Here is a 68,190-nt window from a genome sequence, read left to right on the forward strand (position 1 = left end):
TAATGATAAGTACTGAGTGAGTACATTTGTTTTTTCCCACTGGGTACAGTAAGTTAGAGAGAGTTACAGATTCAACTGGAGGGGAGATGGGGGTTCCTCCTGCCACAATCCCAATCCCGTTGAGCTGAGCCCAGAGTGGGCCCAGGGCCTGGCGTGAAGGGTCTACCTGTGGACATCCACAGTTGGCCAAAGTCCCGTTTTACAGCCAGTACTACTGAGGCTAGAGACAAATGGCCCAGTGGGTCCAGTGGCTTCAATTTTGGTCCTGGATGCTGGGCTTTCATCTCCTCACCTCAAAAGTGAGGATTAAAAGGGAAGCTGGGGGACTTCCCTGGTGGCACAGTGGTTGAGAGTCCACCTGCCGATGCAGGGGACACGGGTTCGTGCCCTGGTCCGGGAAGATTCCACGTGCCGCGGAGCGGCTGGGCCCGTGAGCCATGGCCGCTGGGCTTGCGCGTCCGGAGCCTGTGCTCCGCAACGGGAGAGGCCACAACAGCGAGAGGCCCGCGTACCGCAAAAAAAAAAAAAAAAAAAAAAAAAAAAGGGAAGCTGGGTGTTGCTATAGACTGAATGTTCGTGTTCCCCCAAAATTCATAAACTGAAATCCCGATCCCCAGTGTGATGGTTTTAGGAGATGTAGTGTTTGGGAGGTGATCAGCTCATGAGGCTGGAGCCCCCATTGATGGGATTAGTGCCCTTATAAAAAGAGACATGAGAGAGCCTCTTTTGTCTCTCTGTTCTCTGCCACATGAGGACATAGCAAGAAGGCAGCCAACCAGGAGGTGGGATCTCACCAGACTCCAAATCTGCTGGCACCTTGATCTTGGACTTCTCAGCCTCTCAAACTGTGAGAAACAAATTTCTGCTGTTAAAGCTCCCCAGCCTTTAGTATTTTTGTCATAGCAACCGAAACTGAGACCTGCTGCATCCTGGGGTCGCTACAAGTCCTCAGCCAGCAGCTTCTTCCTCCGGACCTTGTTTTTCTGTGTGTAAAATGGGGATAGTTATGGAACCAGCCTGGAGGGACTTTTTTTTTTTTTTGAAGTATAGTTGCTTTACAATATTTTGTTAGTTTCAGGTGTACAGCAAAGTGATTCAGTTATATATATGTATTTTTTCAGATTATTTTCCATTATAGGTTATTGCAAGATATTGAGTATAGTTCCTTGTGCTATATGGTAAATCCTTGTTTCTTACCTATTTTACATAGAGTAGTTTGTATCATAAAATCCCATACTCCTAATTTACCTCTCCCACCTTCCCTTTCCCCTTTGGTAACCGTAAGTTTGTTTTCTATGTCTGTGAGTCTGATTTCATTTTTTAATAAATTAATTAATTAATTTGGCTGTACCAGGTCCTAGTTGTGGCATGCGGGCTCTTAGTTGTGGTATGCGTGATCTAGTTTCCTGACCAGGGATCAAACCCAGGCCCCCTGCATTGGGAGCACAGAGTCTTAAACTGCTGGACCACCAGAGAGGTCCCTGATTTGTATATAGATTCATTTGTGTTAGTTTTTAGATTCCACATGTAAGTGATGTTATATGATGTTTGCCTTTCTCTGTCTGACTTTCTTCACTAAGCACAATATTCTCTAGGTCCATCCATGTTGCTGCAAATGGCAATATTTCATTCTTTTTTATGGCTGAGTAATAGTCCACTGTGTATATATATCTTAAACCAATCGTCTGTTGATGGTCATTTAGGATGTTTCCATGTCTTGGTTATTGTAAACAGTGCTGTTATGAACATTAGGGCGCATGTGTCTTTTCAAATTAGTTTTCATCTTTTCTGGATATATACCCAGGAGTGGGTTGCTGGATCACATGGTAGCTCTATGTTTTGCTTTGTTTTGTTTTGTTTTAAGGAACCTCCATACTGTTTTCCACAGTGGCTGCACCAATTTACATTCCTGGTGGGGTTTTTGTGGCTTTTAAATGAGGTCTGTCTCAGCAAGGCCTGGCTGGGCACTCATAGGTGTTAGCTGCTACTATTACTATTATCGTGGTTGCTATTGTTGCCACCCCAGCCCTGGTTCTTGACCTTGAGACTTCCCAGCTGGGCATACTGAAGCTCTTCTCTCTGCCTCCTGACCCCACCCAGCAGCCTGTGGCCCTGTCCCATTCCTCCCGAGCCTGTCTCCTGAGGTGGCCAGGGCATCATGGGAGAGGACTGTATACCTGGGGTACCTGGGAGGCAGGCGACTCTGGAAATCCCAGGGCAGAGACGTTGCTGGGTGCTGTTTGTCTCACCCCTGCCAGGGCTGAGGATGTGCTGGGGCTTTCATCCTTCTCTGTGTGGGCGATTCAGGACACAATGTCCTATCCTGTCCTGTCCTGTCCTGCCCTGCATCATAAACATAGCTTTACCAACTATCCAATTTACAGTCGGAGGCTGTAAATTGTCAAGAGGAGCTGGGCCTGGCATGAAAACAGCTCTTGTTCCCTCCCACCCTGGGACCTTTGCACATGCTGTACCCTCTGCCTGGAACTTTCTGTCCTCTGTTTACACTTACAGATCTCCCCCTCCAGGTCTCCATCACATCTTCCAGTAAGCCCTCCTGGACTCCATGCTAGGGGTCCAAGCACTGGGGGGCGGGTCTTCCTTTGGCAGGTCCTGTCCAAGTTATAATTTTGCATTTATGGTGATGACTGGGTTAATATCCATCTCCTTCGCTGATGGGGAGTCCTGGGCAGGCAAGAATTGGGGTGCCTGGCATACAGTAAGTATTCAATAAAGAGTGATGGGATCAATCACTGAATTCAATAACTACTTATTGAATCTCATCTGCCATTCACTCAGTAACTCTTTACCGAGCCCTGCAGGGCACCGGGCCAGACTCTGGGTTCTGGGGACACACTGTGCGTGAAGAAACTCAGACCCCCTGCCCTCCTGTGGAACCCCTGTTGTCCCAGGCCTCTTGCTAATGGTTCTAGTGAAAACTCTTGAATAAGGGCACTATTCTTGTAACCCAGGCTCTGGTCCTCAGAGACAGATGATGTATTTATGAGCCAATTGTCAGAACTTGCCCATCCCCATGAGCTCCTGGGAGAGACAAGGATGGGGAACCGTCAGTGGTACCACTTTCTCTGTGCCTGGGATCCCCTCAGGATCTTCACAATCTCCTGTGGTTGAGGCTTCATCAAAGTGGGGTCAGGGAATTCCCTGGCGGTCCAGTGGTTAGGACTCAGCGCTTTCGCTGCCAGGGCCCTGTGTTCAATCACTGGTTGGGGAACAAAGATCCCACAAGCCATGTGGCACAGTCAAAAAAAAAAAAAGGGTGTGCGTGTCAGATTTAGCAAGTAAACATCTAGGCACCCAGTTAACTTCAAATTTCAGATAAGCAACCAATACATTTTTTAGCATAAGTATATCCCCAAATGATACGTGGTCTAAATTTATACCAAAAAAAATTTTTTTATTGTTTATCAGAAAGTCAAAGTTAACTGGACACACTGTATTTTGTCTGGCAACCCTGATCCATCATTGTGCCCATTTTACTGATAAGGAAGCGGAGGCCCAGAGAGGTTAATTGATGTCCCTGAAGTGGCACAGCCAGGGATGGGGCAGATGGAGAATCCAACTGATACCATGGGACCCACTGCCTTCAGTGCTCAATTCCTGCCTCCAAAGATCCCAGCCTGAATGAGCAAAAGCCCCACCTCGCCTGGGTCAGGGGCACTTTCCTCACTCTCACTCCTGGTGCTGGAAGCAGCTGAAGGAAAGGGGTCCCCAGAACCAGGGCCCTCTGCAAGCAGGAGGAACCCATCCCACCATCTGGATTCCGGCATCCGGAAGTAGGGTGGCTGGTCTCCTGTAAACAGCCAGTCTCATGTCACTGTAAACAGCTGGTGTCTAGAGTTGTCACAGTGCCCGAGTCTCAGTGTGACTGCCCTGTGACTCGATACCCTGCCGCCAGCCCCGTCACTGGATACTTGGTAAACAGGGTTCTGAGAATGGGTAGCAGCGCCCCATCTGGTCAGTACGGTGCTGGGGCCAGTGGCTGAGTCCGACTTAAACCCAGATCCTGACACCCATTAGCCATCCCCGCTGCTTTGTACTGACACTTTGTAAATATCCAGTCCTGATACCCGTTAACTTGTCAATGGTCAGACACTGTTAGTCATCAAGGTGCCCTAATATTTCTTAGCTGGAGATCTGGAAGCACTTTAAACAGAGTTCTGATACTTTGTAAACAATGAATCCTGATACTTTGTTAACCGTCTAGCGCCTCATCAAGATGCTGGCAAACGGCAGCTCTGGCCAGACCTAGAAATGGCTTCCACACTTTTCCATGATTGAAAACATATACCAAAAGAAGACCATGTTGTGACCCGTGAAAACTACATGAAATTCAAATTTTAGTGTCCACAAATAAAGTTTTATTGGGTTACAGTCATGCTCACTCATTTGAGCATTGTTTGTGGCTGCTTTCAAGTGAGCTGAATTGACTAGTTGCAACACACGCTGTATGGCCCGCAGAGCTGAGAATATTTATAATCCGGCCACTTATAGAAAAAGTTTGTTGACTCCTGATCTAAGCTCTCAGGCAGTGGCTGTTCCTTATGCTATGCTTAGTATCCTGTTAGTAGTCAGTGGTCCATGGTGTTCATGTACTGGGCCAACAACGAGTTCAATAGTTCCTGTTGTTCATATACTGTGCAAACAGCGAGTTCAACGGTCCACGATGTTTGTATACCGTGCAAAGCATCCCTTTACTTTGTACGAGTCACATTAAGCGTGATGTGATGACACTCTGGGTGCGGTGACTATTTGGTCTCTGACAGCAGTTAATGTGTCCCGAGACTGTGTCAACAGTCAGTACTGGGAAATGCAACCAAGGTGAGACCAAAAGGGCGACTGAGAATCAGGCAAAGGAAAAAGGAAGGATCGTGGCACACTTGGGCAGGACCTTGAACCCTGCACCGAGGAGCTGGACTTCCTCTGGAAGGTGATGGTAAGGTATGGCCAGACTATGAGTAGAGGAGGGGCGCTCTCAGCCTGGACGTAGGGGCGGAACTTCTCCTGACCTTGGATTTCCCACTCGTGCTATGGGGCTGAGGAGGTCAAAATGAGGGCCTTTCTAGGCTTGGAGTCTGGAAGGAAAGGGGGCTCCAGATCACGGTGGGGAGGGTTTTATGAGAGGCCAGTGTGTGAATAACTGAGCAGGACCTTCTGCTCCACTCCCCCCCACCGCCGCAAACACCAAGCAGGCTCTGCGGGAGGGCAGCAACAAGGATCTGGAGGCCAGGGGTGAGGCTGGGGACTCTCCTTTAGGAGGACATGCTCTAGGTTCCTGCATTCTCCTTTGTTACTGCGTGTCCACTGGACACTCACTGCATGCTGCAGCCCTGCCCTCTCAGAGCTCCCATTACAGAGGGGAGGCGGAAGACGACCATGAACTCACCAATACGTCATAATTATGAATTGTCGAAGCACAAGGCAAGGGCTGAGAGAGGGAATGAGGCAGCGCAGCTTCGGTCAGGGAGGCCGAGGGACCTGCGAGAAAGGGGTGTTTGAACTTAGACCTGGAGGAGGTGAGCGTCTTGGGAGGAGTGAGGGAAGGGCTCTCTGTATAGAAGGAACAGCAAGTGCAAAGGCCTTGAGGTGGGACTGAATCTGTTGTGATGGAAGCTGTGGGGGCTGGGCCACATGGGACGTCACAGGCTTTGGGGAGGGTGTAGAAGGGACAGGATCTGAGCCTTGTTTCATAGCCCCCATGGCTGCCCTGGGGCTGGGGCACTGAGACACCAGCAAGAAACCCCCACTGCACTAATGTCTCGGGTCCATTTCACAGATAAATCAGCCTGGCGTGGAGCTGATGTGAGCCAAGGCCAGGGGGGTTGAAGGCCTGGGCAAGGGAGTTTCCAGAACACAGGGGCCTCTGGGTGGAATGGAAAAATCTTGCCTGCCCTTCTAAACCAGAGTTTGGCCGGTCCTGAGAGTGATAAGCCAGCAGGAGGCCCCTCCTGGGAATCAGGCATGGCAGGGGGGGCCTGAGCCAGCTCCAGGAAGTTGGCATGTGAGAAACATGGTCCTGCATACCTGTCTGGGTGATGCTAGGCTCCTGAGAGTCCTCAGCCCTGACCTGTCTGGAGGAGATAGGCATGGCCAGATGTAAATGCCCTCAGCCTGTGAGGTCAGAACTGGGTTAGAGAAAAGGGGCATTGGAGATGGGGTTTTGAAGGATGAGTAGAAGTTTGAGAGCAAGAAAAAGGCATCCCAGGAACGTGACCTGCAGGAGGCCCCAGTTTGGCCCCATTTGGTCCCTGTGGCTGAGTAACCCTAGACTGTCCTGGACCCTCGGTTGTCTCTCACTTAATATGGGAAAGGACAAAGCCTCTTAGATCAGGCTAGCCCAGGTTTGAATCCAGGCTTTTCCACTTTCCCGGGGACTCTGGGTGAGTGAGGCCACACCAAGATTGGCCCCAGGTTACAGGAAAATAAACTGAGGCTTATAGAGTGAGGCCACTCATCCATCCTAAGATGCAGAGAGAAGTGGCCAAAGCTGGGGCCTGTGGTCAGGACTTAGGGGAGGAGAGGAAGACAGTTGCAACAGAATCAGGAGAGGGGTGTGTCTTGCCCCAGGCCAGTGTCCTGAGGCCTGAGAGATGGAGAGGAGGGGAAGGAAGAGCAGGTTGGCAGTTGGCATAGCAGGTGCAAAGGCCCTGAGGCAGGAACATATTTGACAGTCTCCAGGAACAGCAAGGAGGCAGGTGAGCCAGGAGCTGACGACGTGTGAGGGGCAGATGAAAGGAAAGGAGGGCGGAGCAGTCTCAGGGGCTCTGCAGGGCCTTGGGGACCAGGAGGAGCCATAGTGGGTTTGGAGCAGGGAAGAGATGGAACCCGGAGTGACCACTGGCAGCTGAATCAGGGCTTACCTGGGGATTCAGAGTCCTGGGGAGTGTCACATAGGCTCCTATCTGTCAGCCCGTATTGGCACAATCCAGTATATTCCAGTACAAGTTAGCACTTACCAGGGCACACCAGTACCCACTGCTGACAGACACCCAGCCTAACACCTGGACCCAGACTTGCAGAGGCACCAATCAGCCCGCATCTGCTTCCTGAATTGACTGAGATGCGTACCACATTCAAGTACATAACACTTGTGTGCATGGGCCTCTGGGCAACTCTGCAGACAAGGCAGACACAAAAACACACGCACACACTGGTGGTTCCACCTATTTCCAGGCCGTCTGCAAACACACATGTGCGTGAGCACACCCCCCAGACTGAGTCACTAGGAGGTTCAGGAAGCACTGCTGGGGGCTCCCTTGAGAGCTGGCTTCCTGTTTTCAAAGAGGCTGGGAACTGCTGGTGGAATGTTCTGGACAGGCCCAGCCCTTCCCTTACTGCCTCAACACCCCTCCCCCCATCTAGCTCCACAGATCCTGCACCCCCTCTGTACCCCAGTACTGACCCTGTCCTACAGTGAGGTCAGACTCCAGATCAGGAAACTGAGGTTCAGAGAGGTACAGCCACTAGCCCAAGTTCACACAGGAAGGAAGAGGTGGTGCCTGGAGTCCAGACCCTGAGCTCTAGCCTGCCTCCCTCTGGAGCACCATTCCCGGGGTCCAGGATTCACAGATAGAGAATTGCCCCTTTCTGCCTGGACTGTGGCCCAGCTCCTCCTGGCTCCTGGGGCCATGCCCATGCAACCGCAGGCTCTCCTGCCCCCTGAATCCAATCCCCCCATTCACCACCCACTCTACCCATCCCATCCTCTGTGTCTCCAAAAGGAGGGCCACCTACGTCACAAACATTAATGAAGCTTCAGCAGCTAACGAAGCAGAACTGGTCTCACCCTCTAGGGGTTGGTGAAGGTGGGGGAGGACCCAGCCCAGGAGCAAATAAACAAACATCTGTAGCTGTCCCCTCTATGCTCCAGCCCCACAGAGCCACTGGGATGACTGAGGACATGCTTGGCTCTCTTTTGTCTGCTGCGTTGCACAGGCTGTTCCCTCTGCCTGGAATGCTCTTCTCTAGTTCCCCAGTGAACTCTTCTTCATCCATCAAAGCCCCAACTCCAGTGTCCTCTCCTCCTGCAAGCCCTCCCAGGACCCTCCAGCCCTCATCCTTCCCTCTGGCCCCACCCTGACTTCACAGGGTGTGGGGGGCGGTATTTGTGGACTCCACCATAATGCCTCCGGACTCTGTTCTGCTGTCCTCGTCATGGTGGCAAAGATGGTCACTAACATCACCTCCAGGGAGTCCCCAAACTCCCACAGTGATCGGCCCAGCCAGAGTCACATGCCCATCCCTGAACCAGTCCCTGGTTCTGTGGTAAGAAAAAGCTCTAATTGGCCAGACCTGGTCACATGTCCACATCTGGAAGCAGGAAGTGGACCTGGCTCCTTTTCTTTTCTTTTATGTATTTATTTATTTTTGGCTGTGTTGGGTCTTTGTTGCTGTGTGCAGGCTTTCTCTAGTTGCAGCGAGTGGGGGCTACTCTTCATTGTGGTGCACGGGCTTCTCACTGCGGTGGCTTCTCTTGTTGTGGAGCGCGGGCTCTAGGCACATGGGCTTCTGTAGTTGTGGCTCATGGGCTTAGTTGCTCCGCGGCATGTGGGATCCTCCCTGACCAGGGATCGAACCCGTGTCCCCTGCATTGGCAGGTGGATTCCTAACCACTGGCCATTGGGGAAGTCCAACCCGGTCCCTTTTGCCCACCAAAAGGTGTTCGGGGAGAGTAGGTGCCCTCAAGACCCTTTTACCAAGGACTTAGGGGTCCCCTGCCCGCTCAATCCTGGCTGGGGGGCCTTGGGCCAAATCACCTGCTCTCTTTGCCTCAGTTTCCCCACCTGTGAATCGGGCTCAGCATGGCTGAGGTGTTGGAGCACAGAGGGGCCACCCAGGCACTCCCCAACCCCCACCCCGCCACCATTCAGAGGTCCAGTTTACCATGCACCTCCTTCCCCATCTTTTCATGTTGCTCTCTGTGATTCCCCCCCGAGACGGGGCAGCACAACGTGGCAGGCACTGATGGCCACCAGTTGAGTCACCACTTCCTCCTGGCCCCTTGCCCAGCCTGATGCTTTCTGGGGGCTTTCCTGGCCTTACCCGAACATCAAAAACAAGGTTGGGGATGACTCCCGGGTGGGGGAAGCGAGGGCAGAAGCGCGTGTGGACAAGACTGCATACACCTTGGCATGGGTTCAAATCCCATGTTCTGTCCCCACCTGTAAAGAGGCCATAACCTCCTCAGAGTTGGGGGACTCCACACGTGAACACCCCACAGACCCTCAAGCCATGGGCGCCCAGCACTGGGACGAGCATGGTCATAGCTGTCGTATCTGTTTGGACAGGTGTTAGAGGGCATGTGGGTCTGTTAGCGGTTTCTGGGTTGCGTGTGCCCGAGTTTGCGGGCCCGTGTGTGTGCATCATGGCTGGCCCTGTGTGTACAGCCCCGCGGGCTTAAAAGACAGACCCAGCCCCTTGCTGAGAAAAAGGTGCATCTGGTGGTGCAGGGAACTCCCTGGGCAAAGGTGGGAGGGCTGGGAGATTCCTGGTACGGGGGAGAGGGCGTGGGAAACAGCAGTGGGGGCGGCAGGGTCAGAAGGAGGCAGAGGCTGGGGTAGATCAGGCAGGCTGAGGGGTTGGGGAGCTGTGTGTGTGAGCCTGGGAGGCTCTGGCAGTCTTCAATTCTAAAATAGTCACCAAGCACCTACTGCGTGTGCCCAGTGCTGCGGATATAGTGGGGCCCTGGGGTAACAGACACGTAAATCAAACATATAAATATGGGACTTCCCTGCTGGTTCAGTGGTTAAGACTCCACAAGCTTCCACTGCAGGGGGCACGGGTTTGATCCCTGGTCGGGGAACTAAGATCCAACTGAGGAGACTCTCTGATCTAGGGACAGGGAGGTCTACAAGGGAGATGTCCTGGGGAGAGGAGCTCCAGGTGGAAGCCTCAGCAGGTGCAAAGTTCCTGAGGTGGGGATGAGCTGGCAGAGGGTCCCATTCAGGAAGATCTAAGCCCAGAGAAAGGAGGGGAGGCGGCAGGCGGCAGCGCTGGTGGGGAGCAGGGTCACCGGGACGGGCTGTCCTGTAACTGGAGCTGGGCAGGAACACATCTGCCCGCCCGCCCGCCCGGCCCCAGCGCTCCCTGCTCAGGACAGAATGTGCTGGGAGGAGAGGCTGGTGGTGGCTGAGCCTGGTGGCTGAAGCAGGGCGGCTGGAGGATTCCTGAACAGCAGCCCGGCTGGGCTTGCTGCCAGTGAGGGTAGAAAACAAGCAGCAGGCGCCCTGCCTGCCTGTCACCCCATGCCCCAGGCTTGGCCCAGCCAGGGCAGGAGACAGAGACGGTGAAAGAGTCAGAGACTGAGAGAGATGGAGAGATGGTGACCAAGAGAGATGGTGAGCGAGGGACACAGAGATGCAGAGATGGTAGTCAGAGACAGGAGGAGACAGAGGATACGAGAGAGACAGTGACAGAGAAACAGCCAAAGAGACAGTGAGAGAGCAACATGAGGCGGAGATGGGGGAGGCAAAGATGGTGAGACAGAAAGACAGTAGTGAGAGACAGAGAACTGGCATTGACTCTGAACGGGTGACAGGTCTGATTCTAGGGGGTCCTGGGAAACAGCGTGAGGCAGTGACACTCCCATCCCCGTCAGAGTCTTTGTTCACACCAGAGTAGATGGGAAGTCCCCTCCAGTCACTCATACGTGCTGTGTGCTGGGTCCAGGGACACAGCCCTGACCCAGCCCCACCCTCAAGGTCTCAGACAAACAAGTGAATATCTAAATACGAATTTCAGAGACTGATGAAGGCTATGAAAACAATAGGACAGGGGGATGGGGGAGGGAGCGATGAGGGGTGGTGACTTTAGGTTGGGGTATCCCTGACAAGATAAGGCTGGTGGGAGAAGAGGAGCCAGCTACAGGGAAGAGCCTTTCAGCAGAGGGAACCGCATGTGCGAAGGCCCTGAGGTGGGAACCAGCTTGGGGTGTTTGAGTAGCAGCCAGGCATGGAGGGGGAGCTGGAGGGAGAGGTGGGTGGGTGGTCTTAGGGGACCAAGGAGGGGAGGGATTTTATCTTAGAAGAACATTTGGCCACCCTTCTTTACACTCTGTGGGCCCCTCTCTATGTTCAGGGAGTTCCCCAAATTCTGGGCTGCCTGGGCCAGCTCCATCCTGGTTGTCATTTATCTGAACCAGAAAATCTGCCTCCTTTAGGGATCAGGTTCCAGACAGTTGCAGACGCAGGAGTCCTGGGGTCATGAGGTGGCTTGTCCTCCCAAGCCCCCCAGGGGAACCCTTCATAGAACTGTACCCACACCCGCTAATGCAATAAACACCTAAGACTCTTCTTAGTTTGGGAACATGGATCTGGAAACTGGGATCTGCGTCTCCCACAATCCAGCTGAGGGGAAACTCAGCCCCTCCTGAGGCTGCCATCTTGGCTCTGGGTGACTGTGTTAAGGGAACATGCTGCCTCTCTGCTGCCAGGCCCCAAGGAACTCCAAGTCTGACAAGCTCCAAGCTTGATGGCAGACCAGCGGCCCAGGGTGGATGCTGCTGGACTAGGAGGGCTGGGTGAACCCCACGACTAAGAATCACTGGGAATCAGCACCCAAATTTAGACTGGTGGAGAGGAGGTGCTCCAGAGTCTCAGATGGAGAAACTGAGGCTCAGAAACAAGTGACCGGCCCATCATCACACAGAGAGCAAAGCCTGACCCCAGAGCTCCCAGTGTCCACCCCTTGTCCCTTCCCATCAGCCCTGCCCATGGCCACTCTGGGCTGCTAGTTAATTTTCACTACCTTGGGCAGGCTGGTGGGCACAGCCAGGGCTATCAGAGGGTGGTCTAATTGGGCCCCGCCCATATGGGGTGTGGCCTAGGGTCTGGGGTGGAGCCCAGGCTGTCAGGGAGTGTCACGTGGGTGTCACATGGCCTGTAGGGTATGGATTCCAGAGTTCCAGGGGCAGTTTTTTGTTGTTGTTTTCTTGCGGTATGCGGGCCTCTCACTGTTGTGGCCTCTCCCCTTGCGGAGCACAGGCTCCGGACGCTCAGGCTCAGCGGCCATGGCTCACGGGCCCAGCCGCCCCGCGGCACGCGGGATCCTCCCAGACCGGGACACGAACCCGCGTCCCCTGCATCGGCAGGCGGACTCTCAACCACTGCGCCACCAGGGAAGCCCCAGGGGCAGTTTTGAGTGGCAGCTCCATCAGTCCTTACTGTGAGACCCTGGGCGAGTTACCTCATTCCGTTGGACTCACTTTCCCCACCTGCAACTCCAGAAAAATGACAACCTCCACACTGCTAGGGCCGCCTTAAAGTGCTGTGAGTATTCAAACCAACCCTCGTACAAGCACGACCACAGCAGCGTGAGCCACAACCGCTAGGAGGTGGGAACGACCCAAATGTCCATCAACAGGGTGTGAGTGGATAAACAAAATGTGGTTCATCTACACAATGGAATATTATTTGGCCATAAAAAGGATTGAAGCACTGCGTCACGCTGCAACAAAAGGGGCTGAACCTCTAAATATGCTAAGCGAAAGAAGCCAGACGCAAAAGGCCGCGTGCCCTATGATACCATCTACACGAAATGTCCAGAACAGGCAAATCCAGAGACAGAAAGCCGATTAGTGGCTGCCTGGCGCTAAGGGAGGGGGAATAGGGGCTGCTCATGGGGACAGGATCTCCTTAGCAGCTGAAGAAAATGTTCTAGAACTAGCTAGAGGTGATGGTGGCCCAACACTGGAAAGGGATGCTAAGGAATTGTACACTTTCCAATGGTATATGTTGAACCACAGTAAAAGCAAAACCAGCCCAGACTGCCTAGATAGGCAGGCTCCTCCTGCCTTTGGCACCCCTCTGCCCCCTCATCTCCATTCTGTGGGGACAGATGAGGCCTCTGCCTGCCCTCCACCGTCCACGGTCCCAGCCTCTGCTACTGCACGAGGTGAAAGCATCCGGCGCCAGCCCGAGCTGTCTCCCTATGGGTCCCCGGGTCTCACCTTCACCTTCTGGACAATGGGCCCCTCAACCCTCCTCAGCCTGGAATTCCATCTGAGATCCAGACTCAAGATGGTGGACAAGGCCACCCCAGGTTCCTTGGCACCTGAGGGCAATAAACCACTAAGCACAGTCTCTTCCTCCGTGCTTTTATTTTTAAAAAATAATTGTACAAAAGAGAACAAGTTAAGGCTTAACGGAAATGCAGAGTCCCAGGCGAGGGTCCTGCCTCAGCCTGGGCTGGGACTCTGCACTTGGGGGCTTGTCCAGCTGCCCCATTATGTTTTGTCCCTCCAGGACACAGGGGGTGCCCAGAAGAAGCACACTGGCCCTGCTGTGTCACCCCAGGCTGACCTCTGTCCCCGCAGCCTGGTTTAATGCTCTGCTGTCCCCTTCTTGAAATTCTGAATTCTAGAACAAGGGGCCCCACATCTTCATTTTGCAAGTGATGGAGCTGGTCTTGTCTGTCCCACTCTGAACCTGGGTTTCTCGGGCGATACAATACCCAGACAGCTCTCACGTCCTGGAGTGTGTGGAGGGGCCCCCAGGAAGCCTAGCCTTGGCCAGGAATCTCTGGCTTTCAAAGGTTTCAAAGGCTGGAGTCGCTGCCCTTGTTGCCCTGTTGCCCCACACAGCTCTGATAACCTGCTTCCCTGAATGCCTCATTCCTGGGCCCTCTCGCCTGCCGGACCTTGCAGTGTGGCCTCGACAGAGGCACTTGCTCTCTGAGCCCCAGTTCTAAGATGAAGGGGGCAGTCTCCACACATCACTCGGCTCTGACCTTCTTCGACTTTTCCTTCCCCTTGCTTGCCTGCCCTCTGAGCTCTTATTCATGCACCAAAGCCTCAGCTAAAATGCCCTTTCCTCCAGGAAGCCTTCCTGCTCCCCCTTGGGACTCTCCCAGCTCTTGGTCCCTTCCTCTGGTCCTGTGGGCCTGGAAGTATTTATGTCTGGCTCTGTCTCTCCCAGACTGGAGGCTTCTGGGGGACCACAGGCTGGCAAAGACAGGTTGAACAGTCTCTCAGATCTTATGGTGGGCATTTGATACCTTATGAGAACCAGTCCAGATATGTCAGACTCCAGACTGGCTCTTCCTCTGCTCTGTGTGATGCTGGAATGGCCCTGCCCCATTCTGAGACTCGGTTTCCCCAACTTCAGTGCAGTCGGGCTGGTCTGTTCTTGACCCAGCCACTCCTCACTCATGTCCATGCTGATGGAAGCATGTGTACAACCTCATCCCTTGAAGTTTCCACTTGCCACTCAGCAGGTCATGCAGCGGGGCCTCGTGGCCTCTGAGGGTGGGTTTGGATCCTCCTGCCGGGGGTGGGGGGGGGAGGAAATGATCCCATCAAGTCTCAGGAGGCCCTGGAGGCTCAGAAACACCCCTCCCCACCCTCCTCATCTCCACTCCCACACTTGGCCCGGGGGGTGACACCCAGGAACAGACTAAGGTGCAAGGCGGGTTCAGGCCCTTGCACCTGTATGGGGATGTATAGGAGTTCCATCATTACTTAAAACTCATCTGTGGCTCTCTACCCTCATCTTGGCTCCTAGGGTCTGGAGAGCCACAGGGGCTTCTTGAACCCCCCAAGCTCACCTCAGAGTACAGGGGTGGCGGGCGGTAGCGGAACTCCTGGATGTAGGCAAAGAAGGGGCCTTCAGCACCCATGTCAGGGTCCTGCAGTAGTCGGAAGGGGCTCTGCTCCACGGCCGCCACCTCCTCATCGGCCACCACATCCGAATACTCGGGAGGTGCTGGAATCGAGAGACAGGGTGGGTGAGGCTGGTAGAGGAGGCGGGCAGCCCCAGAATTGGGGACAATGGCTGGGAGCTGGCTTGTGCCAGTTCTGGGGCTGCTGAGCTGTGTGCCCTTGGATTGGGATTCTGGGGGAATTCATACTCCCAACATGACTGTTACTGAGCACTTTTACAGATGGGGCCGTCGAGGCTGGGGGAGGGAGAGTCAGCCAGGCACCTGCCTCTCTACCCACCCATGCCCCTCACAGCAGGATGGAGAGCTCACCTTCAGGTCGCTCTGGCAGGACGCCCAGTCCCCAGTCCAGCAGGAAGCTGGCATGGCTGCCCACGCTGGACGAGCGGCTGCCGAAAGGATGCAGAGGAATGGTGCCGATGACCAGCGGCAGCTCCAGGAGCAGCTTGGATGAGCCCGGGATGTCCACGCAGACCTGGAGGAAGGAGCCATGATAGAGGGTGCCCAGGCAGCCTCGGTCACACCCTCCTTCTATAGCAGGAGACCTTGGTGGGGGGGCGGGGGGAACCCCAGCCTGGAGGACAGAGCAGACGCAGCCACCCCAGCCCCCGAGGATACTCTACCTTGAGGGTGTACTCCACGTGTAGCACACGGCAGTGCAGAATAGAAGGACCCACAGGAGGGATCCGCAGCGCCCGGCCCTGCCACAGTGCCCGCCGCCCAGGGCCCACAGGCTCCCCTGAGAGACTAGCCACCACTGCTCGTTTCTGTTTGCGGGCACCTCGCGCCATGAAGGTCTGTGTCTGGACCACGGCCGCCCGTGGCAGCACTGGGCGCGTGGAGCCGTTGTCGATCTCGGCAAAGACGGGGATCACCTCACCTGTAGGGTGGGACAGCAGGGCCTCAGTTTCCCCACCTGCAACCCTGACACGGACCTTCTTCCCAATCCAGCCCCTCCCACCTGCTACCTGGTGTATAGCCCTTGCGGTCGATCTTGGCTGAGAGGGAGACAAGGCCACGGTTACTGTACCAGGATCGGGCGATCTTCTCCCGAGCTCCCGCTTGAGGGGCCTGGTGGGGTGGAAGGAAAGGACATGAAATGCATCCCATTGTGCCAACCACAGACCCCCTGAAGCCTCTAAACCACCCTCAGCTGAAGGAGGATTTGGGGCAGGGCCTAGTATCCTGGTTTCCTTTTAACAATCTAGAAACTATTTGTAAAATGGATCCAGGAATATGACTCATCTCGTTAAACTGAAAACGAAGTGAACAAGCCAAGCACTTAGTGCGTAATGAGCGCTTAGTAAGCCATTATTATTGCAAGCTCTGACTGAGTCCCATTTCATGGAGGAGGCACAGGAGGCTCAGAGAAGGTGAGACACTCATCCAGAAACACACAGCCAACTGGTGCTCCTGGGACTTGCACCTGGCTCCACTGGACTCCACAGGCATTCCCATGCCTACCTCCCCCACTGCCTCCCTCCCTGCCAGGGCTCAGCTGTGACTCCCACTTTGAGAAGGGAGTGAGGAGCCAGTCACCAAATAGCCAGGACCCTGCCTGTGATGCTCCCATCCTACCTCCCCAAGGGCAGCAACTCACCAGCAGAGCTGGTGTGTTGATGTCCACAGGCTCGATAACAGTAAACACCTTCCTTGCCCGGCGGGCAGGGACCCAGGGCCGGTGCAGGGTGGCTTTGATGCAGTATCGGACACTGCCATGCTTGCCTTCAAATGAAGTCACTAGCGTCCTGGGGGTGGAGGGAAGGGGCTTCAGTGGGTGAGATCCACAGACTCCCGGGTGGGAGATTCCCAAAGACTTACGGGGATGAGAGACACGAGGCACTCCTGGGCTCCCCCCCGCCCCCCCGGGAGACAATCTTGCGGCTCGGGGGTCCCCAGATACTGAGCAGTGGAGTCCCAAACCTGGAAGGGGCTGCAGACTTAGGGACTCCCCTGCAATCCTCCACCCCATTTGACTTACGGTGGCAGCTGGAAGCTGAATGGGAACTCATGGCGTCCAGGAGGCAGCGTTGTGATCCCTCTGGTGTCTGCAGGTAGGAGCAAGAAGGGGAGGCTCAGTGGCTGTGAGGGGCTCCCGGAGCGCGCAGCACGCGCCGTGCAGGGGTCCCCAGGTGGTACCTGGCGCGAGTAGTGTGGCATGGTGGCTCACAACCTCCACGCGCTCGCTGTAGCTCTGCGTGTACGCGGTGCTCGAGCCCGCGCTGCGCGACTCGGTCCAGTGTACGTGGGCGCGACCCCGCGCGCGCAGCTTCAGGGCACCCACGCGCGCCGGGCCCGCCAGCTCCAGCAGCACCCGGCCGGCCACCGCCTGGCCGCCGCTGAACACGGGCTCGGCGCCTGCGTTCGCACCATCCAGTTGCACCATGAAGGCCTTCACCTTGTCGAACAGCATCGCGGCTGGGATACGAACTCGCGGCGCGCGGTCCCTGGCTTCGAACCCGCGACGCGGAGGCGCGAGATGCGGACGCTGCAGCCTGAGAACGCAAACCCACCAGGCGCGCGCAGGCGCACTCGCTGATCGGGCCAGAAACTCCTCACTGCCTGCGCCGGCGCCGCATTTATACGGCAGGGAGGGGCGGAGCGAGACGCAGGTCCCGCCCCCGGAGAGGAATACACCAATGGCGCGGCGAAAGGCGTGGCCCCGCCCACGCGTGGAGCAAAATAACAAAAGCCCCGGCTCGCGACCCGCTGCCCTCTACCCTAGTGGACCCTGGGGTGAGGCTGAAGCACTGCGGGACAGAGCAAGTATCTCTCAGACTCCGGGGGTCAAGAGGAAGAACTGAGGCCTGGAGGACTCGGGCCTGAGGTCACCCAGCAAGATCTAACTGTCGTCGGTTTAATCATCAACCGGCCGCCACTTGCAGACGTGACTCGATGCACGTCCAGCCCGATCTGGAGGGGTGTGTTAACAGCCAGGCCCCAATCGAGGCCCTGAAAGCCTAGGACTAACTACCTCGGGTCTCAGTCTCCCCCGCTCTGTGCAATGCGGGAGGGAGGAAGAAGTGGATGGGGCCTCCCTCCACTCGGGCGCCTACTGCCCCCTCCTCTGATTTGAAACCCGCTCAGCTGGCTGACCCGGGCTAGTGACAACCACTTGGAACCTGAGTTTCCACGTTTGTAGAGCCAGAAGAAAATCATTCCCGAGCTCAGAGGGTTGTGCATAAATCACGGTGTAGCCCCTACTCGACCCCTCCCAGAGCCTCTCTCCCGAGTCATTAGCCCGCTCCTGACACACTGCCTGCCACTCGGCTGCGCCTCAGTGCTTTTGCCCCGACGTTCCTTTCCAAACTTTCAGCACCTGCCCTCCCTCCTCCGCCTCCGCAAACTCCTACTTGTCCTCTAGGCCTAGCTCTTCCCCTCACAGACAGAGCCGAGTACCGGGGAAGCTCACGGAATCCCCTGATTCAAGGCTGCGGTGTGCCTTTGGGGCGGTAACCCGTCTCTGGACCTCAGTTTCCTCGGAGAAGAACCACATACACGGTTTCCTAGTTGGGAGCTGACTGATCGCGATTTGCGGAGCGCCTGCGCCCTCTGGTGACAGAGGGATGCACTGCTGCTTGAACCCACCCCCTAGTTTGGCCATCCCCTTTGAGTCCGGTTCAGGCCACACCGGGACCCCCTGAGGCCAAGGCACACCCAGCGGGCCGGCGGCCATAAACGGACACAACCAATCAGTGATAGGGGTAAGGGCAGGCCGGAAGAGACGGGTAGAGGCTGTCCACTCAGTGATCACCCTGGGGGGGGGGGGTTACCCGGAGGAGGGGGCTCTGGGTCTGAAATAAGGGGCCGGGACCTTCTCCCAGGGCCAAATAGAGCCTAGAAAGAGGACAAGAGGCTATAAGCCCAGGAGGAGGTGGGGAATGGAGTGACCCTGGGGGGATGGGAAGGCTCTTTCTTTTGGGTTTTTTGTTTGGTTTGGTTTTTTTTTTTTTTGGCCACACCGCACTCAGCTCGAGGGATCTTAGTTCCCCAACCAGGGGTGGAACCCGCGCCCCCTGCAGTGGAAGCCCAGAGTCTTAACCACTGGACGGCCAGGGTAGTCCCAGGAAGGCTCATTCTGACCCAGTGCCCTCAGTCCGCTTCACAGATGGGTCCCCAGAGGCCCAGAGAGGGGCAGGGCCTCACTAGAGGTCACACAGCAACTCCACAAGCTTCACTCTTCCAGTATCTTAAGGAAGCTACCAGTGAGTGGGACCAGGAGGACTGTAGGGTGAGACCAGCCCCAATTTCCCTCGAGTCACAGGGAAAGGGAAGTGACTACAGGGCCCCTTCCTGCCTCACCCCTTGCCGGCTATGCCTCGGTTTCCACAGCTGCTCAGGCAAGAGTCCCCACACCTGGGGGCCGTTGGGACAAGTTTGCAAGCCTGTAGGCAAAGCATCTAGTGTGTGCACTGCTGGAAAAAAAGGGGGCTGCGGGTGGGGAGCCAGGTTCGAGCTGCTTCCTGCTTCCGCCCATCTTGCAGATGGGTATGGTGAGGTCTGCCTTCCCCAAGAGGAGGTGGCCAGGGCAGCCCAGAGAGGCCAACACCCTCCTCAGCCACATAGCACGGTGCTGGGGCACAGACTTACTCTTTCTGTTGGCCCTGTTCTGCTCCCGACTGGCTGTATGGCCTGAGGGTGGGGGACTGAGGTTCAGAGCAAGGTAGGGACATGCCCAACACCTAAGACTCCCAGCCTGATGTGACCCCACCCCAAGTCTTCTCCCTGCCTGGGATGCAGTCCCACCCGCTCACCTGCAAACACCACCAGAACCCCCAACCCACCGAACAACCCTTCCTGTAAAAACTGGTAAGGGGCACTGGCAGGGCGTGAGACAGGGGCCTTCTCTGGGAATCAGAGACACCAGGCCTGAGGCTAAGGTGGCATCCTAGGGTCCAGAGAGGAGGAACTCCCAGTTCCACCAAGGGATTCCCCCAGACTCCATATGGGGGGGTCTCCCCACAGCATAGCCTCTAGGTCGACGGCGTCCCGGCTCTGGAGGTGGGGGGGGGGGCGCCCAGACCCTAGGAGGAGTTCCTGGAAAAGAGGGTTTTGGAGGGGGGTAGGTAGGTGGGTGTCCCACCCTGTAGGAGGGTCCACAACCTGAGGAGGAGGTCTCCACATCTTGAGGAGGGTCACCCGACCACACAGCCTCTAAGTCGAAAGGCTAGCTTTGGAGAGGGGCGCCCAGACCTGGGTAGAGGGTCCCGGGGGATCCTGGCTCGGGGTGGGGGGGGATGAGCGGCTCACCTAGGAGCAGCAGCTGCCGCCGCCGCAGGTATGTCTCGGCGGCCGCGTAGTCGCTGGACACCGCATTTACACCCACGCTTCGGCCCTCGAGCCAGTGGGTGACCGCCCCGCCGCGCGCCGCCACCTCGAGAGCTGTCACCCGCAGCGGTGACGCTGCCTCCAGCAGCACCCGGCCGCACAGGCGCTCCCCGCCGCGGTACGCGCCGCCCGGGTCCCGCGCCAGCTCCAGCGCGAAGCTGCGCACGCCCCCCGGGCGCATGGCTCGGGCCGGGACGCACGGCGGGGCTACCGCACCCGGCGCGAGCCCGCCGGGCACCCGGCGACCAGGCGCACAGCTGGGGCGCGTCTGCAGACCTCCCTGGTCTCAGCGTTGGTCTTCGCCGCACCGGGCGTCCCCCCGATCGTTCTCTTGCTTCTGCGAACTTTGTGCGGGCGCCGCCGTACCCTGCCGGCGCGTAGTTGGCGGACTTCCTGGTCCTCCGCCTCGGCCCCCGTGACGCGCTCGGGCCTCCGGGGACGTGCCGCCCGCGTGTCCGTGCGGCTGACTTTGCTACCCCCAGGGCGGGGCGGGCCCTGTTTTTTTGAGTCAGAGGCGGGCGGGGGCGGCTGTGGCTGGCGCGGAGCGGAGGCAGCCACCGGGCTCTGTGTTGTGGACTCATTCGTCCCCTACACGGCACCTTTGGACCGGGCGCCGCCCCAGCCTCCATCTGGTTGTTCCGCAAACACACCAAACTCGGGTCTTGCTTCTTAGCCTTTGCACTGGCTGTCGCTGCTAGGAACGCCCTTCCCCAGATCTGCTCTCCACCCACCCACGCCCAAATGTCACTAGAGTCATGCTCTGGACTTATTTCTTTACGGCTCTGGTCGCTGTGTTTGTGACCGCTGTGTGTTTACTATGCCTCCTCTGTCAGACTGGGTGCTCCCAACGGTGAACACTGCCCTATTTTCGGCATCCAATCTTACAGAAGAGGAAACTGAGGCCCCCAGAGGGGCAGCCACTGCCTAGAGGCATCCACCGGTGTCAGAGTCAGGACTCGAACTCACATCTGACCACAGCCCACTGACACCTCCCCAGACCCTTCCTGCTCTTGTGCCCCACCTATCACTTCCAGCCAGGTGGCCCATGGCCTTATCAGAGGCTGCCAGAGCCTGGGCTCTCAGCTGGACCCAGATTAGCCTCCCTCTCCACCCAGGGCCCAGCATCTGCCTGCCTCCCCCACCTGACTCTAGCACTCCGAGCCCAAAGCCTGGAGGGACCCTTTGATTCTACTTATGTCTAGAACCTTCCCCTCCATCCTGCCCCAGAGGGGCCCCTCAAACCCCAGGATCACACCACTCCCCTCCCCATGGAGTGCCTTCCACCAAGTCCATTCTTCCCTTTGGCCTATGGACCCCTGAGTTTAAATCCTGGCTCACCCCTCCCTCCTCACTCTGTAGCCCCAGGCAGGTGGCTTGACTCCTCTGAGTCTCCCCATCCTACCCTGGTCAGGTTCTGGTGAAGAGTCAGTGTGATAATTTACATTACATTGCCTGCATACAGCAGGTGCTCAATCCATGTCCACCTAAGACTGAGTGGCCCTCCTCACCCATGTCACTTCCCCCACTGGACCATGACCCACAGCTCTGCTGGCCCCTAGTGGGTGCTCCAGCAAAACCAGCTGGAAGGAAGTCCTGACTTTCTGCTGCCTCCTGTAGGCCAGGGCTGGGCCATGCTCTCTGCAGGGTCCCTCAGTCGGTGTCAGGTGGGACCAGCGCAGATGTCCTCAGGGAGGTGTCTCTGAGCTCAGGCCCGGGAGACAACCTGCCTAGGATGGGGATGGGGATGGGCTCACCTTGACCCCACATCTGGTCTGGAACCCCAGGGCCGGGTATCTACTCCCCACGTTGTGATTATGAGTGTCCCCCAGCCACGCACAACAGGCAGCAAGTGGGTGGGTCCTGCTTTATTTGGAACTGGCAAGGACCCCTCTCCTGGCTGCTCCGCACCCACCGGGAGCCTGGGGAGAGCCGGGGGTTGGGGGTGGCAGAGGACCAGAGGAAGCTCCAGGCTCTCCCAGCTCCAATCAGGGAGGAAGCCAGTGGTGGCCCACCCCTGCCCTCGCCTGCCGTATGGCCCTGCCCTCTGCCCGGACAGTCTGGCGGGCCCCAGTCCAATCAGCCCAACTCGGTTTCAGCTCCTTGAACTCCAAGAGGCGCCACTGTACAGGGCTTCTTGGCTGGCGTGGAGGTGGCGGCCACACGATGGCCAAGATTGAGGAGTCTGGTGGCAGGCAGAGCCGTCACCCACAGTCTGAAGGGGCCGTGGGTGGCCGCCGGTGTGGGGGACTCCGAGCCACCTGGTCCAGTGGGCCGGAGCCAGGCCGGGGAGGCAGGGGTGGTGGAGGCGGGCGTATGGCTTGGGCGATGAGGCCCGGCAAGGCCTGCAGGGAGACACCCAATGCATCCAGGCGGCTTTCAAGGGCAGCCAGGCGGGCCTCAAGCTCCTCGTGCTGGGCGTGCAGCTCGGACATGAGGTTGTACATGACATTCTGGGTCTGTCAGAGACAGGGAGGGTGGGAGAGAGGAGAGGCCAGGTGAGAGAGAGGGAGGGGTGGTTGCAGAGAGATGGCAGACCAGCCCCGGTTGGGTGGCGGCCCAAGTGAGGAGCAACTGTGAGCACACCCCCAAACCAGCCAAAGGCATCTTGCTGGGCCCCAGGGAGCGGTGGGAGAATAGGCGAGGGGAGCGGAGACACAGGTCTTGAGTGCCAGGCTCGGAGCCAGCAGACCAGGGGAAGGTCAAGGGAGGTCTTGGGGCCCAGCGGATGTGACCAGAGTTGCCATGAGGGGATGAACTAGCTGCATGGCCCGTAAAGCCAGAGGGTGGTCTTGGGTGATTCTGGACTGGTGTTGCTCCAGGCTGGGGACACGGTCGAGGGGGAGGAGGCTCGGTTGTGAGCTATCCCCTGCTTCCCACATTCGACTGGGGAGGGGATAGAAGTCTGGCGGGGGAGAGGTGACCACCCCAAGAATCTGACCCTATCACAGACCGGGCAACACGACAGCCACAACAATTATATTACAGCAGGTGGTGGGGCATCCCTGCCACCTCGACTGCTCCCCACAACCCAGCAAGCAGGGGCTGGTTCTGCCACAGTCCAGATGGGCCCGGGAGTGTCAGTGGGTAGGCGGGACACGCAGAACAGCCCTAGTTGCAAATGCCGCTCTAACCACCAGGTGGCGCTAGATCACCGTTCCGAGTCTCAGCCCAGCTCCGCGCAGTCTAGACCCCCAGACGGACCGCAGCTCACCGCCCGTCCTGGGCCTCAGATGCGAGGGCTGAAGTGTCTGTGCCACACCCTACCCCACCCCAACCTCTCGATCTGTGGCAGGGAGGCATGTCATCCACCCCACAGCTCCTTCTTTCCGCACTGTACTTGCAGCCTCTCCCTTCCGGTCCGAAAGCCTTTACCTGAGCCCTGCCTTCCACCCTTTCCTGTTACTGGTAGGCCAACCCCATCCAAGGATGAACAAATGCCTCTGCCCGCTTCCCCCCACCCCACCCCCGCAGGGCTGCAGACCCTCACCCCAGCCCGCCTCAAGGGGTCACACAGTCCCCCGGGGCCAGAGAGTAACATCTGGAGGCATCCAGCCCTTGGATGGTTCTTTTTTGGCTCTCTCTGAGGTTTAAACTTTTATTAGAATATACATTTTGTTTTTGTTGGAGAGATACAAATTAAATCAGCAACCTTGGAAAGCATTAAAATTTAATATTGGAAAACATTTTAACCTCGTTAAATTAAAAAAAATTAGAAACCCTATAATCCAATCCAGTGAAAGGCTTATTTCGAAGCCTTCATTAAATGTATTTTGAGAGGAGTATACTGCTGTAATTATAAGGTTTAAATAACTTTTATAAATTCACATTTTAATCATCTGTACTAATGAAGGAAGTGTGATATGGATAATCCAAACTATAATATCTAGTACCTGAATTTTTCAAAGGCATTCGATATGTATTTGGAGCTGTAATCTCATATGACATCAAATTAGTTGGCCAAGGATTTCTACATGCTCTTAGGATTATGTTCTTTCTACTACCGATTGAATTATTTCTTCAGGCTTCTAGAATATGTTTTTTCCTCTGTAATGTTCCCTTTCAAATTAAGTTTATGTGGGTTAGTATTAAATTATTATTATTTTTTTAATTTTTTGGCCACTCTGTGCAGCATGAGGGATCTCAGTTCCCCAACCAGGGACTGAACCCCTGCCCCCTGCAGTGGAAGCGCAGAGTCCTAACCACTGTACCTCCAGGGAAGTCCCCCGTTAGTATTTAATTAAATTGCATTGGAGCCAATTTGCAAAGTTCACACATGAACTATTTATGAAAGGGCAAAAGGGAGTTCAGAAGAGTGTGACAAATATTCTGAGAGCTTGCCCAACTGAAGTTGAGTCAGTTGACATATCTTCTAATGGATGAATAAAAAGCGGGAAACTGGATGGGACCTGACATTAGAACCAACAAATAGATCCATTTATAACACACACCGATCTTACAGAGCTCTTGCAATCAACTTTAATTTCCTGAAAGATGTTTAATTGCTATACAAATAAGCTTTCTCCTGATGCTATAATCTGAATTTATAACCCTAGCAAAAGAAATTTGTTTTTCTCTTAGATATTAGAGCTTGTATATAGATGACATTTCTAAATACGAAAGTACCGCTTCACCAATTTAGCCCACTAATTACATATTCTTATTAAAACTTTTTATTAGCTATTAATTAAAAATGTAAAATAGCTGCCAAAAAAAAAAAAAAAAAAAAAGGCTGACAAAAATTGGGACTTCCCTGGTGGTCCAGTGGGTAAGACTCCACACTTCCACTGCAGGGGACGTGTGTTCGAACCCTGGTCAGGGAACTAAGATCCCACGTGCCGCATGGTGTGGCCAAGAAATTAAAAAAAATAAAACGGCTGATAAAACAGCTGCCAATGTTAAAAAGTAAAGATTTTACACACAGATGTAGATTTCTGGCATCACTCTAACAACTGGAGCCTCTGGTCACAGTGGACCCCTGCAGACAGGGCTCTTATTCCCTGGTGGCTGGTCCCTGCCTGCCCTGCATCACTTGCCTGGGTCACCTGTCTATACCATGGGCACCAGCCCTGTCCCTCCCTCCCTGGCAGGAGCTGGGCCTTGTCCTTTACTGAACATCCCTCATCCTCCTCTGAGGGAGGGCCTGACCAACTCCTTCTGGACCAGGGGGCTGCCCCACCTCACCCTGCCCTGCTCACCTTGGCCAGGTCTGCGAGCGTGTTGGTCTGGTCATTCAGCTTCCCTTGCTCAATCTTCACACTCCGGAGCCTGTGGGACAGGTCGGAAGGTGGGGTTGTGCAGAGGCTGCAGTGCGGTCAGGGTTCCTCCATGCACCCACCCCACCCAGAGTCACCTTGTGGGATATGCAGTGGGGGGTGAGGGGCAAGTTGGAGGTTAGCCCCCTTGCAGCCCGTTCCCTCCTGGCATGCAGGGGGCAGCAGGGCCTGGAGGGCGGTTCAGCTACCACCCACAGTGCCCACATGCACTAGCCCCCAGGAAGAGACTTACTTCTGAGCTCTGGCAGGACCCGGCGGAGCAGGGAGAAACCACAAGGCAATTTTAATCTCAGCACACCTGGGCAGCCCATGGCCAACCCTCCCACGTGCGCCACCCCAGGGCCAGGCTGGGGGCCCTGGACGGCGGAGGGGCTGCTGCCCTTGCTCTGGGGAGAGGTCCAGCCTCTGAGGGGGTGGTACCAGCCCTCAGGGATGCATCCTCCCTCTGCCCCCTCCCTCCAGCAGTGCCTCACAGCAAATGCAGCTGCCTCCAGCCCTGCAGCCCCACTGTGTGCCTGCCTGTGCCAAGCTCCTGGCCCTGGAGGTGACATTTAGTCCAGAAAACTATGCCCATACCATTTCCCAAAGGGGAAGTCAAGGCTCAGAGGGGCAAAGCCAGTGCCCACTGGCATCCTAGCAGGATTTGCACCTGAGTCTGCCACTCAGCCTCTGAGACCTTGGCCCCCTGGACAAGCTGCCTATGGGGCTGGTGGAGGCGGGGGTTGTCCTCACCCCTTCTCTCCACCCCTTCTGTAGCTAAACCAGCCCAGGGAGACCTTTCCAGGTAGGACTCTCCTTTCCTCCTCACTAGTCCAAACTCAACCCTTGCACACCCACATGTGATAGATGCTCGGAGAGGCCCCTTGGGGCCCACCCATGCTGGGTGTTGCCAGGACCCCTGAGAGGACCCAGCCCTCGGTCTGGAGAAGTGGAGGTGGATACAGACACCCCTAGCCCTGGAAGTTGGCGGAGACTTGCTAAGGAGCCACTGACATGCCTGCCCTGGGCAAGTCATTCTTGGCATCTCTGGAACCTTCCTGTTACAGGTTGAATGGTGTCCCCCCAGAAGATATATTGAAGTCCTAACCCCCAGAACCTCAGAACGTGACCTTCTTTGGAAATAGGGTCTTTCCAAATTTAACTAGGTTAAGATAACTGGTGTCCTTATAAAAAGGGGGAAATTTGGACAGACACATACAGAGGGAGGACAATGTGAAGATACAGGGAGAACATCATATGAAGATGGGGGACTGGAGCAATGCTTCTATAAGCCAAGGAGCATCTGAGGCTACCAAAAGCTAGGAGAGAGGCCTGGAACAGATCTTCCCCTAATGCCTTCAGAGGGAGAACGGCCCTGCCGACACCTTGATTTTGGACTTCTGGCCTCCAGAGCAGTGAGATCATAAATTCTGTTTTAAACCACCCAGTCTGTGGTACTTTTGTTAAAGTAGCCCTAGGAAATGTGTACGCTTCCCAAACCTATGCTGTGTTCCTCAATTTGTCCTCTCCAAGACCACTGTTTCCTTTTCACTGGCTGCTTATACTGCATTCCCATCATGGGGACTCTCCAGCTCAAGAAGATGCCGTGGCTCCCTCATACCTGCAGGTGGTACCTCTGGTCTCCCTGGCACTGTGCTCATTCCCACCTCCCCGCCTTTGCCCAAACTGTGCACACTCCCTGGTATGCCTGCCCACCTCTCGGTTTCCTACCCAAATCCCATCCACCCTTCAGGCCCTAGTTCAAACTTGCTTGATTTCATCAGCTGTCCTCATAAGGCCACTGTTTTTTTGGAGGTGTTCAGGGGGACCTAAGGGTGAGTGAGGTAGTCCTTCCCCAGAACAAAGGGACACAGGTCACTCACAGAGCAGGTGCCTTCTCCACAGACCTAACTCTCCTCAATTCCTACCCTCCAACTTCTCCCAAAGAACCTTCTGGGACATCCCTTGGGGCAAGGTCTAGAGCAGAACCATGTCTGTGTCCCCCATGCCTGGCACACCAGCTGGTGCAGGAAATGTTTGTGGAATGACCAAACGAACATATCGAGGGTGGTAATAACAACAACAACAACAGTTCCCATTTTCAGAAAATACTGTGTGACAGGCAGGTGCAGACAAATCACCTGGTCACCCCAACTGTTTGATCCACACTCCATTCCTGGAGAAGAGGCATGTCACCATTGTCTCCACTTTACAGATAAGAAAACGAAGCTTGGACTACTGTAGTCACTTGCTTAGGCCCCACAGTTAGGTGGCAGAGACTAGATTGGGACCCAGTGGTCAGTAAACAACTGTTGAAGGGTCAACAAGGAGGGCCTTGGGGTCTTATGAGGAAATAGGACTAACACCTGGGCACAGTGAAGTCAAGCAGGTGGGGCACCAACTCCTCTCCCTGCTTCATAGGTGATAGGTGAAGCAGAGGTTGGGGGTACCATGTGTTACTGACTGCTTGCTCTATGCCAGGAACTATGCCAGGCATTTCTGCACATCACTCCATTTAGACCTCCCCACAGTCCCATGAAATAGGGACTGTTATCATGAGAAATTAATCCAATCATAACAGTAAACACAATAAATGTAAATGGACTAAACTCTCTAGCTAAAAGACAAGGATGCTAGGGGCTCAAGGAGACTTTTAGAGTGATGAATCTGCTCATTATCTTGACTGTGGGGCTAGTTTCATGGATGTATACATATGTTAACACTGATCAAACTGTACACTCTAAATAGCTGCAGTTGACTGTATGTCGATTATACCTTAATAAAGCTGTTCTTTTAAAAGAGGCAAAATTATTAAATAGGATGAAAGTCAAGCTGACTGAGCTTCCTCTCCCATGGCCTGATCTCGCTATGGTCACACTCCATTACCTCTTGTGCCCCAGGAGCTGACCGTCCCAGCCACACCCTGGGGTCTCCCCACAATAAGCTTCCTGGCTCTACCGCTCACACCAGGGTTCTCTGTGCTGCCTCTCATCTCTGTTCCCTATGGGTGACTTGGTTGCCTTCCTGTTGTACTAGTTCAGACCCTAACATTGTTTGCCTCGCTTTCTGGTTCATCAGCCCCTGAGTCTGGCCTGAGAGTTCTTGGGGCAGGGATCCATCTGATTTTCCTAGGGAAGCCCAATTGTGAATGAGGTTTTCCAGGATGTAAGAGCTGGGAATGCACGGGCCCATTCTGAAAAGTGCTTAAAAACACATTTTTTTTCTATTTTAAATCAGCTACTGTATAAACTGTAATTTATATGTGAGTGCCCAATCCCACAAGATTTGGAACTGTTTAAATTCTAGACTGTGTACTGTCCCATACATCCTATATGTAGCTACTGAGCATTGAAATGTGGCTGGTCTGAATAAAAACAGGCTGTAAGTGTAAAATACATACCGGACTGCAAAGATTTAGTATAAAAAACTTTCTAAAATATCTAATTAATGATTTTTATATTAATCACATATTAAAATGATAACATTTTGGATATATTAGATTGAATAAATATATTAAAATTAATTTCAACTTAAATTATGTATGTGGTTCACATATTTCTCGTGGACAGTGATTGGCATACTATGGTCTATAGGCCAAATCTGGACAGCTGTTTGCTTTGGAAAATAAAGCTTTATCAGAGCATAATTACACCCATTCATCCTTGCTGTCTTCCTGCTACAACAGCAGAGTTGAGTAGCTGTGACAGAGACATTTTGGCCCACAAAGACTGAAATAATTAACATCTGGCCCTTTACAGAAAAAGTCTGCCAACTCTGGCTGCACATCGGACGCACCTGAGGAACTTAAACTTGAGCTCAGGCTGTATCCCAGACTCTACTGTAACTGGTGTTGGGTATGGCCTGTGGGATTTTATTTTATTTTTTTAAAATTTTCAGCCACGCTGTGAGGCTTCTGAGATCTTAGTTCCCCAACCAGGAATCAAACCAGCACCCTCAGCAGTGAAAGCGTGGAGTCCTAACCACTGGACCACCAGGGAATTCCCAGCCTGTGGGATTTTAAAAAGCACCCCCACGTGACTCCAATGAGCAGCCAAGATGAGAACCACTTGATTAAATAATTCTCAGGAAAAAGGGACAACAGAGAAAATTAAGTAATCTCTAATTATCCCACATGATCACATGAATCAGGCCACAGATTTAATTCTGAGCTTCCTGGAAGCCAAAGCAAAAAGGGGAAATTGCTTCAGTGTCCAAGGGGAGAGTCGTTTTGGCTATTCCAGAGAATAAAATATGCTACCTGCCACTATGTTGGGGGGTTTGCATGATTTATCAGAGGTGACTGTTCTGGACAAGTGCTGGGTCCATCACCTGCCTCCCTCCAACCAACCCACTATCCCACCCAGCACAGAAGCTGCAGGCCCCAACCAACTGACCACCTGGCATGGGAACGGCCATGATGTGGCCATGACGAGCTGTCTGGCCTAGTCTGCAGCCTCCTCCCCGGGGGCCAGGGCTGCCTCCGTGCCAGGTGGACACAGAAATGCAAGTGGGAAAGGTGTTGGACTTACTGATGGATGGCTTGGAGGAACTTACGCTGGTGTTTCCGAACCCGGGCGTGGTCTGGCTTTTTCACCAGCCTGGTGTGTTTGTAGATGAGCCACGTCTCCCTGAGAACGTTAGCAGCGGCGTTTTTTACCTGAGGCCAGAGAAAGAACAGTTCCTTAGAGTAGCACGAAACTATGGAAGGCTCTGGAAACCTCCAGAAACTCCTGGAAATGCCCCTCTGGGGTCCTGGGACTGTAGGTCAGGACCATGTTTACACATCCACATCTGTGCTGTGTGTGTGCACGCGTGTGTCTGCCTAACACACACCACTCACCATGGGCCAGACCCTTTCTACACAACTTGCAAATGTTAACTCAGTGGATCTACACACGCCAGTATCTCTCTCATTTTATGTCAGGAAACAGAGGCACAGAGAAGCTGACCTGCTGAGTTCATCCGGCTTATAAATTGCATCTGGTTGCCTCACCACGAATCCCTGACTCTTGCTGAGGGGCCCGTGACTGGGCTGTGACTGGGCACAGAAGTGGACACCTGTGCACAGCTTAAGGGTGTTCACATGGTGGTACAGCCCAGGGCAGTCCGGGCACACACAGGCAGCGCGGCATGACCCGTGGGCACGTGTGCAGAAGTAAGGTGAGGAGGGTCTGCCCTTGAGGACCAGAAGGCGAAGTGGCTGTGATGGGGCTGGCGTCCTTACCCGCTTGGTGAGCTGAGTGTCCATCATGAAGTTATGCACGTGTTTCTCTGCCTTGGTGAGCTCCAGCTTCCGGGCCACCACGGCCACCACGAGCGCCGTGCAGCCAGCCCCCTGCGTGAAGGCGAGGGGGCATGTCAGGGTCCACCTCGCATGGGTTCCAAGTAGGATACCCTCCTTCCTCCAGGAAGCCCTCCTGGTTCCTCCCCCTCACATCTGCCCTCCAAACCTGCAGGGTTGGCAAATCCCATTTTCTGAGTTCACTGACTCCCAACCCCACTAGCTTAATATCCATCAAACGTCCAGGGAGCCTGTGCCATAAATTAGTTCATTTGACCCCCAACAACCGCGGGAGGTAGGACCGCTCTTATCCCCATTGGGCAGAGGGGGAAAGTGAGGCTCGGAGATAAGAAAAAGCACAAGAAACAGGCAGGATCTGCATGTACATTTGGGGCTGAGGCCCACGGAGGTGGGAGGATTTGGAAGCATTTCCATCCAGGCTTTGGGGTCTGGATGATGGGGACAGAGACCCGGCTGACATGTTGCTGACCAGTAATGGGGGCGGATTCTGCTGGTAGGGTCAGAAGGGTGGCGAGAAAGAAGGGTCAGGCCAGCTGCCTGCGGTGGGGCATCTGCAGGAGGAAAGAGGCAAAGTATTGGTCCCAGGATGCGGGGAAGTAAAGGGAGAGGACATCTCCCCCGTCATGGGCTCCCTGCTCTAGCAACCACCCTCCCCAGTATATTCTGAATGGCAGCCAGTCCCCCGGCTAGGGAAAGAGGCCAGAGAGGACTTGCTTGTCCACTTGGGGGCCACTTGAGAGACAGAAGGGCGGGAGTGAGGACCCGAGGGGGAGGGCAAGGCTGAGAGGTAGGGGTGGGAGGCAGTGAAAAGTGATGCAGAAGGAGGGCGGGAAGGGGGAACTTCTGCCACTGAGAATCAGGAGACGGGGAGCCCAGGACATCCAGGTGTCATCAGCCCCAGGAGTGGTGTGGAGCAGGTGGCAGGGGCCGATGAGGGGGGCCAGAAGGTGGCTCCCCACCTGCGCTGGAGGCTGTCTTTGGCACCGCATCTACCTGCTGCTTCCTCCTGCAGCTACTGCATACAGGATGGAAGGAAGGAAGAGACCTGGGCTTAGCCTCTGAGGGCCAGGGGAGTGGCTAGTTTTTCTTCCGGATGGAAGGAAACATTTATGGGGAAGGGTGGGCACAAAGTCGCCCCCTGAGGAGACCCCATCATGCGTTCCTGGCCAGGACGAAGGTCTTGGTAAGACTCAGGAGTCTGTGTTCAAGAAAAGCCCTGTCAACTGGGGCAAAGAAACATACTGGAAACCTCCATGTGGAATGCTATGCCCCCAGGTAAAGGATCAGCCAATGACTCCGCACAACAGCATGGATGCCACGTCCGGCAAAAGACACTGAGTTCAGAGGAGGCCATGCTGGGATGCCTTGAAGTTCAAGAATGAGCAAATGTGTGCTTTATAAGCTATTGGAAGGGGTTGAGTCCGTGGGGCAGAGACTGGAAGGGGACACACTTGGGCAAGGGTAGAAGAGGAGAGGTCTAACAGAAGAATTTGAAGGTGGCTTAAAAGACCAATGTGTGGGGAATTCCCTGGTGGTCCAGTGGTTACCTCTGCGCTGTCACTGCCGAGGGCCCGGGTTCGACCCTTGGTCAGGGAACTAAGATGCCACAAGCCATGCGGTGTGGCCAAAAAGAGAGAGAGAGAGAGAGAGAGAGAAAGACCAATGTGTGGCTTCGTGTGATACCTGGGTGTGTGGTGACAGAGAAAAGCAAAAAACATCCCTGGGTGTAAACATTCCTGCACGTGCTGGGGGCGAGGGCCTGGAATGAGCCACAGGGTAAACACGGAACTAATTTGCTGGAAGGAGCCTCATCCCAGAGAAGAGAACATGGCTTTTCTGTTTCGCTGCGGGTTTTCTGGGTTTAAAGCCATCATCTTATCTGAGAGCTCTTTTTTTTTCGTTTGTAAAGTTCATTTGCCGGGGATGGGGGTAGGGGAGTGGATTGTGGCCGATCTTTAGTTTTTTTCCCTTCCAATCTCACAAAATAACGTAAGCAAACAGGCATAATGCCTTTTAACTGAGAGAGTGTCTAGGTCAGCTTGTCTAGGAGAAGCAAGGCCCCGGTGGGGGCCAGAGGAGGACGTGGACCCCCAGCTTGTGTCCAAAGAGGAGGGGACAAGAGGTGAAGAGGGGAGAGAGCCACGGGCCTCGGGAGATGGTGACAACAGGGTCAGTCTACATTCAGTGAAGGGGGCTGGGAGGAGCCAATGGAAAGACAGCGCTTCCCTCTGCAGGAGGAAAGGAAACCATGGTGGGGATGGCCTAGTACTTTTCTTTCTTTATTTTTGCGGTACGTAGGCCTCTCACTGTTGCAGCCTCTCCCGTTGCGGAGCACAGGCTCCGGACGCGCAGGCTCAGCGGCCATGGCTCGCGGGCCCAGCCGCTCCGCGGCATGTGGGATCCTCCCAGACCGGGGCACGAACCTATGTCCCCTGCATGGGCAGGCGGACTCTCAACCACTGCGCCACCAGGGAAGCCCAGCATAGTACTTTTGCAAGGACAAAAGCATCTCTCTATGAAGAAAAGGAAGTGGCCTGGGACGGACGCTGGGGGGAATCGGGTTGGTTGACCTCCTTTGGCTTGTGGGTGTTCATTGATTTTTTTTCACAAATTGAAACCGAGCAGGGGCTCCTGGGCAACAGAAGCCTTTGGAACAGTTGCTAATCAGAGAAGGGAGGGGAAGGGATGCAGAGACAAGGGAGGAGCAGCCAAGAAACCATAGTGCAGCCTTGGGGCAGGTCCTGGCTCCACCTTAAAGGATGCATGTAAGAGTATCTTTGAGATCTTCTGCAGAACTAAGGCCCCCAGCAAATGGAAGATGAACTATTTGATGAACCAGTCTTCATTCCAGAGAGAAGGTCATAAGTTTGATAACCTCAAGAACCACAGAAGCTCATCAGATCACCTGAGGCCAGATTAAAGGAATGCAGGCCCTGCACACGCTCTGAACCTTAGCAGCTCCGTCCATGAACCATCATATAAAACTCCTCACCATAAAGACGCAGACCTACTGGAGAACGGGCTTGAGGGTATGGGGAGGGCGAGGGGTGAGTTTTGACAGGGCGAGAGAGAGTCATGGACATATACACACTAACAAACGTAGTAAGGTAGATAGCTGGGGGGAAGCAGCCGCAAGGCACAGGGATATTAGCTCGGTGCTTTGTGACAGCCTGGAAGGGTGGGATGGGGAGAGTGGGAGGGAGGGAGACGCAAGAGGGAAGACATATGGGAACATATGTATATGTATAGCTGATTCACTTTGTTATAAAGCAGAAACTAACACACCATTGTAAAGCAATTATACCCCAATAAAGATGTTAAAAAAAAAAAAAAAAAAAACTCCTCACCAAATCCTCCCAGGTTGGGACACACAGTTTTGAGGGGCATGAGCCTGCTGTGTCCCCCTTTGCCTGGCAAAGCAATACAGCTCCTTTTTCCTACTTCACCCCAAACTCTGACTCCAAGATTTGATTCAGCACCAGTGCCCAGAGGCTGAGTTTTCGGCATCAAAATGAACATGCTAACTGGGGGCTGGGGAGAGGGGTTCCCTACTGCACGTCGAACAGTTCATAATTCAAAACATGGAAAAGCACTTGTGGAGATGCAAGAAACCTGGAGAGAAAGAAGGTTCCAGAAGGAGAGGATGGGCAGGGAACCTAATGATCAAATCAGGGTAAAGGGAAGGCACCAGACGCCAAAGTTTGCCCATACAAACAGGCGGACTTGAGAAGTCTTTAGGGAAGAAGCGGTGCTGCCTGGGCCCACAGGAGTCACAAGAGATAAACCTTACACCCAGGGGCTCAGTGGGGTGCTCAGGACACCCCGGTAGTCAGGGAATGATGGAGAATTGGGCTGTGATGGCAGGGCTCAGAGGGTATTGACTGGGTATCCGAGGCATTCATGACTCTAGGCATTTCCTATAAATGAACGGACTCAGTCCTTGCAACAAGCAGAGGGAGTGGCGGAAACCGAGGCACAGAAGCATCAAGCCTGTTGCCCTGGATCCAAGGACTGTGAATTAAGCGGGCTGCAGAGCATAAAGGGGCAAAAATGACTCTTGGTTCAGAGTGGACCACAGCATCTGGACTGGAGAATACAGTGGAAGCTACATATCTAGGGCTGGAAGAACCCAAGAGGAGATGTCCCCGGGAAGCCTGAGGGTGTCTTCTGTGTCACATCAGAGGGAAGGAGCAGGGTGGCGGAGGGGTGGGCTGACACAGGGAGGATCTCTGAACAGGTCCACCTTGAGACGGCGTGGGCTCCCCATCAGTGGGGATGTGCAAGGGCCCTCGCCCTTACCATGATGCCAGTGAGCAGGCACACGCCCTTCCCGCAGTAAGTGTGGGGCACCATGTCGCCGTAGCCGATGGAGAGGAAGGTGATGGAGATGAGCCACATGGCCCCCAGGAAGTTGCTGGTCACTTCCTGCTTGTCGTGATACCTGGGGGTTGGGGGGAGCCAGGGAGGGCCCAGTCAATCCACACTGGTCCCTCTGCTTTCATCACACCCCCAGGAAGGCAGGGCCCTGGGTCTACCTGGCTGCATGGGGGCCTTGACTGCAGGGAGCTGATCACTCTGGAGGCTCAAAGTGTCCAGGGCACCACAATAGGGCAGGGTGGGGGGATGGTTAGTGCCAGGGGCAGCCCTGTGGTCCTCCTGAGGGTACCACAGGGCAGAGGGCAACCACTCCTTCCCAGCATCCCTTCCAACCTTCTTTCACCTGACCCCCAAGCTGCTGGTTATTGGGCAGAGAGGGGTCCACATGTGGGTGACGTACATGAGCGTGCGCACATGAGGGGGCATGCACATGTGTTCACGCATGTGCACACAATCCCCCTCCCAAAGACAGACACACAGAGGCGAACACGGGTGGCCACGGGCACCAGAAGCGGCAGGAAGTAGAGGCGAGGATTCAGGTCAGACACTAGGAAGAACTTCCCCAGCCAGCAAGGTCCCAAGGAGGGAGGAGGACCCTACGGGGAGACAGGACCACACCCTGGGGCTTGGGAGTATTAGGAAAGTCAGTCTGCGGAGGGCAGTTGCCCCAACCTCGGGCCTGGGGTTCTCCTGGCAGTCAGGAGGGAAGGGTCAGCTTGCATGGCACTGGGGAGAGGCCCGGGACTCAACTTTTGTTATTCAGGGGAACAGACCCCAAGGCTTTGCAAGGACATGGTTTTGTCCCAATCCCAGGCTGTGTGGCCTGGGACCCTGGCCACACAGGCTATGAACTGGTTCTACCTATGGTTAGCCCAGGCTAGGGGACTAAGGGATTGGTTCTCTGGGTCTGGGGATGGCTCAAGGTTCTGCTCCAGCTCAGCCCCCTACCTGCAAAGCCCCTCCAGCTCTGGGAGGTCAGGAAGCCCTTTCCAGCTGACCCCCTCCTTCCTAGGCCACAGGGGCAGGGCAGGGGGAGCTGGCGGGTAGAGCTGTTCCAGGCAGATGGGGCTGGGGTCAGGGGCTCAAGATAAGGAGATGGAAGCCCAAAAGGTGGGAAGGAGGGTTGGAGGCCTTCCCAGCAGGTCTGGGCTTTGAGAGTCCCTGCCCCACTGGAGGGTCGGGTGCCATTCCAGGCCCCTTCAGCCTGGACTTCCAGGCTGCTTGCTGGACAAGGGGGACCAGGGACTGAACCCCATCTTTCACTGAGGTATGTGAGCCCCAAGCTGCACCAGCTTCCACCTCTCAGGAGACCAGGGCTCCACGCCCAGGAGGCAGGAGGAGTGGGGAACCCATCAGCCATCGGGGGAGGCTCCAGGCCCAGCTGGAGCTATGGTGGGTGCTACAGGACCACCCAGGACCAGGGAGTGGGGGTCATGCAGGAGGTGGGGTGGGACAGAGCCACAGGGGTGGAGCGAGGCAGGCGAGAGGGCGTCAAGCGGTGTCAGAGGGCTCAGAATTTAGGATTGGCTGCCCCCCCGGGCCCTGCCCTATTCCCCACCCGTACCAGGCACCCCTGCAGTGACCCAGCCTGGACCCCAGGAATGCCTGATGCAAGGCACCCTCTCCCACTCCCCAGATCTCAGTCCTGAGGTCTGTGGGAACTGGCACGGGGGCACATTAGGGGTCCAAGGAGCCCCTGTGTGATCCTCAGACAGTAAACTTTGATGACAGAAAGAGCTAGGCCCTCACCCCCATCAGCCCGACATCAGGCTGAGGCAGGGGTCATGGAGGGGGCGCCTGAAGGGGTGAGGACTGGGGATCTGGGGGCAGGTCCAGCCCAGGAACCTCCCAGGAAGCCCAGTCCCAGCCCCAGCTAGGCACAAGGCAGGAGAGACCCCTTCCCAGACAAGGCACCCCCATGCCCTGAGAGGTCCAGTGGGGCCCCTCCTTCTCCTGGAACCACTGGGGGTTTCTGGAGACAATCAGGAACTAGGCCCTCAGGGATGTCCCTTTGCCCCTCAGAGCCTCAGTGTCCTCATATATAAGTCGGGTAGATGGCCCTGCACCTTCCAAGGCTGTTCAGAACAGACCCCTTACGGGGCTCTTAAAAGCTTAGATGGGTTTCTCGTTCACCCCAGACCCACTTAACTCTCCGAAGGAGCTGTCTGAACCCCTGGGGCCAGCTGCCCCGACAAGGCACCAGAGCTAAGTAAGCTCTTCTCCCCTCTTCTCCCCACCACTGCCCCGCCTTGGTGACAAAGACCCGAGGGATGCCATGTGCACATAGCCCAAGAGTGGCTTGCCTCCCGCTATCCTGGGCTTGACCCCAGACCCACCTGCCTGGCGGCACTGGGACAGTCTCTCCGCAGGGCCCTGTGGGCTCGGGGCAGGTCCCAGCCACTCGCCTCACCTCCCCACTCCCTCCCCTGGTGGCAGCTGATCTTAAATTCCTGGCGGGCAGGGCAGCTGGCAGCTCTGCACACATAGCTCGGCTGAGGGTAGGACTCACATGTTTTCCCTACAGTCCGGTGGGGCGGGCAGAGGGGAGAAGGAGAGCAGGTTAAATTGTGGGGGGGATAGGTGGATGGGGGGAGGTCCCTGTTCCTGCTGCCTCCGCCACCCTGGGCCAGAGGTTGGGCCAGTGGAGGGGCCCCTGGGGGAGGGGGAGGAGGAAGAGGAATGGGGTCCTAGAGGGGTGCGGGGTAGGGGCTGGAGGGGAGTGGGGACACAGGGCTGGAGTCCCAGGGATGAGGGAGCTGCACTTGAGGGACTGACACTGAGGCCAGGAACTGGGTATGGCGGGGGGGTCGGTCACCAGGGTCAGAATCATGGGGATGGAGTGACGGCTGCGGGGAGGCCTTGGATGTCTGAAGTCGTGGGTAGGCATGGGGTTCACCAGGGTCAGAAGTCATGGGGACAGAGTGATGGCTGGGAGAGCCCTGGGGTCACTAAAGTCGTGGGTGGGCATGAGGGTCAGTGGGATCAGGGGTCAGGGGCGCACCTCTCACAGACCCGCACGGTCCAGGCGGCGATGATCCAGGAGGAGATGCTGAAGACGAGGAGCACGGTGCCCGGGCAGATGGTCATGAGTGTCTTCATGACGAAGCGCGTGTTGAAGGTGATCTTGTTGAGGGCGCCGATGCTGCGGCTGGAGGCGTCCGTGAAGATCCTGCTGTGCAGCAACATGACACGGCCCAGCAGGTAGAGACGCAGGAACATGGGCACAGACAGCAGCACGTCCACGTCGGCCTCGGCTGCTGCCGGCGCGTACGTGAAGGCTAGCCGCGCTGTCCACGTGAAGCGGTAGTGGCCGGGCACCGGGTGGATGGCGCACACGGCCAGCTCCAGGGAGATGAGGAAGACGCGCTCGCAGGTCATGGCGATGCGCCAGTCGTCTGCCCCGTTGTCCACCATGAACAGCTGCGGAGGTCAGGCGGGCGGGATGAGGTGGGCCTCGGACACGAGGCCCGGCCCCGGAGCAAGATCCCAGCCGAAAACCCCGTCCGCTTTTACAAGAAACACGGCCTCAAAAGCAAAACTCCCTAGTTCTCAGGGTCGGCCACAATTCAAGCTAAATGTGGCACAGATGTTTCCCCAAAAGTCAAACACAGAGTTACCAATGACCCAGCCATCTCATATAGGCGAGAGAGATGAAAATGGTCGTTCAAACACGTCCTTGTGTGCACGCAATCATAGCAGCACTATTCACAGGCACCCAAAGTGGAAACAACCCAAGTGTCCATCAATGGATGAATGGATAAACAAAATGTGGTCCTTCCACACAATGCAACATTACTCAGCCATAAAGAGGAATGAAGCATTGACACATGCTACAATGTGGATGAACCTTGAAAACATTAAGCTGAGTGAAAGAAGGCAGTCACAAAAGGCCACCACTCGGGAACAACGAGGCAATGTTGCCACCACAGTGGGCCTCGAAGGTGGGGCATTGAGCCAAGGAAGACCATACTCCAGCCTTCAAATCTAACGGAATTTGCCTGGCTAGGTCTGAGAGAAGTGTAGGACCTGCCACCCCTTTCTTCTTTCATATTTCTCCCTTCTGGAACGGGAATGTCTATCCTATGCTTATTCCACCATTGTATTTTGGAAGCACACAACTTGTCTAGTCACAGTTGGAGGAAAATTTTGTCTCAGGAAGAACAGTACCTCGAATCTCACCCATGTCTGATTTAGATGATATTTAAATGAGCCTCTGGACTTAGAGTTGACGCTGGAATGAGTTAAGACTTTGGGGGCTGTTGGGATGGGATGAGTGCATTTTGCATGGGAGAAGGACAAAGATTTGCAAGGTGGGCCAGAGGGTGGAGTGTTATGGACTGAACTTTGTCCCCTCAAAATTCATCCGTTGAAGCCCTAGCCCCCAGTATGACTGTATTTGGAAACAGGGCCTTTAAAGACATGATTAAGATTAAATGAGGTCATAGGAGTGGGGTCCCAATCCTACAGGACTGGTGTCATTTTATAAGAAGAGGAAGAGATACCAGGGATGTGTGAGCACAGAGCAAAGGCCGTGTGAGGACACAATGAGAAGGTGGCCGTCTGCAAGCCAAGGAGAGAGCCTCAGGAGAAACCAACCCTGCCAGCACCTGATCTTGGACTTCCAGCCTCCAGAACTGTGAGAGAATACATTTCTGTTGTTTAAGCCACTCAGTGGCGGTGCTACAAACACACAGTGCTTCATTCTTTTTTCATTTGGCTGAATAGTATTCCATTGTACGGATGGACCACATTCTGTTTATCCATACATCAGTCAGTGGACATTTGGGTTGTTTCCACTTTTTGGCGATTGTGAATAACGCTGCTATGAACATATGTGTACAAGTTTTTGTGTGGATGTAGGTTGTTGTGTCTCTTGGGTGTGTAACTAGGAGGGGAATTGCTGGGTCATAGGGTAACTCCATGTTTGTCTGTTTAAGGAACTGCCAGACTGTTGTCCACAGCTGTATCTTCAGAACTGCTTCCTTTAGTTCAGGGGTCACTGTCCCCCTCCCCCCAACCCCCAGCCAGATCAGGGACCCCTCCTGTGTGCCAGACCCTGGGTGCCCCCCGACAGGTCTACATACAGTGCAATGCAGGTAGGATTTTCTTACACCCATCTCCTGCCATACTGTGGCTCCTTGAGGTCAGGGGTCAAAGGCCAGACTCAAGAGCCACATCTGACACCTTTTGGTGTCCCCAGGCCTTGGTGCCAGCCTGCTGTGGTAACGCCTGCCTGACAAGCCCTGAACTGGGCTCTCCAGGAGCCTGACCAGGTTTTGATCAACCCCCTGAAACAGGAGAATAAACTCTCTGGCACAAGATAAATCTTTCAAAAACAGGGTCCGATGGACTAGGAAAAGGAGCCTGGTGCTACAAACACTGGACCCCCATGGCTGCAAAACCTCAGAAGACCCAGGGCTGTGAAAACAACCCACGTGCAGCAGAACCCCAGCCCACCTCCTGCTCCCCCACTGTTGGTGTTCTTTACCAAAGAATCAATGAAAATTAAAATGAAGATATGCATTCCAAGGAAATTTAGTGATCTAAACAGTGTGTCTCCACAGAAGTCTTTTTTTTTTACTATAAAGAGGCTACTGATACTTTTATGTCTTAGAGGGCTGGGGTCCCAGGTGGCTGGGGGAAGGGGAGCTGCCCCAACCCCACTGGGCACTGACCTGGATCTCCCGGGCGTGGTAGAGGACGACCAGGCCCAGCAGGATGACGGTGGAGAGGCTGATGAGACATTTGAGTGCAAATGAGTACAGGGACTCCTGGACAAAGAGAGAGGGCGGGACAGACACTGTCAGGGCAGGCAGCCCTCCTGACCCCCCACCTGGTCGCTTCACTCAGAAAGTGAAAGTGAAGCTCCGGTCCTTACTCCTCAGGCCTGGGCTGAGAGCAAGGTGGGCCCAGCACTTCGGCTTATAAGGCCTGGCTTCACATGGGTACAGCACTCTACAGTTTACAAAAACTGACCTCTTGCAGACGTAGCGCTTCCCAGTTTACAGGCTGACATGGCTCTCACCTCCCTCTGTCCTCACATCCACTTGGGGACCCATGCATGTAACCTGGTCCTGACCGCTCTTGAAAAAGGGAAAGCTCTTTCCCTGCTCCTCGTGCAGCCCTTCTCTGGGGCTCCCCCATCCCCCCACCCCCCCCCAGCTTGACCTTGGGAGGCAGCCCCATCCCCACCTTCAGCCAAGGTGCAGCCCCTTGTTGCAGGGCAGAGGGAAGGGGCTGGAGGCTTCTGGGCCCACCTGCAGCCTTCCTGCTGCCCCCACGGGGTGGACACAACAGGAGGCCCAGAGGCCCCCACCTTCCCACCTCCAGGGACCCCTCAGCATCCCCCACCCCCCTCTCCTAGGGCTGATGTGGCCCCCCACCCCGTGCCCAAGGGGTCTCAGGGAGCCCAGTGGGACCAGCAGGGCCTCCCTGGGGTGCCAGGGGGAAGGGCCACACCTACCTTGCTGTAGACCCCCCAGGACAGCTCCGTCTCCGTCACCATGACAACAATGCCGAACATGCCAAAGATGAGAGCGTAGTCACTGAGACGCTTCCGCTTCTCAAAGAGCGCCCGCCGGTGGCCCAGACGGTGGCCAACGCTGGGGGGCTTTCCTGAGCCCCTCTGCCTACCCGCCTCATCCTCCTCATCATCTTCCTCTTCTTCCTGGTCCTGGGGCTGCCCCCGGGGGCTGCCGGGCGAGGGCTGGGCCGGCTCACTCTTGGCTACCACCACCTGGATGCCTGGGCCATTTGGAGGCTGAGGCGGGTGGCCGGCCTCGGGGTCTGGAGGGTCTCGGCCCAGGGCACCCAGCCCGCCACCCAGTGGCCGTCCCCCGAAGCCATTGTGTCTGTGGCTGTTCATGACTATGTGGGTGCTGGGGTTGGGCTTGCTGCCGGCCGCCCGGGGCCCGGCATGGCTCAGCAACTGGGCTCCCGCGCTGACCTGCAGGGCATGAGGGACACGGTCGTGTCAGGGCCTCAGCAACGGACCAGAGGGCTACGGACCCCACCCCAGCACATTCTGAGGCTGGAGAGGCCAGGAACCGACTGCGGCTGACACGTGGATTGGCCACTCCAGAAACCTGCCTATGTCCCTCGTCTGCTCCAAACCTCCCCATGGCTCTCCAGTGCCATTGTATAAAAACTCAACTTCTCACTGTGTCCAGGAGGCCTCTGTGGTCTGGCTCCCACCCACTTTATCCTTCTCACTTTCCCCAGAGTCACTCCCTTCCAGCCACAGTGGCCTACCCATTACCCGGCAAGCTTGGTCCTGCCTCAGGGCCTTTGCACCTGCTGTGCCCTCTGCCTGGAACACCCTCCTACCAGACCTTTGCCCACTGACTTTTCTGTGTCTCCGGGTACCTAGAACAATGCCTAGCACACAGATGGCATTCAATAAATACTTCTGAATGCCTCAAGGTGGAATCTGCTGGCTGGTTTGCCTGGGAGGACTAGAGGCCGTGTAAATGAGCAGCTGGGAGGTGGTTCCAATCCAGGCTTGTCTCCTTCTGACCTTCAGGCTCTTGGACAAGTTAATCTCACTCTACTCCAGTTCCTCCCGTAGAGCCGTCCAAAGGCCTGAACACACTTACATAGTCACGGGATACGGTCAGGGGGAAACTGGGGACCACGGCCATGGCTATGAGACCCTCAGCTCCCTCCTGTTTAGATGGAGGGAGGTCTGTGATCTCCAAACACATTCCAGGACCAAAACAGCAATCCAGGATTTAACTCTAAGATCCCAGAATTGATGCTACAGGGTCTTGGGAGACGTGCTTGGCCCGGTCCTGTGACCTCGGGCCAGACTCAGTTTCCCCACCAAGGAAACTGGCTACCAAGGAGGAGACTGTCTGATCTGCCCCCTGCTCCTGCACAGGGCAGTGTCCCCTGGCGTCACATGTAAGAGCAAGGACCTTGAAGACGATGACACGCACATGATGAGGCCGCCTGGAGTCCAATCTCCTGGGTCCCAACTTGCCAGATCCTCCCCTGCCACCCCCACCCCCAGCCCACTCTCTCACTCCCCACCCCTGCAGGCACCCCCTGCTGCCACCACAGCCTGCGTTTACTGAACACCTACTACACGCCAGGCTCTGTCCTTTGCACAGATTTTTCTCCTTAATCCTCACAACACCCCCAAGAAGAGGGTTCTGGGATTTGGCCAGTTGTACAGATGAGGAAACTGAGGTACCATGTGGTGAAGGGACCATCTTCTTACAAGGCAGATTCTGAACCAGGCTGCCTTGTGGGATTCTCCCAAGAAGCCACGCAGTGGTGAGCTGTGGGCCAAGTGTTGTCCCCTTGGAAAAGGCCAAGCTGGCATGTGCTGGGGGCCCAGGAAAGGGGGCTGCGTGCACAGAGAGGACACCTCCCTGGCCCTGAAGCCATGTTCCTGGGGGTGACAGGCTCAGAAAGTGTCACATCAGGACCTGCCAAGATGAGCCATGTTGCCAGGCGGGACAGGGGTGACCTTGGCCAGGGCACTACCGCATGCATTGCAGAACCACCTGTGCCTGTGTCCGTGCCCCGCCCCAGGCAGTATCTGTCCCACTCACTACATGTCTCCAGACGAGGGTGCCAGCACACAGTAGGAACACAAGAAACATGAGTCTTAGAATGTGTCCCACTTCCATCCATGTCACCTGTGACTTGACGCGTCACAGTTTATAAGAGCTGGCCCCATGTGGTCCCAGGACATCACAGATTATATGGGCTGATCTCCTGCAGGGCCAGCACTTCACAGTTTATAAGGCTGACCTTGGCCCTGATCTCTCTCTTCGTTCTCACAAGCACTCAGGTGCCGCTCTCCTCTGGGCTAGAGCCCCTGCTTACCACCTGAAGGGCTGTCAGCTGCTAGGCAGGGCTAAGAGCTTGCCACCAGGACACACACAGCGGCCCCAGACCCTGCCCTCGCCCAAGACACAAGGAAACCTCAGGCACCCCTCCCATCTTCCCTCCTGAAGGTGCAGAAGGCTCCTGCCCAGGGCTTGGGGAGCAAAGGCAGGAGAGGTGGTGGCCTGGCAGTCAGGACCGGAAGCGGGTGGGAGCGGTGCAAACGACCTTCCAAAATGCACCGATGAAGATGCAATTTGGGGATGTGACTCAGCCGCCCAACACACAGGCCAAATTCGGCCGTGTTTCCGCCATGCTCCTCCTTGCCTGGCAGCCGTGTCCTAACGTGTCCTGGGCAGGGAGGGGGTGGGGTAGGGCATGTGAACAGGCGGCAGGTGCCTTCTGGGAGGGCCTTCTTAGTGCCCATGTTGTTAGTGCGGACCTATTGCTTATTGCGGGCCAAGACCTTGATGAGAATTACCACGTTTAATCCCTATTGCCACTCAGCAAGGCAGGTGGCATTCTTACTCCCATTCTACAGAGGGGAGACAAGGCTCAGAGAGGTTCAGCACTTTGCCCAAGGTCACACAGCCAGGAAAGGCAGGGACTAAGTTAGTGCAGTCTGGGGGCAGTGGATGGCAGGATCTGCCTGGGTCCCTCTTGATGAGCGGCTGTTTGGAAAGGGAGCCAGCCTGGCCCTGTCCTTGAGGGGCCACAGAGCTCAGAACACAGGCATGGTGACTGTTCCACCCCTCCCACGACCTCATAGGAAATGGAAGGACAGAGTGGCCTGCCTGCGATCCCACAGGAGAAGGGGGCAGCCCGTTTCTAAAGACTGGGTGGGACCCTAGGGCCCTGGGGACAAGAGACCCCACCCCTCCCCAGATTCACCTTCCCCTCCCTCAATGCAATCTGGGCCTAAAGCTAGGGTCCCCGGGACCCTCAGAGATTTCCCAAAGAACCAGAAATCCCTGTGAAACCCCAGCCAAGGTTTGGATGTCCATGAAAGGGTGTGTTTTTCTGGGTGAAGGCCCTGGGTTCTCCAAGGAGTTCCTCTAAAAAGCAACAAACATCCTATGGGCTGCATTTGGTTTTGAGGGTTCCTGGAATTCCCCAAATTGTCTAACATGTCTGGGGCACAAGACCTCTGTTCCTTGAATGCTGGGGTGAGGGGATGAGCAAAACCCCGCCTTCGTGTCCCATCCCACGAGATGCTGTGGGAAACCTGTAGGCCGAGCAGGGCCGGGGGGACCCAGGAGGGCTCTTGAGGAGTGGGCGAAGGTGTGCAGAGAGCAGGGAGCAAGGAGGCCGACTCCTCTGAACTGTCCCACCCAACAGGAAGAGAAAGAAAATGGCCAGACCCGAAAGGCCCTCGAGTGAACTCTTTTACAAATGATGGGTTGATTGCAGAGGGACCTTTGGGTGTCCCGGCCAGGACGAAGTCACTGCCACTTCCTCATCTACCTCTTTAGTAAAGGGGCGTCTCGGTGCCATCCCAGCAGGGTCAGTGGCCACAATGGAGTGAGATCTCATGTGGAAAATGCTTAGCATTCAGCCATGGGTACGCCTGTTGTGGTGACACTACCGAACACTGTGATCTGTCCTTCAGAGCTGGACCAGGAGAACGTGACCCCTGCCCATCAGTCTCCAAGGCAGAGCCTCCTTGGGGCAAATGCCCACCCCATTGCTCCCAGGAATCATGGCCAGAGCAGCACATGGTAGAACCTTCCAGGATATGTGGGTGAATTGTGGGCTGTGTGTCCCTGCGGAGGGTGGGGTAGGACCCCAGGACACACCTCCACCAGCACTCTTGGGGCCATAGCTCTGCAGGGTGGACAGGATCTGTTCGCCCTTCCAACCCCATGGGCTGCCCGACAGTGGGTGCAGCAAGTCGTTGGCTGACTGCCCCATCCCTTAGGCATTCCCCCCATCACCACCCGTCAGGAACCTGCCAGCAGCCAACAGGGTGCAATTAGCCTGCCCTAGCCTGCTGTCCCCAGTGCCCTCCACTCTGATGCATCTCCATTAGCATCTCTGGCTCACCCCCAGCCTTCAGCACTCACATTTGTGGCCCCACCCTCCAGGACAGCCCAAGCAGTGCACTGTGCTGGGTACCCAACCTCTGTCCAGGGAGAGCTGGGGGACCCGGCTTTCCGACCCCTGCCGTGCTGCCCCTAATGGCTGGATACAGGGGCCAGTGGTCAGGGTCTCCTTCCTCCCATTACCATCTCAGTCCTGGGTCACTGCCTCCACCCCGAGAGCTCCCCCACCGTATCTATGGAGTTTAGAGACTCACTGCTCTGCCCCCGCCAAAGTGAACCCAGTACCCTCCCGCTCCAGGATGGGGGTCCGTGAATCTTTACTCACTCGGGCAGTGCACATACACACATTCCCCCCGTCGCCGTATCCCCTGGGTTGCGGACCCCACGGAAACCCTCCTAGTCCCTGCCCAAAACCGCATCTCACTCCGGGACATGCCGCCCTGGGTGCCCCTGCCCATCCCACTCAGTACCTGCGGGACTCGTCTTGGGCAGGCGGACGAGGCTGGAGGGGAGAGGGTCCCGCGCGGCCGCGGACCCCCAGGCAGGGGCCGGGGACGGGGTCGCGGGCGGGGCGGGCAGCAGCGGGCGGGCGCGAGGCCCCGGGGCGGTGGGGCCGGGGGCGGTGGCAGCGTGCGCATCCCCCGCCGCCCTGCCCACGGGCCCGGCCGGGGGTCGAGCGCCCGCCCGGGCAGGGAGAGGAGGGGGCGGTGCGACGCCGGCGGCGCAGCCGATTGGCCGAGCCCGGGTTGGCACCGCCCCCGGCGACCCCGCAAGCCCCGCCTCTATTTAAAGATCCCTCATTTCCCCGCTTCCCCCTTCGCTCCCCAGCGAGCTGCTGCTCCTCAAACTCACCCTTGCCCCGCGCCGTGGAGAGGACCTTAGCGAAGCGAAAACTCCCGACCTCGACAGCCTTTGAGAACTAACCACTCCTTTTCCAGAATCAGGTCCCCAAACTCCAGCCACCTCTCAACATTTGCGCGCCTGGGGGCTGATCACACCACGCACTTGCTGAGGGGACAACTTTGCAAAGTGACTGGACATCTCCCTCCTGAAATGACCTCATCAAAGTCCTCTCCGTGTGGGGGAGTCTTGGGGTGGGAAGCAGGATGTTGGCAAGTAGAAGATGCCTCGGAGTTGGGTATGGGGGCTTCCAGGGGTGGAGGGGGGTGTCTGCTGGGGCAAAGGTAATCTTCTTTGGAAGGAGAGAGCCCACTCAGACTTAGCCCCCTCCCCCAGTCCTAACTCCCCAAACCAATGCCAGGATGGCAGAACAGCAGGAGACTATTTTGGGGGTCCCGCAAATGGTGTCCCTTTCCCCTGGCACTGAGGATGGCCTTGGGCAACATTCATTCAATGTCAATGGCAGCTCAGAGGAGCCGTGGGGACTGGAAGGTGGGGAGCCCTCACCTCCTCCTTTTCCAGGCAGCCTCACTACCTCAGCCTCACCCTGTCACCTGGGTGACTGAGTCTGGCTCTGTCCTCCCCGGCCCAGGGGCTCCTGGGGGCAGCAGCTTCCCCCCATCTCTCTCCCAGCCCCCCATCTGTTTTATTCCTGGCCCTGAGCTTTGGACCAGGTCAGGAACATCTGATTGCTCATCACTGTCTGAGGGCAGCTGATCTGTTTTGTTTCTTCTGCCGTACCCAGAAAATAGCTGAGCTGAATGAATAAATGAGCGGACAGCTGCTTGGGCAGGGGGTAGTGTCCTGGGGCACTGAGCACAGCCAGGTGATGGCCAGGGGTCAGCAGATGGGACTCCTGTTCCCTCCTCTCGAAAGCCTGTTCTTTAGCCCAGGCTGTCGGGGACACCCTGAAGAAGGCCTAGCCATGGTGACAGTGCACAGGTCTGTAATAGGTGGGAAGTAGAGGCCTGGGGACCACCCATACCCTGCTGTATCCACAGGGGCTCCAGGAGTGGGGTTGTGGGAACCCTAAAGGGATGCATTCTCAACCATGCTCCATCCTGCATCCCACTCATCCACTCACCAGCCCCCCATCCCAGGCCTCCTCCGACTCCCCTCAGCTCATTCCAGGCCTTTGCACTTGCTGTTCCCTTGCCTGAGCCACTGGGGGCTCTTTCTAAAGCACAACAGTGATGGAGCCACCCACATCTCTCTCAGGGTCTGGCACACATCCTTGTGCCGCATTCAATGCCCTGTCCCCCGACAGCCTGAGCCTGCCCCCGTAGGGGTTCCTGCCCCACGAGAAGCATTCTCACCGTGCCTACGGGTGTCCCTGCAGCATCTGATGCTTTCTGAATTCAAGTCCAACAGGTAAACATCCAGAAATTCACAAAAGCATCGGCCACAGCCCCCAGAGGCTTCTCCAGCCCTCCCACCCTGCCCAGGCCCTGTAGGCTCTGCATCTACCTTCTCTCTCTGGAAACATCCCTATTTCCCTTTTGGGCTCACCTGCCCTGAGGAATCAGGGACCTTCTTCAAGGAGCTGACAGTCACTCTGGTGACCGTCACCTCCTGCCCAAGTTGGCCATGCTATCTGCTTGAATCTCACCCCTCTGAGACAAGGCTGGCATTGGTGGACAAAGGTAGGGGGTGGATGAAAGTGAAGCTCTGGGTGGGATGTACCTGAGTCTCCATTCCAGACAGCCTCTCAACAGCCCACAGTCGGCTGGAAGGGACCTGAGGAACATGCAAATGAACTTCAGCTGGGAGGCCCTCAGGACTCAGCCCCAGAAAATGACCTACAGACTGGTGAGGGGGTGGAGGCTAAACACAGAGCCCCTCCTCCAGGGGCCCAAGGGCTGGGCCACAAGTTCAGGGCAGTTGCCATGGGTCTGGGTGCAGGAGACCTGGGAGAACCTCCCAGGAACTGAAGGACCCAGAGGCAGTGGCCTGAGGAGGGGCAGACTGGCCACCTCCCCCCTCACCCCCAAGCTGTGCATTCACAGAAATCTCAGACCCATCCTGGGTCTAACCAATGACTGCCTGGAAGGAGGCAGGACCCTGAGTCCCCTGTGAGTGTGGGGATAGCAGAGTGGGGAAGGTATTCACTCACTCTCTCATTCATTCATTCATTCATTCATCCACCCATTCATTCACATACCCACTGAGCTCCTTCTCTAAGTCTGGTGCTGGGGATGCAGAGTCTGAGACAGATACAAACCTGCTCATCTTTGAGCTGATCTTCTAGAGAAAGGGAACAAACCTCTCCACGTACTAAGGCTTCCACACAAAAGCATTGGAAAAGGATCCCATGAAGTTGAGAAAAATAGGAATGGGGATGGGGAGCCTTTAACTACAATGGTCAGGGAAGGCCTCTCGGAAAAGAGAACATTTGAAAGGGGCCAAGGGGCCACCCCGGAAGAGCTGGAAAAGGGTACACCTGGCAGAGGGCACTGCAAGGGCAAAGGTACTGAGGTGAGACAGAGGAGGGTGTGCTGGAGGAAGAGAAGGGAGACCAGTGGGGCTGGAGAGAAGGAGTAAACAGGGTGGGGCGAGTCCCAGAGGCGGGCAGGGGTCCCACTCACAGGGCTGTGTGTGGGAGGGCTCTGAGCAGAGTGGAACTCCTGGAGGGTTAAGCCCCCTAGTGTCCTGTGAACTATGAGGGCAGGAAGGAGACAGGAAGGTCGGGGGGTGGGGCGGGGGCAGCTGGGGCAGGCATCACAGAGGGCTTGTTCCTGGGTTCTCCAGTACAGGGACCTGGAGAAGCTTCATTTATTCTATCAGCATTTATTGAGCACCTCCTGTAGGCAGGGTTTGCACCCCAAGCGGGGGATACTTGTGGACAAAGTCACACAAAATCCCCCAAACTCACGGTTTCGGGCCAGTGGGCAAGATAAGACCTTGAATCAATAAATATATACAACTGGCCCTTGCAGATGGTTCACAGCAGAAATGAGGCCAGGGAGGGGTGGAAAGGGACTGTGCCTGGCATCCCCTGGTCCTCGCCGCGGGCAGCCCAGTGAGGAGCCCTCAGTCCCTACTCTGAAGGAGGAGGTGGGAGCCTGGGGGTGACACGCAGGCAGGGAATCGGCTTTGTCATTAGCACGGAGTTCCCACAAGCAGCCGAGGTCTGGAAGACCCCGCCACATCCACCAGGGGACCTGCCCTGGGGCTGTCTCGTTCATTCAGCTGGCAGCGGCATCGCTGCTCCAGACACTTAACTTCTCCTCCCTCCCTCCTCACTCTTGATCTGGAAGGCTCCAGACTAACTCTTCCCCACCAGAGTCCCCCACATCCAATGGGACCCCAGGCCTGTCCACCTAAATTCGCTCCAGGCCATCCCTCTGTCCCCATCCCTACAGCCCCTGCCTCGGCATAAGCCCTGGGGCAAAGGCTCGATCGTCAAGCACAGCGCCCTGCTGCATGGCTGTTCTGGTTTGAACAGTATCTCTCCCAGATTCCAGTTCATCCAGGACCTCAGAATGTGACCTTATTTCGCCACGTTATTGGTCTTTGAAAGATGTAGTTAAATTAAGGCGAGGTCATACTGGATTAGGGTGGGTGCTAATCCGATGACTGGTGTTCTTATAAGAAGACCACATGAGAAGACACAGACACACACACAGGGCCGAAGACCACATGAAGACAGAGGCAGAGACTGGAGTGATGCAGCCACAATCCAAGGAACATCTGGTGCCACCAGAGGCTGGAAGAGGCTTCTCCCAGAGCCTTCAGAGGGAGTGTGGCCCCACCAACACCTGGATTTCAAACTGCTGGCCTCCGAAATGTGAGAGAATATATTCCTGCTGTCTTAAGCCACCCAGGTTGTAGTCATTTATTACAGCAGCCCCTGGAAACTCATACAGTGGTCATGGACAACAGACTGTCCCTCTCTGAGACTCAGTTTCCTCAGCAGGGCAAGGAGGACCCTCCAAGGGCAGGGGGAGGGGTTAGGGAGCTAATCCCCATTAAACGTGCCAGGCATACTGTGATGGCTGACTGGATGCTCCCAGTTGCTACTGGCCTGATCATGACCTGGACCATTTCAAAAGCTCCTTCCTGACCGCTCGGGCTCCAGTCCAGTCTCTGCTAGGCCCCCACAGGGATCTTTCCTTGCTAAAACATGATCATGTTGCTGCTAATTCCTAGTGCTCAGTGGCTCCCCGTGGCCTGCACGGCATCTGTATGGATAGATCCCGGGCATGGCTCCAATTGGCCACTGGCAAACTCCTATTCACCCTTCAAGACCCAGCTCAAAGAGCAAGAACACCTCCTCCAGTATGCCTTCCTAGATTTCCCCAGGCACAGTGAATCCCTCCTTCCCTCCCCATGGTCCCTCAGCATGAGGCAGAAACCTGGCCACAAACAGTTCATCTTCCATGGCCAGCTCAGTCCCAGAATCTGCCCACTCTTCTCTATCCCTGAGACCCCACCCTGGTCCTGGCCCAGCTGACTACTCAGATGCCCTTTTGGCCTCCCCTCTGGCCTTCTGTCACTTCCACTCCTGCCCCCAATAGTCCCTGTTCTCCACGGAAGCCACAGGGGCTTTTGAGAATCATAAATCAGACTATGTCTCTCCCCTGCTCACACACCCTCCATGGCTCCCCAGTGTTTTGCATTCCACTCCTTCACCTCAGCCCCTGCCTGCAGACACCCCTGCCCTCACTTTCCTCCTTGCTCATTCTGTTCCAGCCACACCAGCCTCCTCACTGTTCCTCAGACATGCCAAGCTTCTTTCCACCTCAGGACCTTTGCACATGCTGTTCCCTCTGCCTGGTATGCCACTCTCCCAGCTCTTGCCTGGCTGGCTACTCCTCCTCTTTCAGGTCTTAGCTCATGGTCAGCTCCCTGGAGAGGTCCCTCTGCCCAACTACAGGAGCCTCCCCTATGCCCCAGTCATTCTCTAATACACCTCCATGTTTTATTTTCCTCCCAGCACATATCACAAGGGCATATTTGGCCCTGCTTTAGTCCTTGCTGTGCTCCCAGTGCCCAGTCCCGGGCCCGGCATACCATAACTGCTTAGTCTTTGTTGCTTGACTAAATGATCCCACACATCTGGGACTGGCACTTCTGTCCTCTTCACATAGGCAGCTCATTGCCGACGCCAGAATGTCCATCAACATTTGCAGGAGAAAGAAGCAGCAAAGGAGCTGCTCCCCAAGGGTTGTCCCCAGGGAGTGAGGCCACGGGATCTGGGGGGTGGGGACCGTGGGGGTTAGGGTCCCTCCAACCCAGTTCAACTCCCTCCTTCTGGCTGTGTGACTCTGGGTGGATCACTGAGCCTCTCTGAGCAGGTTCCCCACCACCAGTGATCAAAGAAAGTGGACAGTGATTCTCCAGGGGGCTCTAGAATGCATAGTCATAATAATAATTATTAAATTACTAGTATTGTTTCAAAGGTTGGCACTTTTTTCTTACGTCACCAGTTTTTCTATCCAACTCCTGACCCCCTGCCCCCGACCCCGAAATGTGACCTGAGTTTGCGATTCACTCACCCTCCCTCGGGTGCAGGGGTCTTCCTGATGAGGCACCACCAAACGGCCTGTCCCCTTCAGTCCCGCTGGGCTACCACTTGGTGGCAGGGGGTTGTGGCCGCTTTTCTTTCCCCCTTGACCTGTAAGGACCAGACATGGGTTGCGGGGTGGAGCAGGGCCCCAGGAGGGCAGGGGACGGACACCTCCCAGATGGCCATGGTCTTTAGAACAGATCTACACTCTGACAAGCTGGGTTACCTTGTAAGTTTTAGGGAAACTCAGGATCAGTGGCGTTGTCTGTCCAGTGGAGCCCTGTTTCCTCCCGCATGCCCCTTGGTGAACCCTGGCTGATACATTCCCCCCAGGCCCCCTCCCTGGAGGGGCCCCCCTCCTTCCCCTGACACTGAACGCTCTATCTGCCTTTCCTCATGCAGCTCCCCGTCTTCTTCCTCTCCCCCCCCTCGCCCCCACCAATTCCTTCACCACAGGGAGAGCTGGGTGGGTGAGGCTAGGATGGGCTGGTGTGAGGATAAAGGAGTCAGGAACCTCTGGCTTGCCTGGCTCTATTCTTGGCCGCCCCTAAGTCCTCCCCTTTCTGCAGCTGCCCCGGGAACTGTAGCTCCCTCACAGTATTCGCTGTCTATACAGGGCTGTTTCCAGAATCCCCATATGACCACAGTGCCCGTCTCGCCCTGGAGGAGAGGGCAGAAGGGGACACAGGGCAGCCCCATGGTGCAGAGGGGTGGGGGAGACCCCAGAATGGGACTGAAGGCAAAACTCAGCTGGCTGTGAACATCACAGCTGTCCTTTCTTTTGCCAGTGTCTGGGGTGGGAGCCAATGGCCGCCTGCATGGCTCAGGGGCTGCCTGTTCTAGCCAGGGGGACTTTGGAGTTGACTCTGGCCCTGGTAGGGCAGGGGGATGGTAGAAGGTCAACCAGCAGATGGGTGAATCAGACTGGACATTATTCTCCGGGCTCACAATGCTCGGCCTGCCCATCTGGAATCCCCCCCACGTCCCAGGGATTTCCTTCGAGGTCTTGGGCAGGCTTGGGGAGAGGGGTTAGGGGGCACGAGGGACCTCGGAGCCAAAAGGAGGGAGCCAGGTGGTGGTGGTGGGGCTTCTCCATTCACTCCTGTCTGGGCCTCTAGCAGGGCGGAGAGACTTGGGGAGAGTGAGAGAAACCCTCCTCCAGTTCCAGGGTCCCCAGACAGGGCCCTCACACCTGTGGTTAAATGCAGGGAGCGGAGGACCCTAGAGCTGACACCATCCGCTGGGTTCTGAGGTTAGTGAGCCACAAACCCGGCTCTGCTCCTGCCCAGCTGCATGACCTTGGCTAAGTGCTAACCCTCCCTGGGCCTCTCTCCCTGTCAATGGGGGTGAGGGTAGGAGAAGCAGCTTAGGGAAGAGAGAAGAGCGTGAGCTCCAAAGGGCAGGCGCTCAAACGCACAGTAGGCTGGCAGGAGGGGGTTCCCTTCCACTCTGCAGCAAGGCCGGCCGGGGGAATCCCTGCCACACACTGGGAGAGAAAGGCCTGGGGGGGAGGGGGAGGTAATGGGGAGGGGCAGTGGGACCAGTTCCTCCCCCCTCCCCACACACACACACTGAGGGCGGTGCGGGAGGGTGCCCATGTCTCCACCCTCTCCTCCGTGGGAGGATGTCTCCGCATCCCAAATTCCGGGAGCGGGAGCCCCCTTCTCCAGGGGTTGAGGGCCCTGGAGCTGACTCGGGGCTTGGTGTTGGGGGAGAATGGAAGGGGTTTCCTTCCCTCCCGCAGCTCCCCCTTTGAATTCCCCGAGTCGGGCAAACCCAGACCTATACTCCCACCGAGAAGAAGGGGAGCGCCGCTGAGACCTCCACCCTGTAAACCCACCCCCCTACTGCCTACTCACCGGCCGGAGTCGGCCGCAGCAGCTGGAGCCCCCGCGCCTGGCCCGAGCGCGAAGACAAGTGCACCGCCGGGCAAGGGCGTGTGAGCCGGGAGGGTGTGCTCGCGCCGCCGCAGAGCTGACCCCCTCCCCGCCGTTCTGGGCCCCGCCCTGCCGCCCGGGGAGGGGGCGCCGACCGCGCAGAGGGAGAGGCAGCCGGAGGCTGCCACCGCGCGACCCCCTCCCCCGCCACGCTGCTCTAGAAGTGGGGGGCGGGAATCCCCGTTCTGGTCTCGCGCAAGCCCCCTCCTCGCAGGGGCGTGCCAGCAAATCTCCTAGGATGCTCAAAGAGCTGGGAGGACCCTCTGCCGCCGCTACCCCGCGGCGCTCATTTCATAGATGGGGAAACTGAGACCCAGACCGGCCAAGGCCCAGAGACCCAGCAGCACAGAATACGGCTGCCCCCCTCACTCTGGGGGCCTCTCCCAGGGTCCGGGGAAGGAGCAGAGGCCAGGGAGACAGAAGAAGGCAATTAACCTCCCCCTACACACATACCCTGAGTGGGCCTGGAGTTACAGGGGGAACCCGGGGGTTTCGAGCAGCTGGTGATATTGCCCGGACTGAAAGGTCCCAGTGAGGGAGGAGGGACCCGGGGTGGTCAGAAAGCAAAACCACAGAAAACTTCTCCGTGTTATTGTTGCATAGTGATATCCTGATATCCGCCCTCTTCCCGCACGATTCCGGGACCCCGCCGAACATGAACCGCAGAGGCCTGGATGGCAGGGTTTGTGAAGGTCACTCTGCCAAATTAGAACAATGCGGCTCCCGAGGTCTGGGTCACTAGGGGATGGGAGACTGAGTCTAGGGCTCAGCCCTCCAGTGACCTTGGCTCTGCCCAGGCCCCTCTCCGAGTCTGTTTCTCGGAGTGTCTGGATTAGACAGCGCCCACCTCTGGGGTCCCTACAGCTCTCGGGAGTCTGTAGGGCTGCCGGCTACGTCTTCCTGGTCTCCTCCAGCTCTCCCCCTTACCTCCAAGAAGCGCGGCGCCCTCTCAGACCACTGTCTTCTCCCTCTTCGCCTTCTGCCCCCGTTGCTCCGCCCGCCCCGTCTCTGAAACAGCCCCCACCCCCTTCTGCCTTGGCCTGGGGTGAGGGGGCTTTCATCTTGGGAGCCAGAAGGCTTCTACAAGCCTCCATCCTTTTTTTTGTTGTTGTTGTTGTTTTCCCCTCTTTTCTTCCATTCATTCTAAAAATAGCCCTCCCCCTTCCCCACCCCTAGCATCTCGTGAAAGGTAATGCTCTCCCGGGCGGGGTCCTGAGGCGGGGATTCCGCGATGCGGGCTGGGCTGGGGGAGGCGGACCGCGGGGCGGATGCGGGGGCGACTGGGAACGCTTTCTCCCCCCCTCCCATTATGTGTGTAAGCCGCGCTCAGAGGGAGCCGCCAGCGTGACCGTGACCATGTGTGGAGGGAAGGAGAACAAAGCGGCAGGGGCCCTCTGGGGTCTGCATTGTGGCGGCAGAGAGGGGGAGGGCTGCGGGAACAGCGGGGACTCGACAGAGGAGGGGCCTCACCCAACACCTCCCTGGGGGTGGCTTCCAGCCCTTGGTGGGAGGCTGAGGCCCGTGTGAGGGAGAGTCGCGAGCCAGTGGTGGCAGGGCACGCATCATTTGGGGTGTCCCCCGCCCTCGAACACCCACAATTGCCCCGTGGGTCCCCCAGAACGTCCCCTCCCAGTCCCGCAGCTCATGTGTCCCCAGTGTCTCCCCACAGTCCCTTCTCTGTGATGCAGCCACAGAATTCCATCCTCACCCATGTGACTGACTGGTCATGTCCTGCCCCACATTACAGGCAATCTCCTGCTTGAACCAAGAGGAGGATCCTGACTCACCCCGCTCCTGAAAAGGCCACGTGGTCCGGCCCCCAGGTGGGGGCCCTTTACCCCAGCCTTTCAGCTGTCACCCTGTCCAGCCTCGGGGGCGTTTGCATCTGCTGTTCCTTCTTCCAGGATCACCCTTTCCTGGCTCTCCTCACCTCTTATTGTCTTTCAGAAGCCCGGTCCAATGTCACCTCCTGCCTAGAGTCGTTCCTTATCTGGCAGTATCATCCTAGGTTGCTGTCCTCATTCCTGGTGGGAGCGGGTCTGTTCACTTATTCACCTTCTGTTTCCCCCAGGGGAATGGGGGCCCCCGGTGCAACTTGGGCCTGGCTGATGAGAGGAGGGGGCCAACTCTGATCCAGCACCACCCCAGGAGCTACCCACCTTCAAATAAAGGGATGGCATCACCCTCTGTCCAGTGAGCTGCCCCAGAAAGCACCCCTAGGACATGGCACAAAAGATGCAGGGCCTGATTCTGCAGGGGCATCGCCTAGGACATTGAAACTAAAAGCACAATCAGGGGCTCAAATGTTCCCCATCTGAGGACTGCTTAGCCCATTACCAGAATAACATGCCCCTGGGAAAAATGATCCATGGGGCCAAGTTTCTGGCCTGTTAAGCAGAAGCCAGGCGGGAGGTGCGGTGGGAAATAAATATGAAGAGCAAAGATGACAAGTGGGGAGAAGGGGAGGCAGTGAGGGGCAGCCCAGCTCCAGGGGCTCTCAGGGGCTGACCTTTCCCCATTATTAGCTTTCCCATAATGTTTTATGATCTTATACTTTTTGAAACCAAAGGGGAGGATAAAAGGAAAATTGCTTTGCTGCTGGAGGGTACAAAAGCTCGGAGAGGGTGTGTGGCCCTAAGGGATGGAAAATGCAGCTGTCTGTGTTGAAAAATCAAGTACTCCCCCCAGTACTTGCCTCCATAAAATTACCCTCCAATGTTTTCCCGAGTATCTACTATATGCTTATGTGCCCAGAGATTGAGGGGGAGTCTGAAGTAGGAGCTTCTTGGGTCGCAGGCTGAGAGTAAGGAGCCCAGGAAGTTCAGGGAGAAGGAGGTGATGGCACCTGGCATGGGCGGGGACATTATGTCACCTCAGCAGGGCCAGGCCCCAAGGCAGAGCGTTTGGAGGGGCTATGGGGGGCGGGGGGGGGGAGAAAGAGAGAGAGAGAGCACTAGCGCCCGCAGGAGAACCTGAAGGTGCTGTGGGAGACGTGCCTTTGAGCATTTCACTGCCTGGCCAGGACTCCACCTCAAGGTGGTGTTCGAAGCCAGGAGGATGGGAGACAGCATGGGAGGGCACCAGTATGCAGGGCTGTGGGGCACCAGGGAGGTGAGAGACAAAGGCATCATCTGAGAGGTCCCAGTGGCTTTCAGAAAGGCTCAAGGGACAGGCTGGGGCGGGGGGGAGGGCAGTGAGGAGAGGGAAGTGGTCCGACCAAGATTAGGGCTGCCAGTAAAAGTGCACGGAATGAGACATACTTAAAAATTTTTCATTGCTTAACTGAAAGTCAAGTTTAACTGGTGTGTCCTGTACCTTTTTTTTTTTTTCTAAATCTGGAAATCTTAGACTTGGATTTCCTGGCTCAGCAAACCTGGGGTTTGCTTTGTCCTGAAGGTGTCCGTCCTCTCCCCCAGTCACCTCTACACCCCACCGTGTTCCCTTCAATAAGCTTCTCTTTGTTTCCCTCATACTGTCCGTGTCCTTTAACTGCTCCCCAACTTCCTCCTCCGTTCCTTCCTTTTCCTCTATTGTCCCCCTCCCTCTACTCTCTCTCTCATTACCCCCTCCTCCGATCTCCTCCGGTACCCCTCTCCCCACCACCCCCACCCTTTCCCGTTTCCCCCTACCGTCTTGGGCACCCACTCCGCCTCCTCTTTCCACCACAATCCTCCCCTATCCCACAGCCCCTCCCTCCGCGCTCACCCCCTTCCCTAGCGCCCACCTTCTCCAGTCCTACCCACACACCGCCCCCAGCATCGATCCCTCAGGCGCACGAAGGGAAACCCCAGCCGCAGGCGCGGAGCCCCACGCAGGCGCAGAGCCGCCCGGCTTCCCCGAGGCTGCCACCGCCCCCGCACTGCGGCGGGCGCGCCCGGTTGCCAAGGCGACGGCGAGGGCCGGAGCTGGAACCTGGGGAAGACCCCGCGCTCGCTCCCTCCCCAACCCAAGCCTCAGCGAAACCCACTCCAGTTTGAGCCAGTTTCCCCGCCCCGCCCCCAGTGCGCACTGCGGCAGGTGAGGATTCCCTGGCCCTCAGGGCGGGGGTCGGGAGAGGGTCCACGCATGCGTGCCGGGCGCGGCTTTCCCGCCCCGACTCGCGCACGACGGGAAAGCCCTGGCGCCTTTGAGACAACCCCCGCGCAGGCGCAGTGAGTGTCCGGCGTCCCCGCGGCACCGCCTGGTCGTCAAGGCAACGCGCGCGGGGAGAGCTAGGAGCGCACGGAACTCCCGTCTCACGCCCCCTCCCGCGCACTGCGGCGAAGCCGGGGATTCCCTGCTGCCTGCACGCATGCGCGAGCCTGGGATTCCGCGGGGATGAGGCCAGAAGGCGACAGAAGAGGATTTTCTTTGAAACAGAACAGTCGTTATTACCGTCGTCTTTATGTGTGAGGAATGAAGGCGGCCCTCTCAGCACCTGTCCTGAGTTTTACCTTCATTCTCTGGCCTACCAGCCGTCCCCCTACAAGTCCCCAGCAGAGCTTGCCACGCGCAGCTCCGGTGCTCTTCCTACTCTCTGCTCACACACCTGCCATGGCTCCCCGTCGCCCTGGGGCGAAGTCCCATTCATCGCCCCATTCTTCAGCGTGGTGTCCAAGGCCCTGCACGCTCTGCTGGCTTCTTCCCTCCAGTTAATCACCATTGGTCCCCGATCTTCCCTAATCGCCGGCCACAAATACCCCAACGTGGCCATGCAGGAGGTTCCTTTGCCAAGCTCTTCTTCAGTATCTGCCCTTCCTAGGCACCATCTCATTGATGCTCGAGATGGCCTAGGATTAGATACTGTTTCAGTCTTGTTTTATATAGGCAGAAACAGGCTCAGACCCATTAAGGCCCTGGCCTAAGGCCCCCAGAGGTAAGAGGGGGAGCTCAAATGGCTCCACTTGTGGGGAGCCATCTGGGCTCCTCCACCCGTTATTCGGCTGACACCCCAAGCCCCAATTCCGGGCCCCACCTCCGCCCCGCTGGCTCACCAACAGTCTGGGTGCTTCCTAGCTATGTGACACAGGCAGATGACTTAGTTTTCCCATCTAGAAAGAAGATCAATGTAACACAGGGCTGTCCCCGGGGCTCAGTTAAATGACATTACCATGTACTAGGCCAGGGCCCAGCATCCAGTGGATGCTTCTCACAGCATCTCACAGTGGATTCTTCTCACAGTCCTCTCTGGTGAGGATTCAGCTCATTGGCACCCCCTGTAGGGCTCCTTCTGTCTGTCCCACTTCCCTCAACCCCCACGGGGTCTTCCTGGGGTCCATCCTAGATCCCTCACATGCCCCCTAGTCCTTGTCTCAGAGTTGGTTCCTGGGGAAATCCCCAAACTAAGCCAGTGCTCAATATATGTTGGTTAGTTTTTATGTCAGCTACCATTGTTTCAGGTACCTGCCATACTGCACTTCAGCTGTACCAAATTATTAATGGCACCCCCCCGTACCCCGGCCCGCCCGCCCTTTAACAGGAGTTGTGACCTCCAGGCCTTTGCATGTGTGGTTCCTTCAGCCTTTTCTGTCCCTTGTCTGTGTGGAGAACTCCCATCCTTCAAGGCCCTCCCTCCATGAAGACTTTTACCTCCCTACTTCTGGGCAGAGCCTGGCTCCCTTAGGCTCAGCCATGATCCCACAGAGTTGGGGACATCTGTGAGGATCTGCCTCCGAGACTTGACACCTGGGAGAATAGAGTTCTTGGCATAGGCCTGAGAGGGAACAAGTCTGCTGTGTTGGAGAAGTTGGGAACAAGGAGATAGTGGGGACAGAGCTGGGGGGCTGGTGGAGAGTGAGGGGGATAGGGGCCAGAGGTGCAGGGGCAGGCTTGTGAGTGCAGGGAGGGTGTCACTTGGATGGGAGCCCATAGCAGTGACCTGGTAAATGAGTGGACCCCGCCCCAGACACTTGGGCCCATCTCCCAGCTACCCTTCCTCCCTACTGACTCTCTGACGCCAACTAAGCTGTAGGAAGCCAGAACTAAGTTGAGCTCTCACCCAGCCCTTCCCAGATATTCGGCCTCGATGGGATACTCCTTTCTACCCGGATCCACCTGCCCACTCCAGCCTCCAGGCCCTTGCCTGCCCAGTGCCCTGCCTCTGCGATGGAAACTGACTCATCTTCCACTAAGGCCTGGTCTAAAGAAATCCTCCACCAGGAAGCCTGCCCTGTTATTCCAGATGCCTCTCGTGTTGGAATAACAGCAGAACAGCCTGCATCTCCTGACCCCAAGCACAGTATGTGACCTTGCTGCTGACTCTGAACCAGAATCTCAGGGTGCCAACAACTCGCCTCCAGCTCTCCTCTGGTCCCGCCTCTGAAGTGCTGTGTGACCTGGAGCCAGTGCCTCAGCCTCTCTGTGCTACCCCCAGCAAGGCTTCCAGGGGATGATGGTACAGATCTCTCACTGGATAACTGGCGCAGCCGGGAGCCGAGCACAGCTCACAGCTAGCCTGCTAGGACAGGAGCGCGGTTGGGGGCCCCTGTCTTCTCTGGCTGTGGCCTGTGCATTCCACCTCATTCCAGCCCGTCTTTCCCACCACCCACCCAGTCACATAGACTTCAAGTGCATACTCTGCCTCACCGACTGCCTTTATTGGGCACTCAGCCCCAGGGCACTGGCACGTGCGGGAAGGGCGAGGGGTGTCACTGGAGCAGGGACCCTCGGGCGGGAGGTGTGGCCAGTGATGCCTCCTGGCCCCCAGGACACGTGCCGTGGCCCCCAGACATCTCTGTAACCCTCGGAGCTGACCCAGCGGAAGGGCGCGTGGGGTCGTGACCCTGGCCGCCACGGGGCGTCTCCCCCAGTTCCAGGCTCACTTGGGGGTGTTGAAGGGCACGGCGCGCTGATTCATGGGGTTGTCCGGCGAACGCAGCCACTCCTTCTTGAGCATCTGCTTCAGCTGTGACAGCCGCATGTTGGGGTTTTCTTGCTTGAGCCGCGGCAGCTGCGCCTCCTCGAAGGCAGTGAATGCCGCCCGCATTCTGCGCTCAGGGTGCCTGTCTGCCGCCTCCTCCGCCACGCTGGTAAAGGCGCAGGCGTCAAGGGGGTCTGGGGCGTGGCCCGTCCCGCCCCCAGAGTCTCAAGCTCCCCTCTGGGCCCCAAGCCCCACCCCAAAGACCTAGGCCCTGCCCCGTACCTGAGCACTGCGATGGCATCCTCGATGGTGCGCGCCTCCACGCTGCCCTCCTCCAGCAAGCGGCGGTTCACATTCTCCTCCAACGGCACTTCCAAGTGGCTCTTGGCTTTCTCGGCTGGGGGCGGTAGCGACCGGGGGACAGAGACATACCAGAAACAGAGAGAAATAAGCAGAGACGCAGAGTTCCATGGAGATGAGAGACACCATAGGGGAAGAAGTAGGGGAGAAAGGGAGGGAGGCAGGCAGGCAGAGAAGGATGCGGGAGAATGGAAACACAACTTGAGCTCCCTGCCCAGTCCTACCTTCGGGACGGGCCAGTCCTGCCCGCCCAGTCCCCAAACTAACTTCCCTGCAGCCCACCACTCAGGAGGCACCTCATACGTGGCTGCTGTCTCCTCACCTCGGGGCACCACATCAGCTGTGGGGACCCCGGGGAGCACAAGCCAGGGTCAGGTGCAGAGTAATTACACACCTGTGTGCCTATGGCGTCCGTGCTCAGAGCCAGGCCTGCCAAGACACTGCCCACCCACCCTTCACCTTGCACAGCCCAGGCAGCTTCTCTGGAGGTGGGGAGTGGGGTCTGGACTCAGTCCAGGGGGTAGGCCCACTGCCTACTGTTTATCAGGTAAAAGGGCAGCTCCAGAGTGGGCCGAGGCCCTCACCTGGGTCCGGGGCTTCCTTGTGCTGATGGTCTCGGCGGAGCGTCTCCTCAATCTGGGTGCGAGTGACTTTGCTGGAGGTGGCCACTCGCAGGGCCTTGCTGCCCTTAAGCCTTGAGTCCTCCTCCTCCAGCAGCCGCTGTGCCTCCTTCTTGCGCTCCAGCTGCTCCAGGCGCCGCTTCTCCTTCTCCTCCTGGGGGATTGGGAGTCAGGAGTGGACCCCATCCCACTGGCATGGGGTCCAGTTTCCATCTCAACCAGTCTGGATGGAGGCCTTGCTGTGTGCTAGACCCCATGATGGGCGTAGGGGACATGGATGGGAGCACGATGAGCCTACCTGGGGGCTCCCATCCGGTATGACTAGGGAACAACAGGGAACCTTGGCCAAGGCAGTCGGTGGGTGGCTCCTGAAGAAAAAGTGACACCTGGGCTGGAGGAGGAGCCAGCCAGGAAAAGAGCTGGGGAAGAGGAGAGTCCTTAGTGGTGGGAATGGTGGGTGCAAATGTCCTGAGGCAGGAACCACCTAGCATGACAGAGGAACAGCACAGAGGCTGGTGCGGCTGGAGGGAAGAGGGGAAGTGTGGAGGACGAAGACGTGGGGAGGGCAGAGGTGGTACCATGGGGAGCCTCAAGGGCATGGGGAGGGGTTTGTACTGGATTCCAAAGGCGACAGGAGCCACTGGGGTCTGGACCCATTTGCCAGCTGGGACAGCACTTCTGGCTTTATAGCCAGGAGACCTTGGGAGGCACCATCGAAGTGTTCCCAGCTGAGCGTCACAGGGGCTGGGACTGATCCCACCTTGGCTCCCCAGGTAGGCCTGGATGCCAGCTGGTCGAGGGGACATGTGGCCTGTAGGACTTGTCCTTGGCCGCTGCCCCTGCACTACTACAGGGACAGAGCGAGGTTCTGGTTCCTTTGTAGTGCAGTGTGGCTGTGTGGCCGTAGGCTTGGAATATTCTGCCGCCTCCCGCCCAGCACTTCCAAAGGGCCCTGCACTGCAGGCACTCCCACCCGCCCACTCACTGCCTGCAACTCTGCCATCTGCCCGCCAGGCCTCAGGGACAGTCCCTATGCCTGCAGTGTCCCCCGTGACAGGGCTAACTGCCCCAGAAAAGGGGTTCCTGAGGACACGTACTGGGCCTCTGACCTCCAACCTGCCTGCCTGATAGGAAAGAAGCCGGGGGGGGGGGGGACGGGGAGGGTGGTGGTTAAAGATCAAGGCTGTTTGGGCACAGCTGCTAGGATCCCATGTCTGTGGTCAGACACCTGGGGTAGGGCCATCGTGCTCTGAGTCTCAGTTTCCCCATCGGTCAGAGGTAATGTCCTCCTGCGGCTCCCCGACCACTGCATGGTGCATGTACAGCCCGTGTTCACCCCGTCCACAGCACGGCCTTGCCTCAGGGCCTTTGCACTAGCTGTTCTGCCCTGCTGGAGCACCACTGCCAGCTTCCTTTCCTGATTAACTCTGGCTCATCCTGAGCTCCTGGCTCTCTGTCCTTCTGCTCTACCACACGGCTCTTTCCCGTGTTCCACAAACCCCTGTTTTCTAGTCTTCCGATTATCTGGTTAGTCCCTGCGGCAGGAGGCAGGCCCTGGCCCAGCACACAGTAGGTGCTCAAGTAGTGTGCTGGGTGAATGAGTGAATGAATTCCAGAAGGCTCCAATCTCAGGAAGGACATGCAGAATGGGGCCATTAGTCTCTAGGGACATGGGACTGAGGCGAGAACATGAGAGTTTATACTTTGACGTTCGGCAGACTTTTTTTAAAAAGATGCTCGCAGTTTTTTATAAAGGGCAATTGGCAGCATCTGGTGATGGGTGAAGGATGAGGCTGCGGCAGAATATTCTGGAGCCATCAAAAATGAGCCTCATAAATAACTGAGATGGAACCCAGAGAGTCAGGTGCTCATTGCCAAGTTGCTTAATATGGAACAAATGGAAACGAAATGCCAACCTCTGGGCGGGCCGATGAATTACGGCCCAGCACAAGGCTGATGGCTGGCAGAAATCTGGCTGTGTGATCCCATTTAATGGAGGGCATGGCCTTTAGGGTATGGCATTGGGTGAGAAGAGCCTTTGGTGTCACGTGGGCAGGAGATGTTCATTTTCTTTTAGTGTTTTGGAACAAACGTGGATTTGTTTCTTTTTCATAAAAACTATCTTTTTAAAGCAGCTGTCACGTAAGGAAAGAAAGAGGGACCGGGTGTGCTGTGTAGACTGTGGGCCCCCCTCACCCATCAGCAGGAAGAGGGATAAACAAAACCCAGAAAACCACCCCATGGGGAAGGAGAACCATCAATAGCTCCAGGTAAAACACTCGGGGGGGGGGCGGTTCCTGGTGGTCTAATGGTTAGCATTTGGCGCTTTCACTGCTGTGGCCCAGGTTCAATCCCTGCAGCATGGCCAAAAATAAAAAAGGAAAACACTCAGGAGAGGGGACTGCCAGGGAGGGGCATGGGGGCTGGGAATGTACTAGAGAGCAGGGGTTGGCAAACTCTGGCCCTCCACCTGTTTTGGTAAAGTTTTAGCCTATCTGCATATGGTGGCTTTGTGCTACAGCGACAGGGTCGAGTAGCTTTGAGAGCCTGTCTGGCCCCTATTGCCTGTCGGACCTCTGCCCTGTGCGTTCTTCCAGGTGTGTGCTACACAGGGGAGTGGACAGGCAAATGCTCCCTGGGCCACACCCCTGGGGCATGGATGCTTGCAAGGCTATTAGTCAAACCTCATCACAAACCAGAAGGCAGATCCCTGGCTTCAGCTAATGGCAGCCTGGCACCAGCCCGGCTCCAGCCCCTCCTCACAGCCCTATGACCTGGACTTCCTGCCTTGTCTGTGCCTCAGTTTCCTCATTTAGAGGATGGGGATGACACCGAGGCCCAAGATGCAGGCCTGGGGAGGGCTCCTGGGGCCCTGGGCTGGGCTGCTGCCACTCCCGGACTGTGGAAAGGTCTCTGGCTTTTCTGTCTAGATAATGGATCCTTGGCAGACATTAGTTTTCCTTTTGGGTTTTCAACTTTCCTATATTGTCAAAATGTTGACAGTCAAAAAGAAAATTTAAAGACCTCCATGGACCCAGTGCAACATTGAGGGCGCTGAGGGGAGGGAACCAGTGATATTCAATTCCGACTAAAAACAAGGCAGGATCCAGCCCTGCACAGAAAGACAATGGGAAAAACTCACAAAAGTGCCCAGGTGCCCCCTGAACTGGGCATGCAGGGATGGTGTGTCACCACTGCTATTCCAGAACCTTTAACAGTCCCAGCTGGAGCCTATCACCAGCCCAGGGGACTAGAAGAGGCTAAGAATGGTTTCTGGTGCCACCTACTGGGCCAAGAGGGTCAGCATCAGCCCTGAACCACTCCAGACACCAATTAAGCACCCACTCACTGTGTGTGTGGTGCTGCGGGCCCCCGCAGGAGACGGCCAACCATCCTGGCCCTCTTTTGTGTTCTTATAAACACCTGGAAATGCCTCCAGGCCCCAGGTCAGCAGGTCAGAAACAGGATCTATCAGCATGTGTCAGCCTCCGCACTGCTGAAGTCAGGCTGGCTCACTCTGCTGTGGGGCCATCCTGTGCACTGCCAGGTGTTGAGCAGTATCCTGGGCCTCTGCCCACCAGATGCCAGTAGCACCCTCCAGCTGCCAGTTGTAACAACCAAAAATGTCTCCAGATGTTGCCAAGTGTCCCCTGGGTGCGGAATCACTCCAGAGTGAGGTTGTGCCAGTCTAGACCAGCCCTGGCATCACACGAAGGAGAGAGACAAGCTCGTGGAGGGCTTGCCATTTCCTAAACGTGCCAAGTCCTGGCCACCCCAGGGCCTTTGCACGAGACTTTGCCTCTGTTTCTGTCTCCCTTCTTGCCCTTGCTCCATGTCCAATGACTCCTCACCCTTCAGGCCAAAGACCCAGGGGCCTCTCACCACCTTCTACTGTGTTGACCGCCCACCTTGCCCATGGGTGGGGCATGGGAGCCCAGGGCCCACCCACCTTGCGCTGCTCCTTCCTCATGACGTGTTTGTCCTCATCCTTCCAGTAGGCATCCTCCAACTCCTTCTGCTTCTTGGCATCAGCTGCTGCCTTGGCCTCAGCCCTCCGTGCCCGGGCCGCTGCCGATTTAGTGTTCTCGCCCTGGAACTTCTTGGGCATCCCTCAGAACGCTGTGAGTGGAGGGCAGGGACCAGTGACTCTGGGGCATCCACCCTTGGCAGCCCCAGACTCACACCTGTGCAGCTACGACCCCCTTGGGGCCTCAGTAGCTCTGTCTATGAAACAAGGCCTTTGGATTTATTAATCTCTCTTTTTAAAAAAATTCACCTACTGAGGTGAATTTTACATAATACAAAATGAACCATCTTAAAGTGCACAGTTCAGTGGTATTTAGCCCATTCACGATGTTGTGCAACCATCCCCTCTGTCTAGTTCCAGAACGTTTCCATCACCCCCAGAGGAGACCCGTCCCCATGAGCAGTCCCTCCCCCACCTCCCTCCCCCAGCAACCACTAATCTAATTTCTGTCTCTGTTGATTTCCCTATTCTGGACTTCTTTCACTCAGCATCATGTTTTCGAGGTTCATCCATGTTTGAACATCTGTCAGTGCTTCATTCCTTTTTATGTCTGAATAATATTCCATCATATGGATGGGCCACATTTTGTTTATCCATCTGTCCATGACGGACACGTGGGTTGTTTCTACTTTTCGGCTCTTACAAGTCATGTTGCTCTAGATCCCTGCGGGCCAGTCTGTGTGTGGACCCTCCCACTCTGCCGGCTATGAGGCCTCAGTGTCCCAGGCCCACAGCCCTGAGGCCGAATCCCCCTCGTCCTGGGTAAGCAGCTGCCATGAACTGTTCCCAATGATCCAGCCCAGGCTCACACAGCCAGGAGATTTTAGAACAATCGTAAAGCTGTTGTCCAGCTGGTCTGTGTGAGTCCCATACTGGGTGCTGGGGAAATGATGACACCAAATGGGAGGTGCCACTCTCCCCACACCCAGTCCCCTACTAAGCATTTTATATGGCCCAACTACATTGAATGCTCTCAAAGCCTTAAACACGGGGACTGTCCTTATTCCCTTTCGAAGGTGGGGAAGTCAAGGTACCTGGCTAAGTTGCATAGGGCTGAGCCTGGAGTTTCACCTCTAAAGTCTGCCTTTCAGGTGAGGAAGGGAAGCCAAGAAATTAAGATCACCCCACCTCCAGAGTGCTGACTGAGGACACAAGCACTGTGCGGCAGGGCAAGCCTTCAGCTCTCCAGGCCTCAGTCTTCCTCATCTGGGAAATGGGCTGATTTCCATCACTCCTGGTTGTCCTCTCCCCACTGAGAATCTCCAGCTCAGTCCCTTGCTGAACCTTGGAGAAGTAGGCCCAGCATCGAGAATGAAGGGGAAGGAATGTGGGGGCCATCCTGACTCAGGACCACCAGGCGACCCCCCACCACCAACCTCCTAGCTGTGTGGCTTATGGGGGAGGGGGCTCCCATCATCTGAGAAGTAGGGTTGATTCCAATCCCTCCCTGCACAGGATGCAAGAGCTGCCATGGCAGGGCTGGATATGCCAGCCTGATCCTGTACATCTCCCAGCTGCTCCTGGGCCCCCTGAATCAAGCATTCATTACTGAGCATCTACAATGTACCCAACAGAAAACCTCACCTGGATTCCCCAGAAGAGCACTAAGAAGTGGGTGGGGGTCACAGTCTAAGTGTCAGGTGAGGAAACTCCCCACATGCCACCTCTCCCTCCATCTCCCCCTCACTTTCTCAGCAGCAGCCACACCAACCTCCTTGCCTTTTTTCAATCCTACAAAGCATGTTCCCACCTCAGGGCCTTTGCACTTGCCCTGCCCACCACTTTTGCTCCTCTTTTTACCCAGTTAATTCCTATTTAAACTTCAGGGCTCAGCTCAGGTGTTGCCACCTCCAGGAAGCCTGCCCTGACACACCCCCTGACTTTCAGACCATAAACTTCTCTCTGAGGTACTTGTTTAGGTTGCTATCTATGTTCATTTACAGGATTATTCGACAAATGTCCATCTTCCCCACCAGGCTGGGAGCTCTATGAGGGCAGGGCTGGGACTGCTTCAGTCAGTGCCCTGCAGAGTAGGGGCTCAAAAAATGTTTTGCGCAAATGAATGAACAAGCATCTATTTCCAGGGTTCCCTCAGTATTTACTTCACACTCTGTGTTGTGTCCAAACACAGCTTCTCACTTCTCTTCCCACTCACTTCCCTCTCCAGCCTCTGAGCCTTTGCTCTTGCTA

At 56.4% G+C, this 68,190-nt stretch overlaps 3 protein-coding genes across 9 annotated transcripts in view; all 3 read right to left on the reverse strand.

The window, feature by feature from the left end:
• Positions 1-13,095: 13,095 nt before the first annotated feature.
• On the reverse strand, positions 13,096-20,522 carry ARRDC2 (arrestin domain containing 2). Of its 3 annotated transcripts, XM_032628366.1 has the most exons (9): positions 19,924-20,043; positions 16,813-17,168; positions 16,655-16,721; positions 16,274-16,421; positions 15,642-15,744; positions 15,297-15,553; positions 14,986-15,148; positions 14,560-14,717; positions 13,096-14,276 (listed from the first exon to the last, which is right to left on the reverse strand). In XM_032628366.1, exons 2-9 carry the CDS (start codon positions 17,084-17,086, stop codon positions 14,223-14,225), a joined length of 1,224 nt encoding a protein of 407 aa, XP_032484257.1. In that variant the 5' UTR covers positions 17,087-17,168; positions 19,924-20,043; the 3' UTR covers positions 13,096-14,222. The 3 variants fall into 3 exon arrangements, with proteins under 3 accessions (XP_032484257.1, XP_032484258.1, XP_032484256.1); XM_032628367.1 differs by lacking the exon at positions 16,813-17,168 and having other exon boundaries at positions 19,924-20,522; XM_032628365.1 differs by lacking the exon at positions 19,924-20,043 and having other exon boundaries at positions 16,813-19,909.
• A 1,329-nt stretch (positions 20,523-21,851) lies between these two features.
• On the reverse strand, positions 21,852-46,466 carry KCNN1 (potassium calcium-activated channel subfamily N member 1). 3 transcript variants are annotated; one of them, XR_004349244.1, is made up of 11 exons: positions 46,280-46,466; positions 41,396-41,878; positions 40,608-40,703; positions 37,934-38,352; positions 37,442-37,450; positions 34,855-34,996; positions 30,478-30,588; positions 29,808-29,910; positions 25,507-25,515; positions 25,197-25,266; positions 21,852-22,457 (listed from the first exon to the last, which is right to left on the reverse strand). XR_004349244.1 is itself a non-coding variant. In XM_032627235.1 (10 exons), exons 2-10 carry the CDS (start codon positions 41,795-41,797, stop codon positions 22,203-22,205), a joined length of 1,632 nt encoding a protein of 543 aa, XP_032483126.1. In that variant the 5' UTR covers positions 41,798-41,878; positions 46,280-46,346; the 3' UTR covers positions 21,907-22,202. The 3 variants fall into 3 exon arrangements, 2 of the variants coding, with proteins under 2 accessions (XP_032483126.1, XP_032483127.1); XM_032627235.1 differs by lacking the exon at positions 25,507-25,515 and having other exon boundaries at positions 21,907-22,457; positions 29,783-29,910; positions 46,280-46,346; XM_032627236.1 differs by lacking the exons at positions 25,507-25,515; positions 37,442-37,450 and having other exon boundaries at positions 21,907-22,457; positions 29,783-29,910; positions 46,280-46,346.
• Positions 46,467-60,704: 14,238 nt separating this feature from the next.
• The window catches only part of CCDC124 (coiled-coil domain containing 124), a 9,425-nt gene continuing 1,939 nt past the window's right edge, over positions 60,705-68,190 (reverse strand). The window contains exons 2-6 of one of the 3 annotated variants that reach the window (XM_032629163.1): positions 67,129-67,284; positions 65,923-66,092; positions 61,938-62,127; positions 61,276-61,390; positions 60,705-61,159 (exon numbers count right to left, since the gene is read on the reverse strand). In XM_032629163.1, the coding sequence (XP_032485054.1) occupies positions 60,952-61,159; positions 61,276-61,390; positions 61,938-62,127; positions 65,923-66,081 (672 nt within the window). In that variant the 5' untranslated portion in view covers positions 66,082-66,092; positions 67,129-67,284 and the 3' untranslated portion in view covers positions 60,705-60,951. The remainder of the gene's footprint in view (positions 61,160-61,275; positions 61,391-61,937; positions 62,128-65,922; positions 66,093-67,128; positions 67,285-68,190) is intronic. The other 2 variants (XM_032629164.1, XM_032629162.1) reach the window with 2 other exon arrangements.

Source organism: Phocoena sinus, chromosome 3 (genome assembly GCF_008692025.1).
Source record: "Phocoena sinus isolate mPhoSin1 chromosome 3, mPhoSin1.pri, whole genome shotgun sequence".
Classification (NCBI taxonomy): Eukaryota; Metazoa; Chordata; class Mammalia; order Artiodactyla; family Phocoenidae; genus Phocoena; species Phocoena sinus.

Excerpts from the sequence above, each read along its gene's own strand:
- ARRDC2 (XM_032628366.1), bottom strand. The coding sequence starts at position 17,086 with ATGCTGTTCGACAAGGTGAAGGCCTTCATGGTGCAACTGGATGGTGCG. Across the intron at positions 16,722-16,812 it reads TGCCACACTACTCGCGCCAG|ACACCAGAGGGATCACAACG; the intron begins GTACCACCTGGG and ends TCCTACCTGCAG. Across the intron at positions 15,554-15,641 it reads CCGCAAGGGCTATACACCAG|GTGAGGTGATCCCCGTCTTT; the intron begins GTAGCAGGTGGG and ends CCCACCCTACAG.
- KCNN1 (XM_032627235.1), bottom strand. The coding sequence starts at position 41,797 with ATGAACAGCCACAGACACAATGGCTTCGGGGGACGGCCACTGGGTGGC. Across the intron at positions 38,353-40,607 it reads ACCACGCCCGGGAGATCCAG|CTGTTCATGGTGGACAACGG; the intron begins GTCAGTGCCCAG and ends TGACCTCCGCAG. Across the intron at positions 29,911-30,477 it reads ACACTCAGCTCACCAAGCGG|GTAAAAAACGCCGCTGCTAA; the intron begins GTAAGGACGCCA and ends CTCTGGCCTCAG.